This window comes from Ranitomeya imitator, chromosome 2, assembly GCF_032444005.1.
Source record: "Ranitomeya imitator isolate aRanImi1 chromosome 2, aRanImi1.pri, whole genome shotgun sequence".
Lineage (NCBI taxonomy): Eukaryota > Metazoa > Chordata > Amphibia > Anura > Dendrobatidae > Ranitomeya > Ranitomeya imitator.
In genome coordinates, this window is record NC_091283.1 from 662,354,651 (window position 1) to 662,423,447 (window position 68,797).

The following is a 68,797-nucleotide window of genomic DNA, read 5'->3' on the forward strand; positions in this document are numbered from 1 at the left end:
GCTAGGCTTAAGGCATGGGCACAAGTGCAGTGCTGGCTAGGATCAAGGCAGGGGTAACAAGTGCAGGCTAGGCTTAAGGCATGGGCACAAGTGCGGGCTAGGCTTAAGGCCTGGGCACAAGTGCGGGCTAGGCTTAAGGCCGGGGCACAGGTGCGGGCTAGGCTTAAGGCCGGGGCACAGGTGCGGGCTAGGCTTAAGGCCGGGGCACAGGTGCGGGCTAGGCTTAAGGCCGGGGCACAGGTGCGGGCTAGGCTTAAGGCCGGGGCACAGGTGCGGGCTAGGCTTAAGGCCGGGGCACAGGTGCGGGCTAGGCTTAAGGTCGGGGCACAGGTGCGGGCTAGGCTTAAGGCCGGGGCACAGGTGCGGGCTAGGCTTAAGGCCGGGGCACAGGTGCGGGCTAGGCTTAAAGCCGGGGCACAGGAGCGGGCTAGGCTTAAGGCCGGGGCACAGGTGCGGGCTAGGCTTAAGGCCGGGGCACAGGTGCGGGCTAGGCTTAAGGTCGGGGCACAGGTGCGGGCTAGGCTTAAGGCCAGGGCACAAGTGCGGGCTAGGCTTAAGGCCGGGGCACAAGTGCGGGCTAGGCTGAAGGCCGGGGCACAGGTGCGGGCTAGGCTTAAGGCCGGGGCACAGGTGCGGGCTAGGCTTAAGGCCGTGGCACAGGTGCGGGCTAGGCTTAAGGCCGAGGCACAGGTGCGGGCTAGGCTTAAGGCCGTGGCACAAGTGCGGGCTAGGCTTAAGGCCTGGGCACAAGTGCGGTGCGGGCTAGGCTTAAGGCCTGGGCACAAGTGCAGTGCTGGCTAGGATCAAGGCAGGGGGCACAAATGCTGGCTAGGCTTAAGGCATGGGCACAAGTGCTGGCTAGGCTTAAGGCATACAGCTAACTCTTTGCACTCTTTGCATAAAGGGTTAGGCACCCATAGGGGTGAAGAGCTAGCTTTCACCCCTCTACTCTGTACTTGGACATTTAGGACTAGATCCTTTGTTGTACAGTGCGGAGCCTCTCCATAACCCCATGCTCCAAGCGATCAGGCAATTCTTGTCTATCCTCCGTAAATGGGTAATGCCTTCTTCCCCAATTACAGTCGTGCATGCGCATTCAGACGGGACAAGAGCGAAGAGCGTAAAGCAGGCCCTATGTGCATAACCAACATGAAGCTGAAGACAAAACAAACAAACAAGCATTCAAGGGGCTCAAAAGTGCGGGCTAGGCTTAAGGCCTGGGCACAAGTGCGGGCTAGGCTTAAGGCCTGGGCACAAGTGCGGGCTAGGCTTAAGGCCTGGGCACAAGTGCGGGCTAGGCATAAGGCCGGGGCACAAGTGCGGGCTAGGCTTAAGGCCGGGGCACAAGTGCGGGCTAGGCTTAAGGCCGGGGCACAAGTGCGGGCTAGGCTTAAGGCCGGGGCACAAGTGCGGGCTAGGCTTAAGGCCGGGGCACAAGTGCGGGCTAGGCTTAAGGCCGGGGCACAAGTGCGGGCTAGGCTTAAGGCCGGGGCACAAGTGCGGGCTAGGCTTAAGGCTGGGGCACAAGTGCGGGCTAGGCTTAAGGCTGGGGCACAAGTGCGGGCTAGGCTTAAGGCCGGGGCACAAGTGCGGGCTAGGCTTAAGGCCGGGGCACAAGTGCGGGCTAGGCTTAAGGCCGGGGCACAAGTGCGGGCAAGGCTAAAGGCCGGGGCACAAGTGCTGGCTAGGCTTAAGGCCGGGGCACAAGTGCGGGCTAGGCTTAAGGCCGGGGCACAGGTGCGGGCTAGGCGTAAGGCCGGGGCACAGGTGCGGGCTAGGCTTAAGGCCGGGGCACAGGTGCGGGCTAGGCTTAAGGCCGGGGCACAGGTGCGGGCTAGGCTTAAGGCCGGGGCACAGGTGCGGGCTAGGCTTAAGGCCGGGGCACAGGTGCGGGCTAGGCTTAAGGCCGGGGCACAGGTGCGGTCTAGGCTTAAGGCCGGGGCACAGGTGCGGTCTAGGCTTAAGGCCGGGCATAGGTGCGGGCTAGGCTTAAGGCCGGGGCACAGGTGCGGGCTAGGCTTAAGGCCGGGGCACAGGTGCGGGCTAGGCTTAAGGCTGGGGCACAGGTGCGGGCTAGGCTTAAGGCCGGGGCACAGGTGCGGGCTAGGCTTAAGGCCGGGACACAGGTGTGGCTAGGCTTAAGGCCGGGGCACAGGTGCGGGCTAGGCTTAAGGCCGGGGCACAGGTGCGGGCTAGGCTTAAGGCCGGGGCACAAGTGCGGGCTAGGATTAAGGCTGGGGCACATGTGCGGGCTAGGCTTAAGGCCAGGGCACAAGTGCGGGCTAGGCTTAAGGCCTGGGCTCAAGTGCGGGCTAGGCTTAAGGCCTGGGCACAAGTGCAGGCTAGGCTTAAGGCCTGGGCACAAGTGCAGTGCGGGCTAGGCTTAAGGCCAGGGCACAAGTGCAGTGCTGGCTAGGATCAAGGCAGGGGGCACAAAAGCTGGCTAGGCTTAAGGCATGGGCACAAGTGCCAGCTAGGTTTAAGGCCTGGGCACAAGTGCAGGCTAGGCTTAAGGCCTGAGCAAAAGTGCAGGCTAGGCTTAAGGCCTGGGCAAAAGTGCAGGCTAGGCTTAAGGCCTGGGCACAAGTGCGGGCTAGGCTTAAGGCATGGGCACAAGTGCAGTGCTGGCTAGGATCAAGGCAGGGGGAACAAGTGCAGGCTAGGCTTAAGGCATGGGCACAAGTGCTGGCTAGGCCTAAGGCATACAGATAACTCTTTGCACTCTTTGCATAAAGGGTTAGGCACCCATAGGTGTGAAGAGCTAGCTTTAACCCCTCTACTCTATACTTTGACATTTAGGACTAGATCCTTTGTTGTACAGTGCGGAGACTCTCCATAACCCCATGCTCCAAGCGACCAGGCAATTCTTGTCTATCCTCCGTAAATGGGTAATGCCTTCTTCCCCAATTACAGTCGTGCATGCGCATTCAGACGGGACAAGAGCGAAGAGCGTAAAGCTGGCCCTATGTGCATAACCAACATGAAGCTGAAGACAAAACAAACAAACAAGCATTCAAGGGGCTCAAAAGTGCGGGCTAGGCTTAAGGCCTGGGCACAAGTGCGGGCTAGGCTTAAGGCCTGGGCACAAGTGCGGGCTAGGCTTAAGGCCTGGGCACAAGTGCGGGCTAGGCATAAGGCCGGGGCACAAGTGCGGGCTAGGCTTAAGGCCGGGGCACAAGTGCGGGCTAGGCTTAAGGCCGGGGCACAAGTGCGGGCTAGGCTTAAGGCCGGGGCACAAGTGCGGGCTAGGCTTAAGGCCGGGGCACATGTGCGGGCTAGGCTTAAGGCCGGGCCACAAGTGCGGGCTAGGCTTAAGGTCGGGGCACAAGTGCGGGCTAGGCTTAAGGCCGGGGCACAAGTGCGTGCTAGGCTTAAGGCCGGGGCACAAGTGCGGGCTAGGCTTAAGGCCGGGGCACAAGTGCGGGCTAGGCTTAAGGCCGGGGCACAAGTGCGGGCTAGGCTTAAGGCCGGGGCACAAGTGCGGGCAAGGCTAAAGGCCGGGGCACAAGTGCTGGCTAGGCTTAAGGCCGGGGCACAAGTGCGGGCTAGGCTTAAGGCCGGGGCACAGGTGCGGGCTAGGCGTAAGGCCGGGGCACAGGTGCGGGCTAGGCTTAAGGCCAGGGCACAGGTGCGGGCTAGGCTTAAGGCCGGGGCACAGGTGCGGGCTAGGCTTAAGGCCGGGGCACAGGTGCGGGCTAGGCTTAAGGCCGGGGCACAGGTGCGGGCTAGGCTTAAGGCCGGGGCACAGGTGCGGGCTAGGCTTAAGGCCGGGGCACAGGTGTGGGCTAGGCTTAAGGCCGGGGCACAGGTGCGGGCTAGGCTTAAGGCCGGGGCACAGGTGCGGGCTAGGCTTAAGGCCGGGGCACAAGTGCGGGCTAGGCTTAAGGCCGGGGCACAAGTGCGGGCTAGGCTTAAGGCCTGGGCTCAAGTGCGGGCTAGGCTTAAGGCCTGGGCACAAGTGCGGGCTAGGCTTAAGGCCTGGGCACAAGTGCAGTGCGGGCTAGGCTTAAGGCCAGGGCACAAGTGCAGTGCTGGCTAGGATCAAGGCAGGGGGCACAAAAGCTGGCTAGGCTTAAGGCATGGGCACAAGTGCCAGCTAGGTTTAAGGCCTGGGCACAAGTGCAGGCTAGGCTTAAGGCCTGAGCAAAAGTGCAGGCTAGGCTTAAGGCCTGGGCAAAAGTGCAGGCTAGGCGTAAGGCCTGGGCACAAGTGCGGGCTAGGCTTAAGGCATGGGCACAAGTGCAGTGCTGGCTAGGATCAAGGCAGGGGGAACAAGTGCAGGCTAGGCTTAAGGCATGGGCACAAGTGCTGGCTAGGCTTAAGGCATACAGATAACTCTTTGCACTCTTTGCATAAAGGGTTAGGCACCCATAGGTGTGAAGAGCTAGCTTTAACCCCTCTACTCTGTACTTTGACATTTAGGACTAGATCCTTTGTTGTACAGTGCGGAGACTCTCCATAACCCCATGCTCCAAGCGACCAGGCACTTCTTGTCTGTCCTCCGTAAATGGGTAATGCCTTCTTCCCCAATTACAGTCGTGCATGCGCATTCAGACGTGACAAGAGCGAAGAGCGTAAAGCTGGCCCTATGTGCATAACCAACATGAAGCTGAATACAAAAACAAACAAACAAGCATTCAAGGGGCTCAAAAGTGCGGGCTAGGCTTAAGGCGTGGGCACAAGTGTGGGCTAGGCTGAAGGCCTGGGCACAAGTGCGGGCTAGGCTTAAGGCCTGGGCACAAGTGCGGGCTAGGCTTAAGGCCTGGGCACAAGTGCGGGCTAGGCTTAAGGCCTGGGCACAAGTGCGGGCTAGGCTTAAGGCCTGGGCACAAGTGCGGGCTAGGCTTAAGGCCTGGGCACAAGTGCGGGCTAGGCTTAAGGCCTGGGCACAAGTGCGGGCTAGGCTTAAGGCCTGGGCACAAGTGCGGGCTAGGCTTAAGGCCGGGGCACAAGTGCAGTGCTGGCTAGGATCAAGGCAGGGGGCACAAGTGCTGGCTAGGCTTAAGGCATGGGCACAAGTGCTGGCTAGGCTTAAGGCATACAGCTAACTCTTTGCACTCTTTGCATAATGGGTTAGGCACCCATAGGGGTGAAGAGCTAGCTTTCACCCCTCTACTCTGTACTTGGACATTTAGGGCTAGATCCTTTGTTGTACAGTGCGGAGCCTCTCCAGAACCCCATGCTCCAAGCGACCAGGCAATTTTTGTCTGTCCTCCGTAAATGGGTAATGCCTTCTTCCCCAATTACAGTCGTGCATGCGCATTCAGACGGGACAAGAGCGAAGAGCGTAAAGCTGGCCCTATGTGCATAACCAACATGAAGCTGAAGACAAAAACAAACAAACAAGCATTCAAGGGGCTCATAAGTGCGGGCTAGGCTTAAGGCCGGGGCACAAGTGCGGGCTAGGCTTAAGGCCGGGGCACAAGTGCGGGCTAGGCTTAAGGCCGGGGCACAAGTGCGGGCTAGGCTTAAGGCCGGGGCACAAGTGCGGGCTAGGCTTAAGGCCGGGGCACAAGTGCGGGCTAGGCTTAAGGCCGGGGCACAAGTGCGGGCTAGGCTTAAGGCCGGGGCACAAGTGCGGGCTAGGCTTAAGGCCGGGGCACAAGTGCGGGCTGGGCTTAAGGCCGGGGCACAAGTGCGGGCTGGGCTTAAGGCCGGGGCACAAGTGCGGGCTAGGCTTAAGGCCGGGGCACAAGTGCGGGCTAGGCTTAAGGCCGGGGCACAAGTGCGGGCTAGGCTTAAGGCCGGGTCACAAGTGCGGGCTAGGCTTAAGGCCGGGGCACAAGTGCGGGCTAGGCTTAAGGCCCGGGCACAAGTGCGGGCTAGGCTTAAGGCCGGGGCACAAGTGCGGGCTAGGCTTAAGGCCGGGGCACAAGGGCGGGCTTGGCTTAAGGCAAGGGCACAAGGGCGGGCTTGGCTTAAGGCAGGGGCACAAGGGCGGGCTTGGCTTAAGGCAGGGGCACAAGGGCGGGCTTGACTTAAGGCAAGGGCACAAGGGCGGGCTTGGCTTAAGGCAGGGGCACAAGGGCGGGCTAGGCCTAAGGCCTGGGCACAAGTGCGGGCTAGGCTTAAGGCCTGGGCACAAGGGCGGGCTTGGTTTAAGGCAGGGGCACAAGGGCGGGCTTGGCTTAAGGCAGGGGCACAATGGCGGGCTTGGCTTAAGGCCGGGGCACAAGTGCGGGCTAGGCTTAAGGCCGGGGCACAAGTGCGGGCTAGGCTTATTGCCTGGGCACAAGTGCGGGCTAGGCTTAAGGCCTGGGCAAAAGTGCGGGCTAGGCTTAAAGCCGGGGCACAAGTGCGGGCTAGGCTCAATGCCTTGGCACAAGTGCGGGCTAGGCTTAAGGCCTGGGCACAAGTGCAGGCTAGGCTTAAGGCCTGGGCACAAGGGCGGGCTAGGCTTAAGGCAGGGGCACAAGGGCGGGCTTGGCTTAAGGCAAGGGCACAAGGGCGGGCTTGGCTTAAGGCAAGGGCACAAGGGCGGGCTTGGCTTAAGGCAGGGGCACAAGGGCGGGCTTGGCTTAAGGCAGGGGCACAAGGGCGGGCTTGGCTAAAGGCCGATGCACAAGTGCGGGCTAGGCTTAAGGCCTGGGCACAAGTGCGGGCTAGGCCTAAGGCCTGGGCACAAGTGCGGGCTAGGCTTAAGGCCTGGGCACAAGTGCGGGCTAGGCTAAAGGCCTGGGCACAAGTGTGGGCTAGGCTTAAGGCCGGGCACAAGTGCGGGCTAGGCTTAAGGCCGGGGCACAAGTGCAGTGCTGGCTAGGATCAAGGCAGGGGGCACAAGTGCTGGCTAGGCTTAAGGCATGGGCACAAGTGCTGGCTAGGCTTAAGGCATACAGCTAACTCTTTGCACTCTTTGCAGAAAGGGTTAGGCACCCATAGGGGTGAAGAGCTAGCTTTCACCCCTCTACTCTGTACTTGGACATTTAGGACTAGATCCTTTGTTGTACAGTGCGGAGCCTCTCCATAACCCCATGCTCCAAGCGACCAGGCAACTCTTGTCTGTCCTCCGTAAATGGGTAATGCCTTCTTCCCCAATTACAGTCGTGCATGCGCATTCAGACGGGACAAGAGCGAAGAGCGTAAAGCTGGCCCTATGTGCATAACCAACATGAAGCTGAAGACAAAAACAAACAAACAAGCATTCAAGGGGCTCAAGTGCGGGCTAGGCTTAAGGCCTGGGCACAAGTGCGGGCTAGGCTTAAGGCCTGGGCACAAGTGCGGGCTAGGCTTAAGGCCTGGGCACAAGTGCGGGCTAGGCTTAAGGCCGGGGCACAAGTGCGGGCTAGGCTTAAGGCCGGGGCACAAGTGCGGGCTAGGCTTAAGGCCGGGGCACAAGTGCGGGCTAGGCTTAAGGCCGGGGCACAAGTGCGGGCTAGGCTTAAGGCCGGGGCAAAAGTGCGGGCTAGGCTTAAGGCCGGGGCGCAAGTGCGGGCTAGGCTTAAGGCCGGGGCCCAAGTGCGGGCTAGGCTTAAGGTCGGGGCACAAGTGCGGGCTAGGCTGAAGGCCGGGGCACAAGTGCGGGCTAGGCTGAAGGCCGGGGCACAAGTGCGGGCTAGGCTGAAGGCCGGGGCACAAGTGCGGGCTAGGCTGAAGGCCGGGGCACAAGTGCGGGCTAGGCTTAAGGCCGGGGCACAAGTGCGGGCTAGGCTTAAGGCCGGGGCACAAGTGCGGGCTAGGCTTAGGGCCGGGGCACAAGTGCGGGCTAGGCTTAAGGCCGGGGCACAAGTGCGGGCTAGCCTTAAGGCCGGGGCACAAGTGCGGGCTAGGCTTAAGGCCTGGGCACAAGTGCGGGCTAGGCTTAAGGCCGGGGCACAAGTGCGGGCTAGGCTTAATGCCGGGGCACAGGTGCGGGCTAGGCTTAAGGCCGGGGCACAGGTGCGGGCTAGGCTTAAGGCCGGGGCACAGGTGCGGGCTAGGCTTAAGGCCGAGGCACAGGTGCGGGCTAGGCTTAAGGCCGGGGCACAAGTGCGGGCTAGGCTTAAGTCCGGGGCACAAGTGCAGGGCTAGGCTTAAGGCCGGGGCACAAGTGCGGGCTAGGCTTAAGGCCTGGGCACAAGTGCGGGCTAGGCTTAAGGCTTGGGCACAAGTGCGGGCTAGGCTTAAGGCCTGGGCACAAGTGCGGTGCGGGCTAGGCTTAAGGCCTGGGCACAAGTGCAGTGCTGGCTAGGATCAAGGCAGGGGGCACAAATGCTGGCTAGGCTTAAGGCATGGGCACAAGTGCTGGCTAGGCTTAAGGCATACAGCTAACTCTTTGCACTCTTTGCATAAAGGGTTAGGCACCCATAGGGGTGAAGAGCTAGCTTTCACCCCTCTACTCTGTACTTGGACATTTAGGACTAGATCCTTTGTTGTACAGTGCGGAGCCTCTCCATAACCCCATGCTCCAAGCGATCAGGCAATTCTTGTCTATCCTCCGTAAATGGGTAATGCCTTCTACCCCAATTACAGTCGTGCATGCGCATTCAGACGGGACAAGAGCGAAGAGCGTAAAGCTGGCCCTATGTGCATAACCAACATGAAGCTGAAGACAAAACAAACAAACAAGCATTCAAGGGGCTCAAAAGTGCGGGCTAGGCTTAAGGCCTGGGCACAAGTGCGGGCTAGGCTTAAGGCCTGGGCACAAGTGCGGGCTAGGCTTAAGGCCTGGGCACAAGTGCGGGCTAGGCATAAGGCCGGGGCACAAGTGCGGGCTAGGCTTAAGGCCGGGGCACAAGTGCGGGCTAGGCTTAAGGCCGGGGCACAAGTGCGGGCTAGGCTTAAGGCCGGGGCACAAGTGCGGGCTAAGCTTAAGGCCGGGGCACAAGTGCGGGCTAGGCTTAAGGCCGGGGCACAAGTGCGGGCTAGGCTTAAGGCCGGGGCACAAGTGCGGGCTAGGCTTAAGGCCGGGGCACAAGTGCGGGCTAGGCTTAAGGCTGGGGCACAAGTGCGGGCTAGGCTTAAGGCCGGGGCACAAGTGCAGGCTAGGCTTAAGGCCGGGGCACAAGTGCGGGCTAGGCTTAAGGCCGGGGCACAAGTGCGGGCAAGGCTAAAGGCCGGGGCACAAGTGCTGGCTAGGCTTAAGGCCGGGGCACAAGTGCGGGCTAGGCTTAAGGCCGGGGCACAGGTGCGGGCTAGGCGTAAGGCCGGGGCACAGGTGCGGGCTAGGCTTAAGGCCGGGGCACAGGTGCGGGCTAGGCTTAAGGCCGGGGCACAGGTGCGGGCTAGGCTTAAGGCCGGGGCACAGGTGCGGGCTAGGCTTAAGGCCGGGGCACAGGTGCGGGCTAGGCTTAAGGCCGGGGCACAGGTGCGGTCTAGGCTTAAGGCCGGGGCACAGGTGCGGTCTAGGCTTAAGGCCGGGCACAGGTGCGGGCTAGGCTTAAGGCCGGGGCACAGGTGCGGGCTAGGCTTAAGGCCGGGGCACAGGTGCGGGCTAGGCTTAAGGCTGGGGCACAGGTGCGGGCTAGGCTTAAGGCCGGGGCACAGGTGCGGGCTAGGCTTAAGGCCGGGGCACAGGTGTGGCTAGGCTTAAGGCCGGGGCACAGGTGCGGGCTAGGCTTAAGGCCGGGGCACAGGTGCGGGCTAGGCTTAAGGCCGGGGCACAAGTGCGGGCTAGGATTAAGGCTGGGGCACATGTGCGGGCTAGGCTTAAGGCCGGGGCACAAGTGCGGGCTAGGCTTAAGGCCTGGGCTCAAGTGCGGGCTAGGCTTAAGGCCTGGGCACAAGTGCGGGCTAGGCTTAAGGCCTGGGCACAAGTGCAGTGCGGGCTAGGCTTAAGGCCAGGGCACAAGTGCAGTGCTGGCTAGGATCAAGGCAGGGGGCACAAAAGCTGGCTAGGCTTAAGGCATGGGCACAAGTGCCAGCTAGGTTTAAGGCCTGGGCACAAGTGCAGGCTAGGCTTAAGGCCTGAGCAAAAGTGCAGGCTAGGCTTAAGGCCTGGGCAAAAGTGCAGGCTAGGCTTAAGGCCTGGGCACAAGTGCGGGCTAGGCTTAAGGCATGGGCACAAGTGCAGTGCTGGCTAGGATCAAGGCAGGGGGAACAAGTGCAGGCTAGGCTTAAGGCATGGGCACAAGTGCTGGCTAGGCTTAAGGCATACAGATAACTCTTTGCACTCTTTGCATAAAGGGTTAGGCACCCATAGGTGTGAAGAGCTAGCTTTAACCCCTCTACTCTGTACTTTGACATTTAGGACTAGATCCTTTGTTGTACAGTGCGGAGACTCTCCATAACCCCATGCTCCAAGCGACCAGGCAATTCTTGTCTATCCTCCGTAAATGGGTAATGCCTTCTTCCCCAATTACAGTCGTGCATGCGCATTCAGACGGGACAAGAGCGAAGAGCGTAAAGCTGGCCCTATGTGCATAACCAACATGAAGCTGAAGACAAAACAAACAAACAAGCATTCAAGGGGCTCAAAAGTGCGGGCTAGGCTTAAGGCCTGGGCACAAGTGCGGGCTAGGCTTAAGGCCTGGGCACAAGTGCGGGCTAGGCTTAAGGCCTGGGCACAAGTGCGGGCTAGGCATAAGGCCGGGGCACAAGTGCGGGCTAGGCTTAAGGCCGGGGCACAAGTGCGGGCTAGGCTTAAGGCCGGGGCACAAGTGCGGGCTAGGCTTAAGGCCGGGGCACAAGTGCGGGCTAGGCTTAAGGCTGGGGCACATGTGCGGGCTAGGCTTAAGGCCGGGGCACAAGTGCGGGCTAGGCTTAAGGTCGGGGCACAAGTGCGGGCTAGGCTTAAGGCCGGGGCACAAGTGCGTGCTAGGCTTAAGGCCGGGGCACAAGTGCGGGCTAGGCTTAAGGCCGGGGCACAAGTGCGGGCTAGGCTTAAGGCCGGGGCACAAGTGCGGGCTAGGCTTAAGGCCGGGGCACAAGTGCGGGCAAGGCTAAAGGCCGGGGCACAAGTGCTGGCTAGGCTTAAGGCCGGGGCACAAGTGCGGGCTAGGCTTAAGGCCGGGGCACAGGTGCGGGCTAGGCGTAAGGCCGGGGCACAGGTGCAGGCTAGGCTTAAGGCCGGGGCACAGGTGCGGGCTAGGCTTATGGCCGGGGCACAGGTGCGGGCTAGGCTTAAGGCCGGGGCACAGGTGCAGGCTAGGCTTAAGGCCGGGGCACAGGTGCGGGCTAGGCTTAAGGCCGGGGCACAGGTGCGGGCTAGGCTTAAGGCCGGGGCACAGGTGCGGGCTAGGCTTAAGGCCGGGGCACAGGTGCGGGCTAGGCTTAAGGCCGGGGCACAGGTGCGGGCTAGGCTTAAGGCCGGGGCACAGGTGTGGGCTAGGCTTAAGGCCGGGGCACAGGTGCGGGCTAGGCTTAAGGCCGGGGCACAGGTGCGGGCTAGGCTTAAGGCCGGGGCACAAGTGCGGGCTAGGATTAAGGCTGGGGCACATGTGCGGGCTAGGCTTAAGGCCGGGGCACAAGTGCGGGCTAGGCTTAAGGCCTGGGCTCAAGTGCGGGCTAGGCTTAAGGCCTGGGCACAAGTGCGGGCTAGGCTTAAGGCCTGGGCACAAGTGCAGTGCGGGCTAGGCTTAAGGCCAGGGCACAAGTGCAGTGCTGGCTAGGATCAAGGCAGGGGGCACAAAAGCTGGCTAGGCTTAAGGCATGGGCACAAGTGCCAGCTAGGTTTAAGGCCTGGGCACAAGTGCAGGCTAGGCTTAAGGCCTGAGCAAAAGTGCAGGGTAGGCTTAAGGCCTGGGCAAAAGTGCAGGCTAGGCTTAAGGCCTGGGCACAAGTGCGGGCTAGGCTTAAGGCATGGGCACAAGTGCAGTGCTGGCTAGGATCAAGGCAGGGGGAACAAGTGCAGGCTAGGCTTAAGGCATGGGCACAAGTGCTGGCTAGGCTTAAGGCATACAGATAACTCTTTGCACTCTTTGCATAAAGGGTTAGGCACCCATAGGTGTGAAGAACTAGCTTTAACCCCTCTACTCTGTACTTTGACATTTAGGACTAGATCCTTTGTTGTACAGTGCGGAGACTCTCCATAACCCCATGCTCCAAGCGACCAGGCACTTCTTGTCTGTCCTCCGTAAATGGGTAATGCCTTCTTCCCCAATTACAGTCGTGCATGCGCATTCAGACGTGACAAGAGCGAAGAGCGTAAAGCTGGCCCTATGTGCATAACCAACATGAAGCTGAATACAAAAACAAACAAACAAGCATTCAAGGGGCTCAAAAGTGCGGGCTAGGCTTAAGGCGTGGGCACAAGTGCGGGCTAGGCTTAAGGCCTGGGCACAAGTGCGGGCTAGGCTTAAGGCCTGGGCACAAGTGCGGGCTAGGCTTAAGGCCTGGGCACAAGTGCGGGCTAGGCTTAAGGCCTGGGCACAAGTGCGGGCTAGGCTTAAGGCCTGGGCACAAGTGCGGGCTAGGCTTAAGGCCTGGGCACAAGTGCGGGCTAGGCTTAAGGCCTGGGCACAAGTGCGGGCTAGGCTTAAGGCCTGGGCACAAGTGCGGGCAAGGCTTAAGGCCGGGGCACAAGTGCAGTGCTGGCTAGGATCAAGGCAGGGGGCACAAGTGCTGGCTAGGCTTAAGGCATGGGCACAAGTGCTGGCTAGGCTTAAGGCATACAGCTAACTCTTTGCACTCTTTGCATAATGGGTTAGGCACCCATAGGGGTGAAGAGCTAGCTTTCACCCCTCTACTCTGTACTTGGACATTTAGGGCTAGATCCTTTGTTGTACAGTGCGGAGCCTCTCCAGAACCCCATGCTCCAAGCGACCAGGCAATTCTTGTCTGTCCTCCGTAAATGGGTAATGCCTTCTTCCCCAATTACAGTCGTGCATGCGCATTCAGACGGGACAAGAGCGAAGAGCGTAAAGCTGGCCCTATGTGCATAACCAACATGAAGCTGAAGACAAAAACAAACAAACAAGCATTCAAGGGGCTCATAAGTGCGGGCTAGGCTTAAGGCCGGGGCACAAGTGCGGGCTAGGCTTAAGGCCGGGGCACAAGTGCGCGCTAGGCTTAAGGCCGGGGCACAAGTGCGGGCTAGGCTTAAGGCCGGGGCACAAGTGCGGGCTAGGCTTAAGGCCGGGGCACAGGTGCGGGCTAGGTTTAAGGCCGGGGCACAGGTGTGGCTAGGCTTAAGGCCGGGGCACAGGTGCGGGCTAGGCTTAAGGCCGGGGCACAGGTGCGGGCTAGGCTTAAGGCCGGGGCACAAGTGCGGGCTAGGATTAAGGCTGGGGCACATGTGCGGGCTAGGCTTAAGGCCGGGGCACAAGTGCAGGCTAGGCTTAAGGCCTGGGCTCAAGTGCGGGCTAGGCTTAAGGCCTGGGCACAAGTGCGGGCTAGGCTTAAGGCCTGGGCACAAGTGCAGTGCGGGCTAGGCTTAAGGCCAGGGCACAAGTGCAGTGCTGGCTAGGATCAAGGCAGGGGGCACAAAAGCTGGCTAGGCTTAAGGCATGGGCACAAGTGCCAGCTAGGTTTAAGGCCTGGGCACAAGTGCAGGCTAGGCTTAAGGCCTGAGCAAAAGTGCAGGCTAGACTTAAGGCCTGGGCAAAAGTGCAGGCTAGGCTTAAGGCCTGGGCACAAGTGCGGGCTAGGCTTAAGGCATGGGCACAAGTGCAGTGCTGGCTAGGATCAAGGCAGGGGGAACAAGTGCAGGCTAGGCTTAAGGCATGGGCACAAGTGCTGGCTAGGCTTAAGGCATACAGATAACTCTTTGCACTCTTTGCATAAAGGGTTAGGCACCCATAGGTGTGAAGAGCTAGCTTTAACCCCTCTACTCTGTACTTTGACATTTAGGACTAGATCCTTTGTTGTACAGTGCGGAGACTCTCCATAACCCCATGCTCCAAGCGACCAGGCAATTCTTGTCTATCCTCCGTAAATGGGTAATGCCTTCTTCCCCAATTACAGTCGTGCATGCGCATTCAGACGGGACAAGAGCGAAGAGCGTAAAGCTGGCCCTATGTGCATAACCAACATGAAGCTGAAGACAAAACAAACAAACAAGCATTCAAGGGGCTCAAAAGTGCGGGCTAGGCTTAAGGCCTGGGCACAAGTGCGGGCTAGGCTTAAGGCCTGGGCACAAGTGCGGGCTAGGCTTAAGGCCTGGGCACAAGTGCGGGCTAGGCATAAGGCCGGGGCACAAGTGCGGGCTAGGCTTAAGGCCGGGGCACAAGTGCGGGCTAGGCTTAAGGCCGGGGCACAAGTGCGGGCTAGGCTTAAGGCCGGGGCACAAGTGCGGGCTAGGCTTAAGGCTGGGGCACATGTGCGGGCTAGGCTTAAGGCCGGGGCACAAGTGCGGGCTAGGCTTAAGGTCGGGGCACAAGTGCGGGCTAGGCTTAAGGCCGGGGCACAAGTGCGTGCTAGGCTTAAGGCCGGGGCACAAGTGCGGGCTAGGCTTAAGGCCGGGGCACAAGTGCGGGCTAGGCTTAAGGCCGGGGCACAAGTGCGGGCTAGGCTTAAGGCCGGGGCACAAGTGCGGGCAAGGCTAAAGGCCGGGGCACAAGTGCTGGCTAGGCTTAAGGCCGGGGCACAAGTGCGGGCTAGGCTTAAGGCCGGGGCACAGGTGCGGGCTAGGCGTAAGGCCGGGGCACAGGTGCAGGCTAGGCTTAAGGCCGGGGCACAGGTGCGGGCTAGGCTTATGGCCGGGGCACAGGTGCGGGCTAGGCTTAAGGCCGGGGCACAGGTGCAGGCTAGGCTTAAGGCCGGGGCACAGGTGCGGGCTAGGCTTAAGGCCGGGGCACAGGTGCGGGCTAGGCTTAAGGCCGGGGCACAGGTGCGGGCTAGGCTTAAGGCCGGGGCACAGGTGCGGGCTAGGCTTAAGGCCGGGGCACAGGTGCGGGCTAGGCTTAAGGCCGGGGCACAGGTGTGGGCTAGGCTTAAGGCCGGGGCACAGGTGCGGGCTAGGCTTAAGGCCGGGGCACAGGTGCGGGCTAGGCTTAAGGCCGGGGCACAAGTACGGGCTAGGATTAAGGCTGGGGCACATGTGCGGGCTAGGCTTAAGGCCGGGGCACAAGTGCGGGCTAGGCTTAAGGCCTGGGCTCAAGTGCGGGCTAGGCTTAAGGCCTGGGCACAAGTGCGGGCTAGGCTTAAGGCCTGGGCACAAGTGCAGTGCGGGCTAGGCTTAAGGCCAGGGCACAAGTGCAGTGCTGGCTAGGATCAAGGCAGGGGGCACAAAAGCTGGCTAGGCTTAAGGCATGGGCACAAGTGCCAGCTAGGTTTAAGGCCTGGGCACAAGTGCAGGCTAGGCTTAAGGCCTGAGCAAAAGTGCAGGCTAGGCTTAAGGCCTGGGCAAAAGTGCAGGCTAGGCTTAAGGCCTGGGCACAAGTGCGGGCTAGGCTTAAGGCATGGGCACAAGTGCAGTGCTGGCTAGGATCAAGGCAGGGGGAACAAGTGCAGGCTAGGCTTCAGGCATGGGCACAAGTGCTGGCTAGGCTTAAGGCATACAGATAACTCTTTGCACTCTTTGCATAAAGGGTTAGGCACCCATAGGTGTGAAGAACTAGCTTTAACCCCTCTACTCTGTACTTTGACATTTAGGACTAGATCCTTTGTTGTACAGTGCGGAGACTTTCCATAACCCCATGCTCCAAGCGACCAGGCACTTCTTGTCTGTCCTCCGTAAATGGGTAATGCCTTCTTCCCCAATTACAGTCGTGCATGCGCATTCAGACGTGACAAGAGCGAAGAGCGTAAAGCTGGCCCTATGTGCATAACCAACATGAAGCTGAATACAAAAACAAACAAACAAGCATTCAAGGGGCTCAAAAGTGCGGGCTAGGCTTAAGGCGTGGGCACAAGTGCGGGCTAGGCTTAAGGCCTGGGCACAAGTGCGGGCTAGGCTTAAGGCCTGGGCACAAGTGCGGGCTAGGCTTAAGGCCTGGGCACAAGTGCGGGCTAGGCTTAAGGCCTGGGCACAAGTGCGGGCTAGGCTTAAGGCCTGGGCACAAGTGCGGGCTAGGCTTAAGGCCTGGGCACAAGTGCGGGCTAGGCTTAAGGCCTGGGCACAAGTGCGGGCTAGGCTTAAGGCCTGGGCACAAGTGCGGGCAAGGCTTAAGGCCGGGGCACAAGTGCAGTGCTGGCTAGGATCAAGGCAGGGGGCACAAGTGCTGGCTAGGCTTAAGGCATGGGCACAAGTGCTGGCTAGGCTTAAGGCATACAGCTAACTCTTTGCACTCTTTGCATAATGGGTTAGGCACCCATAGGGGTGAAGAGCTAGCTTTCACCCCTCTACTCTGTACTTGGACATTTAGGGCTAGATCCTTTGTTGTACTGTGCGGAGCCTCTCCAGAACCCCATGCTCCAAGCGACCAGGCAATTCTTGTCTGTCCTCCGTAAATGGGTAATGCCTTCTTCCCCAATTACAGTCGTGCATGCGCATTCAGACGGGACAAGAGCGAAGAGCGTAAAGCTGGCCCTATGTGCATAACCAACATGAAGCTGAAGACAAAAACAAACAAACAAGCATTCAAGGGGCTCATAAGTGCGGGCTAGGCTTAAGGCCGGGGCACAAGTGCGGGCTAGGCTTAAGGCCGGGGCACAAGTGCGCGCTAGGCTTAAGGCCGGGGCACAAATGCGGGCTAGGCTTAAGGCCGGGGCACAAGTGCGGGCTAGGCTTAAGGCCGGGGCACAAGTGCGGGCTAGGCTTAAGGCCGGGGCACAAGTGCGGGCTAGGCTTAAGGCCGGGGCACAAGTGTGGGCTAGGCTTAAGGCCGGGGCACAAGTGCGGGCTGGGCTTAAGGCCGGGGCACAAGTGCGGGCTGGGCTTAAGGCCGGGGCACAAGTGCGGGCTAGGCTTAAGGCCGGGGCACAAGTGCGGGCTAGGCTTAAGGCCGGGGCACAAGTGCGGGCTAGGCTTAAGGCCGGGTCACAAGTGCGGGCTAGGCTTAACGCAGGGGCACAGGTGCGGGCTAGGCTTAAGGCCGGGGCACAGGTGCGGGCTAGGCTTAAGGCCGGGGCACAGGTGTGGGCTAGGCTTAAGGCCGGGGCACTGGTGCGGGCTAGGCTTAAGGTCGGGGCACAGGTGCGGGCTAGGCTTAAGGCAGGGGCACAGGTGCGGGCTAGGCTTAAGGCAGGGGCACAGGTGTGGGCTAGGCTTAAGGCCGGGGCACAGGTGTGGGCTAGGCTTAAGGCCGGGGCACAAGTGCGGGCTAGGCTTAAGGGAGGGGCACAAGTGCGGGCTAGGCTTAAGGCCAGGGCACAAGTGCGGGCTAGGCTTAAGGCCTGGGCACAAGTGCGGGCTAGGCTTAAGGCCTGGGCACAAGTGCGGGCTAGGCTTAAGGCCTGGGCACAAGTGCAGTGCGGGCTAAGCTTAAGGCCTGGGCACAAGTGCAGTGCGGGCTAAGCTTAAGGCCTGGGCACAAGTGCAGTGCTGGCTAGGATCAAGGCAGGGGGCACAAATGCTGGCTAGGCTTAAGAGGCATGGGCACAAGTGCCAGCTAGGCTTAAGGCCTGGGCACAAGTGCAGGCTAGGCTTAAGGCCTGAACAAAAGTGCAAGCTAGGCTTAAGGCCTGGGCACAAGTGCGGGCTAGGCTTAAGGCATGGGCACAAGTGCAGTGCTGGCTAGGATCAAGGCAGGGGGCACAAGTGCTGGCTAGGCTTAAGGCATGGGCACAAGTGCTGGCTAGGCTTAAGGCATACAACTAACTCTTTGCACTCTTTGCATAAAGGGTTAGGCACCCATAGGGGTGAAGAGCTAGCTTTCACCCCTCTACTCTGTACTTGGACATTTAGGACTAGATCCTTTGTTGTACAGTGCGGAGCCTCTCCATAACCCCATGCTCCAAGCGACCAGGCACTTCTTGTCTGTCCTCCGTAAATGGGTAATGCCTTCCCCAATTACAGTCGTGCATGCGCATTCAGATGGGAAAAAAGAGCGAAGAGCGTAAAGCTGGCCCTATGTGCATAACCAACATGAAGCTGAAGACAAAAACAAACAAACAAGCATTCAAGGGGCTCAAAAGTGCGGGCTAGGCTTAAGGCCTGGGCACAAGTGCGGGCTAGGCTTCAGGCCGGGGCACAAGTGCGGGCTAGGCTTCAGGCCGGGGCACAAGTGCGGGCTAGGCTTCAGGCCGGGGCACAAGTGCGGGCTAGGCTTCAGGCCGGGGCACAAGTGCGGGCTAGGCTTCAGGCCGGGGCACAAGTGCGGGCTAGGCTTAAGGCCGGGGCACAAGTGCGGGCTAGGCTTCAGGTCTGGACACAAGTGCGGGCTAATCTTAAGGCCGGGACACAAGTGCGGGCTAGTCTTAAGGCCGGGGCACAAGTGCGGGCTAGGCTTAAGGCCGGGGCACAAGTGCGGGCTAGGCTTAAGGCCGGGGCACAAGTGTGGGCTAGGCTTAAGGCCGGGGCACAAGTGCGGGCTAGGCTTAAGGCCGGGGCACAAGTGCGGGCTAGGCTTAAGGCCGGGGCACAAGTGCGGGCTAGGCATAAGGCCGAGGCACAAGTGCGGGCTAGGCTTAAGGCCGGGGCACAAGTGCGAGCTAGGCTTAAGGCCGGTGCACAAGTGCGGGCTAGGCTTAAGGCCGGGGCACAAGTGCGGGCTATGCTTAAGGCCGGGGCACAAGTGCGGGCTAGGCTTAAGGCCGGGGCACAAGTGCGGGCTAGGCTTAAGGCCTTGGCACAAGTGCGGGCTAGGCTTAAGGCCTTGGCACAAGTGCGGGCTAGGCTTAAGGCCTGGGCACAAGTGCGGGCTAGGCTTAAGGCCTGGGCACAAGTGCGAGCTAGGCTTAAGGCCTGGGCACAAGTGCGGGCTAGGCTTAAGGCCGGGGCACAAGTGCGGGCTAGGCTTAAGGGCGGGGCACAAGTGCGGGCTAGGCTTAAGGCCGGGGCACAAGTGCAGGCTAGGCTTAAGGCCGGGGCACAGGTGCGGGCTAGGCTTAAGGCCGGGGCACAGGTGCGGGCTAGGCTTAAGGCCGGGGCACAGGTGCGGGCTAGGCTTAAGGCCGGGGCACAGGTGCGGGCTAGGCTTAACCCTCCGTCACATACAATATTCGGACTAACGAGTTCACATACAATGTGCCTGTCAGGCGCCTGCTGGAAAAATACCTATAATATCTAATGTTTGCAATTTCAGTGCTCTAAAAGTGATCAGTGACCTTCATAGGGATGTAATAAAAGAGACTACACATAATCAGTTGCAAAAAAAAACATTTACTTAACATAAAACTAATAACTATGAAATACAAACTTTTCAAAACTCCCGCCAAATAGTCCCCAGTTCGACTCTCTCAAAAAAATGTACAAAGAAAATTTTTGAACACAAACTTAATTTTAAGGTACCTTAAGTACTATTAAAAACATATTCAATCAGAAGTAGATGCTGAGGTTTCCCCAGAAAAGTCACACTTGCAGAGCAAATAGCAAGAATTACACACCATTTTTGCATGTGTCAGGCAAATTGCTTTATGACATTTGAGACATTCATAATTTGAAAGCCTTCTGGTTCCGCTTTCCGTTTGGCAGGTGGTGCATCTCCTTCTTTTGTGAGGTGGTGCAGATGGTGACTTTTCACCATCATCTTCTGGGCGGAACCTTTTGAGCCGAACTTGAAGGCGAGAGGGAATACCGATTGTTTTCACGCTTCTCCTGCGTAGCTCTCCAAGTACTAGTTCATGGGCCAATTTTTTCAGATACAATCGTCTACGGAGTGGTTCAAGCTTGTTTTCAAGATAAATTACTTGTGAATTTATACCACCCAAATTCAACATAGCAAAAAATATGACCATTGGCCAGCGTTTGATGTTTCTGCTGCCGTTGAAAGTGGAGCACATCTGATCTGCTGTATCCACACCCCCTTTGGTGGCATTGTAAAATGTAATTATCTCCGTTTTTTTTTCTGCCCCAGTCCCAGGATCGATGGCAGCATCATCATGAAGTGTTGATAGAAGAAGTACGATTTTTTTGGCATGTGGTACATAGGAAACTAAAGCCTTTCCATTATGGAATGCAAACATACTGCTGTACTGTTGTCTCTCTTTCACACTTACAAACTGTGGCGGCAATTCCCTTTTGTTTTTTCTTACAGTTCCCACATATGACAGCTTCTGAATTTTCAGATAATCAATCAGATCACAACTTGTAAACCAATTGTCAGCTGTAATATTGCGACCCGATCCAAATAAGGGTTCAGCCAGTCTTTTTACAACATCAATGGGTTTGTTGCTCACACAGTAAGGACCTTCTGGTTGTTTTCCTGCATAAACTTCCAGGTTGTAAGTGTAGGTCTTACTGGCATCAACAAGGGCATAAATTTTTATTCCATATTTGTTTGGCTTTGATGGAATATATTGACGAAAGGCACATCTACCACGAAAACCAGGGAGCATTTCGTCAATAGTGAGATTCTCTCCAGGGTAATAACTTTGTTTACAGTTTACAACAAATCTTTGAAATATATCACGAATTGGAGCAAGTCGGTCATGTGTTTTGCGTTCGGTTCGGGTAGTTCTGTCGTCAAACCGAAGGCAACGAATTAGAATCTTGAATCTGTTTATGGACATAAGGCTAAATTTTTCAACTCCATCCCCATCTTTACCCCAAAGTTCCTCCAAACTTTGTCTATTTGCCCTATAAGCTCCTGCAAGGTACAGTAATCCAAAAAAAGCACGCAGTTCTATTTCATCTGTGGGCTTGATGGTTCTGTTGCAGATGTACTTGTCCTTTATAATGTCTATATATTGGTTGGTATATGTGACAATAGAGTCCAGAATGTCATCTGTAAATATACTGTTCCAGCATTCAACTGCAGTTTTTGCATTATGTGCAGTTCCTATTACTGCAGGAAGGTGAGTAATAATGTTTAAAGGTTCCCTACGTTTTTTCTGGAATGGCATCTTGTTCCATTTAGTATTTTTATCTTTTCCAATATAATATGATCCAACTTCTTCATCCTCACCACTGTCACCATCTTGCTCTGTTTCAGAATCCAGGACACATTCTTCCACCTCATCATGAGAATCAATCTCACTTTCCTCTCCTAAATCCTCATTCAGTGTGAGGTCTCTATCATCTAACAGCATATTTGTTACTTCCTCAACATCAAGTTGTTTGGATAAATTGTACATTTTCCTCTCCATTTCAGCAGATAATCTGAAGCAAGAGAAGGAATATGTTAGGGAACTACTGTATATGCCTGAGCAGCACACTTTCTTTTATAAAATCTCCCTTATTTCTATTAAATATGCTCACATTTTGTGCTATACATTCATAAAACAAGCTAAATAAACTATTGTGATGAATAAAAACATAAAATACCAACCTTACTGAATGTGACGTATTCACATACAATGAGCCTGAGAGATCTGTGCAGCTATATCCTCTCCCCTGAAGCTCTGAAATCCAACTGTGATATCAGGTTTCACAGACCTTCAAGAGACAGGAGACTACCTGGAGGGAGGGGGTTTCCTCACAATCTGGTGAGGAAGGAGAAATGAAAGTAAAAGAGAAGCGCCTGTCAAATCAGTTGTATGTGACGGAGGGTTAAAGCCAGGGCACAAGTGCGGGCTAGGCTTAAGGCCGGGGCACAAGTGCGGGCTAGGCTTAAGGCCTGGGCACAAGTGCGGGCTAGGCTTAAGGCCAGGGTACAGGTGCGGGATAGGCTTAAGGCCTGGGCACAGGTGCGGGATAGGCTTAAGGCCGGGGCACAGGTGCGGGCTAGGCTTAAGGCCGGGGCACAAGTGCGGGCTAGGCTTAAGGCCGGGGCACAAGTGCGGGCTAGGCTTAAGGTCGGGGCACAAGTGCGGGCTAGGCTTAAGGCCGGGGCACAAGTGCGGGCTAGGCTTAAGGCCGGGGCACAAGTGCGGGCTAGGCTTAAGGCCGGGGCACAAGTGCGGGCTAGGCATAAGGCCGGGGCACAAGTGTGGGCTAGGCTTAAGGCCGGGGCACAAGTGCGGGCTAGGCTTAAGGCCGGGGCACAAGTGCGGGCTAGGCTTAAGGCCGGGGCACAAGTGCAGGCTAGGCTTAAGGCCGGGGCACAAGTGCGGGCTAGGCTTAAGGCCGGGGCACAAGTGCGGGCTAGGCTTAAGGCCGGGGCACAAGTGCGGGCTAGGCTTAAGGCCGGGGCACAAGTGCGGGCTAGGCGTAAGGCCGGGGCACAAGTGCGGGCTAGGCGTAAGGCCGGGGCACAAGTGCGGGCTAGGCTTAAGGCCGGGGCACAAGTGCGGGCTAGGCTTAAGGCCGGGGCACAAGTGCGGGCTAGGCTAAAGGCCGGGGCACAAGTGCTGGCTAGGATTAAGGCCGGGGCACAGGTGCGGGCTAGGCTTAAGGCCGGGGCACAGGTGCGGGCTAGGCGTAAGGCCGGGGCACAGGTGCAGGCTAGGCGTAAGGCCGTGGCACAGGTGCGGGCTAGGCTTAAGGCCGGGGCACAGGTGCGGGCTAGCCTTAAGGCCGGGGCACAGGTGCGGGCTAGGCTTAAGGCCGGGGCACAGGTGCGGGCTAGGCTTAAGGCCGGGGCACAGGTGCGGGCTAGGCTTAAGGCCGGGGCACAGGTGCGGGCTAGGCTTAAGGCCGGGGCACAGGTGCGGGCTAGGCTTAAGGCCGGGGCACAGGTGCGGTCTAGGCTTAAGGCCTGGGCACAGGTGCGGGCTAGGCTTAAGGCCGGGGCACAGGTGCGGGCAAGGCTTAAGGCCGGGGCACAGGTGCGGGCTAGGCTTAAGGCCGGGGCACAGGTGCGGGCTAGGCTTAAGGCCGGGGCACAGGTGCGGGCTAGGCTTAATGCCGGGGCACACGTGTGAGCTAGGCTTAAGGCCTGGGCACAGATGTGGGCTAGGCTTAAGGCCGGGGCACAGGTGCGGGCTAGGATTAAGGCCGGGGCACAAGTGCGGGCTAGGATTAAGGCTGGGGCACATGTGCAGGCTAGGCTTAAGGCCGGGGCACAAGTGCGGGCTAGGCTTAAGGCCTGGGCACAAGTGCGGGCTAGGCTTAAGGCCTGGGCACAAGTGCGGGCTAGGCTTAAGGCCTGGGCACAAGTGCAGTGCGGGCTAGGCTTAAGGCCTGGGCACAAGTGCAGTGCTGGCTAGGATCAAGGCAGGGGGCACAAATGCTGGCTAGGCTTAAGGCATGGGCACAAGTGCCAGCTAGGTTTAAGGCCTGGGCACAAGTGCAGGCTAGGCTTAAGGCCTGGGCAAAAGTGCAGGCTAGGCTTAAGGCCTGGGCACAAGTGCGGGCTAGGCTTAAGGCATGGGCACAAGTGCAGTGCTGGCTAGGATCAAGGCAGGGGTAACAAGTGCAGGCTAGGCTTAAGGCATGGGCACAAGTGCTGGCTAGGCTTAAGGCATACAGATAACTCTTTGCACTCTTTGCATAAAGGGTTAGGCACCCATAGGTGTGAAGAGCTAGCTTTAACCCCTCTACTCTGTACTTTGACATTTAGGACTAGATCCTTTGTTGTACAGTGCGGAGACTCTCCATAACCCCATGCTCCAAGCGACCAGGCACTTCTTGTCTGTCCTCCGTAAATGGGTAATGCCTTCTTCCCCAATTACAGTCGTGCATGCGCATTTAGACGTGAGAAGAGCGAAGAGCATAAAGCTGGCCCTATGTGCATAACCAACATGAAGCTGAATACAAAAACAAACAAACAAGCATTCAAGGGGCTCAAAAGTGCGGGCTAGGCTTAAGGCCTGGGCACAAGTGCGGGCTAGGCTTAAGGCCTGGGCACAAGTGCGGGCTAGGCTTAAGGCCTGGGCACAAGTGCGGGCTAGGCTTAAGGCCTGGGCACAAGTGCGGGCTAGGCTTAAGGCCTTGGCACAAGTGCGGGCTAGGCTTAAGGCCGGGGCACAAGTGCGGGCTAGGCTTAAGGCCTGGGCACAAGTGCGGGCTAGGCTTAAGGCCGGGGCACAGGTGCGGGCTAGGCTTAAGGCCGGGGCACAGGTGCGGGCTAGGCTTAAGGCCGGGGCACAGGTGCGGGCTAGGCTTAAGGCCGGGGCACAGGTGCGGGCTAGGCTTAAGGCCGGGGCACAGGTGCGGGCTAGGCTTAAGGCCGGGGCACAGGTGCGGGCTAGGCTTAAGGTCGGGGCACAGGTGCGGGCTAGGCTTAAGGCCGGGGCACAGGTGCGGGCTAGGCTTAAGGCCGGGGCACAGGTGCGGGCTAGGCTTAAAGCCGGGGCACAGGTGCGGGCTAGGCTTAAGGCCGGGGCACAGGTGCGGGCTAGGCTTAAGGCCGGGGCACAGGTGCGGGCTAGGCTTAAGGTCGGGGCACAGGTGCGGGCTAGGCTTAAGGCCAGGTCACAAGTGCGGGCTAGGCTTAAGGCCGGGGCACAAGTGCAGGCTAGGCTGAAGGCCGGGGCACAGGTGCGGGCTAAGCTTAAGGCCGGGGCACAGGTGCGGGCTAGGCTTAAGGCCGTGGCACAGGTGCGGGCTAGGCTTAAGGCCGAGGCACAGGTGCGGGCTAGGCTTAAGGCCGGGGCACAAGTGCGGGCTAGGCTTAAGTCCGGGGCACAAGTGCAGGGCTAGGCTTAAGGCCGGGGCACAAGTGCGGGCTAGGCTTAAGGCCTGGGCACAAGTGCGGGCTAGGCTTAAGGCTTGGGCACAAGTGCGGGCTAGGCTTAAGGCCTGGGCACAAGTGCGGTGCGGGCTAGGCTTAAGGCCTGGGCACAAGTGCAGTGCTGGCTAGGATCAAGGCAGGGGGCACAAATGCTGGCTAGGCTTAAGGCATGGGCACAAGTGCTGGCTAGGCTTAAGGCATACAGCTAACTCTTTGCACTCTTTGCATAAAGGGTTAGGCACCCATAGGGGTGAAGAGCTAGCTTTCACCCCTCTACTCTGTACTTGGACATTTAGGACTAGATCCTTTGTTGTACAGTGCGGAGCCTCTCCATAACCCCATGCTCCAAGCGATCAGGCAATTCTTGTCTATCCTCCGTAAATGGGTAATGCCTTCTTCCCCAATTACAGTCGTGCATGCGCATTCAGACGGGACAAGAGCGAAGAGCGTAAAGCTGGCCCTATGTGCATAACCAACATGAAGCTGAAGACAAAACAAACAAACAAGCATTCAAGGGGCTCAAAAGTGCGGGCTAGGCTTAAGGCCTGGGCACAAGTGCGGGCTAGGCTTAAGGCCTGGGCACAAGTGCGGGCTAGGCTTAAGGCCTGGGCACAAGTGCGGGCTAGGCATAAGGCCGGGGCACAAGTGCGGGCTAGGCTTAAGGCCGGGGCACAAGTGCGGGCTAGGCTTAAGGCCGGGGCAGAAGTGCGGGCTAGGCTTAAGGCCGGGGCACAAGTGCGGGCTAGGTTAAGGCCGGGGCACAAGTGCGGGTTAGGCTTAAGGCCGGGGCACAAGTGCGGGCTAGGCTTAAGGCTGGGGCACAAGTGCGGGCTAGGCTTAAGGCCGGGGCACAAGTGCGGGCTAGGCTTAAAACTGGGGCACAAGTGCGGGCTAGGCTTAAGGCCGGGGCACAAGTGCGGGCTAGGCTTAAGGCCGGGGCACAGGTGCGGGCTAGGCTTAAGGCCGGGGCACAAGTGCGGGCAAGGCTAAAGGCCGGGGCACAAGTGCTGGCTAGGCTTAAGGCCGGGGCACAAGTGCGGGCTAGGCTTAAGGCCGGGGCACAGGTGCGGGCTAGGCGTAAGGCCGGGGCACAGGTGCGGGCTAGGCTTAAGGCCGGGGCACAGGTGCGGGCTAGGCTTAAGGCCGGGGCACAGGTGCGGGCTAGGCTTAAGGCCGGGGCACAGGTGCGGTCTAGGCTTAAGGCCTGGGCACAGGTGCGGGCTAGGCTTAAGGCCGGGGCACAGGTGCGGGCAAGGCTTAAGGCCGGGGCACAGGTGCGGGCTAGGCTTAAGGCCGGGGCACAGGTGCGGGCTAGGCTTAAGGCCGGGGCACAGGTGCGGGCTAGGCTTAATGCCGGGGCACAGGTGTGAGCTAGGCTTAAGGCCGGGGCACAGGTGTGAGCTAGGCTTAAGGCCGGGGCACAGGTGCGGGCTAGGATTAAGGCCGGGGCACAAGTGGGGGCTAGGATTAAGGCTGGGGCACATGTGCGGGCTAGGCTTAAGGCCGGGGCACAAGTGCGGGCTAGGCTTAAGGCCTGGGCACAAGTGCGGGCTAGGCTTAAGGCCTGGGCACAAGTGCGGGCTAGGCTTAAGGCCTGGGCACAAGTGCAGTGCGGGCTAGGCTTAAGGCCTGGGCACAAGTGCAGTGCTGGCTAGGATCAAGGCAGGGGGCACAAATGCTGGCTAGGCTTAAGGCATGGGCACAAGTGCCAGCTAGGTTTAAGGCCTGGGCACAAGTGCAGGCTAGGCTTAAGGCCTGGGCAAAAGTGCAGGCTAGGCTTAAGGCCTGGGCACAAGTGCGGGCTAGGCTTAAGGCATGGGCACAAGTGCAGTGCTGGCTAGGATCAAGGCAGGGGTAACAAGTGCAGGCTAGGCTTAAGGCATGGGCACAAGTGCGGGCTAGGCTTAAGGCCTGGGCACAAGTGCGGGCTAGGCTTAAGGCCGGGGCACAGGTGCGGGCTAGGCTTAAGGCCGGGGCACAGGTGCGGGCTAGGCTTAAGGCCGGGGCACAGGTGCGGGCTAGGCTTAAGGCCGGGGCACAGGTGCGGGCTAGGCTTAAGGCCGGGGCATAGGTGCGGGCTAGGCTTAAGGCCGGGGCACAGGTGCGGGCTAGGCTTAAGGTCGGGGCACAGGTGCGGGCTAGGCTTAAGGCCGGGGCACAGGTGCGGGCTAGGCTTAAGGCCGGGGCACAGGTGCGGGCTAGGCTTAAAGCCGGGGCACAGGAGCGGGCTAGGCTTAAGGCCGGGGCACAGGTGCGGGCTAGGCTTAAGGCCGGGGCACAGGTGCGGGCTAGGCTTAAGGTCGGGGCACAGGTGCGGGCTAGGCTTAAGGCCAGGGCACAAGTGCGGGCTAGGCTTAAGGCCGGGGCACAAGTGCGGGCTAGGCTGAAGGCCGGGGCACAGGTGCGGGCTAGGCTTAAGGCCGGGGCACAGGTGCGGGCTAGGCTTAAGGCCGTGGCACAGGTGCGGGCTAGGCTTAAGGCCGAGGCACAGGTGCGGGCTAGGCTTAAGGCCGTGGCACAAGTGCGGGCTAGGCTTAAGGCCTGGGCACAAGTGCGGTGCGGGCTAGGCTTAAGGCCTGGGCACAAGTGCAGTGCTGGCTAGGATCAAGGCAGGGGGCACAAATGCTGGCTAGGCTTAAGGCATGGGCACAAGTGCTGGCTAGGCTTAAGGCATACAGCTAACTCTTTGCACTCTTTGCATAAAGGGTTAGGCACTCATAGGGGTGAAGAGCTAGCTTTCACCCCTCTACTCTGTACTTGGACATTTAGGACTAGATCCTTTGTTGTACAGTGCGGAGCCTCTCCATAACCCCATGCTCCAAGCGATCAGGCAATTCTTGTCTATCCTCCGTAAATGGATAATGCCTTCTTCCCCAATTACAGTCGTGCATGCGCATTCAGACGGGACAAGAGCGAAGAGCGTAAAGCAGGCCCTATGTGCATAACCAACATGAAGCTGAAGACAAAACAAACAAACAAGCATTCAAGGGGCTCAAAAGTGCGGGCTAGGCTTAAGGCCTGGGCACAAGTGCGGGCTAGGCTTAAGGCCTGGGCACAAGTGCGGGCTAGGCTTAAGGCCTGGGCACAAGTGCGGGCTAGGCATAAGGCCGGGGCACAAGTGCGGGCTAGGCTTAAGGCCGGGGCACAAGTGCGGGCTAGGCTTAAGGCCGGGGCACAAGTGCGGGCTAGGCTTAAGGCCGGGGCACAAGTGCGGGCTAGGCTTAAGGCCGGGGCACAAGTGCGGGCTAGGCTTAAGGCCGGGGCACAAGTGCGGGCTAGGCTTAAGGCCGGGGCACAAGTGCGGGCTAGGCTTAAGGCCGGGGCACAAGTGCGGGCTAGGCTTAAGGCTGGGGCACAAGTGCGGGCTAGGCTTAAGGCCGGGGCACAAGTGCGGGCTAGGCTTAAGGCCGGGGCACAAGTGCGGGCTAGGCTTAAGGCCGGGGCACAAGTGCGGGCAAGGCTAAAGGCCGGGGCACAAGTGCTGGCTAGGCTTAAGGCCGGGGCACAAGTGCGGGCTAGGCTTAAGGCCGGGGCACAGGTGCGGGCTAGGCGTAAGGCCGGGGCACAGGTGCGGGCTAGGCTTAAGGCCGGGGCACAGGTGCGGGCTAGGCTTAAGGCCGGGGCACAGGTGCGGGCTAGGCTTAAGGCCGGGGCACAGGTGCGGGCTAGGCTTAAGGCCGGGGCACAGGTGCGGGCTAGGCTTAAGGCCGGGGCACAGGTGCGGTCTAGGCTTAAGGCCGGGGCACAGGTGCGGTCTAGGCTTAAGGCCGGGCATAGGTGCGGGCTAGGCTTAAGGCCGGGGCACAGGTGCGGGCTAGGCTTAAGGCCGGGGCACAGGTGCGGGCTAGGCTTAAGGCTGGGGCACAGGTGCGGGCTAGGCTTAAGGCCGGGGCACAGGTGCGGGCTAGGCTTAAGGCCGGGGCACAGGTGTGGCTAGGCTTAAGGCCGGGGCACAGGTGCGGGCTAGGCTTAAGGCCGGGGCACAGGTGCGGGCTAGGCTTAAGGCCGGGGCACAAGTGCGGGCTAGGATTAAGGCTGGGGCACATGTGCGGGCTAGGCTTAAGGCCGGGGCACAAGTGCGGGCTAGGCTTAAGGCCTGGGCTCAAGTGCGGGCTAGGCTTAAGGCCTGGGCACAAGTGCAGGCTAGGCTTAAGGCCTGGGCACAAGTGCAGTGCGGGCTAGGCTTAAGGCCAGGGCACAAGTGCAGTGCTGGCTAGGATCAAGGCAGGGGGCACAAAAGCTGGCTAGGCTTAAGGCATGGGCACAAGTGCCAGCTAGGTTTAAGGCCTGGGCACAAGTGCAGGCTAGGCTTAAGGCCTGAGCAAAAGTGCAGGCTAGGCTTAAGGCCTGGGCAAAAGTGCAGGCTAGGCTTAAGGCCTGGGCACAAGTGCGGGCTAGGCTTAAGGCATGGGCACAAGTGCAGTGCTGGCTAGGATCAAGGCAGGGGGAACAAGTGCAGGCTAGGCTTAAGGCATGGGCACAAGTGCTGGCTAGGCCTAAGGCATACAGATAACTCTTTGCACTCTTTGCATAAAGGGTTAGGCACCCATAGGTGTGAAGAGCTAGCTTTAACCCCTCTACTCTATACTTTGACATTTAGGACTAGATCCTTTGTTGTACAGTGCGGAGACTCTCCATAACCCCATGCTCCAAGCGACCAGGCAATTCTTGTCTATCCTCCGTAAATGGGTAATGCCTTCTTCCCCAATTACAGTCGTGCATGCGCATTCAGACGGGACAAGAGCGAAGAGCGTAAAGCTGGCCCTATGTGCATAACCAACATGAAGCTGAAGACAAAACAAACAAACAAGCATTCAAGGGGCTCAAAAGTGCGGGCTAGGCTTAAGGCCTGGGCACAAGTGCGGGCTAGGCTTAAGGCCTGGGCACAAGTGCGGGCTAGGCTTAAGGCCTGGGCACAAGTGCGGGCTAGGCATAAGGCCGGGGCACAAGTGCGGGCTAGGCTTAAGGCCGGGGCACAAGTGCGGGCTAGGCTTAAGGCCGGGGCACAAGTGCGGGCTAGGCTTAAGGCCGGGGCACAAGTGCGGGCTAGGCTTAAGGCCGGGGCACATGTGCGGGCTAGGCTTAAGGCCGGGTCACAAGTGCGGGCTAGGCTTAAGGTCGGGGCACAAGTGCGGGCTAGGCTTAAGGCCGGGGCACAAGTGCGTGCTAGGCTTAAGGCCGGGGCACAAGTGCGGGCTAGGCTTAAGGCCGGGGCACAAGTGCGGGCTAGGCTTAAGGCCGGGGCACAAGTGCGGGCTAGGCTTAAGGCCGGGGCACAAGTGCGGGCAAGGCTAAAGGCCGGGGCACAAGTGCTGGCTAGGCTTAAGGCCGGGGCACAAGTGCGGGCTAGGCTTAAGGCCGGGGCACAGGTGCGGGCTAGGCGTAAGGCCGGGGCACAGGTGCGGGCTAGGCTTAAGGCCAGGGCACAGGTGCGGGCTAGGCTTAAGGCCGGGGCACAGGTGCGGGCTAGGCTTAAGGCCGGGGCACAGGTGCAGGCTAGGCTTAAGGCCGGGGCACAGGTGCGGGCTAGGCTTAAGGCCGGGGCACAGGTGCGGGCTAGGCTTAAGGCCGGGGCACAGGTGCGGGCTAGGCTTAAGGCCGGGGCACAGGTGCGGGCTAGGCTTAAGGCCGGGGCACAGGTGCGGTCTAGGCTTAAGGCCTGGGCACAGGTGCGGGCTAGGCTTAAGGCCGGGGCACAGGTGCGGGCAAGGCTTAAGGCCGGGGCACAGGTGCGGGCTAGGCTTAAGGCCGGGGCACAGGTGCGGGCTAGGCTTAAGGCCGGGGCACAGGTGCGGGCTAGGCTTAATGCCGGGGCACACGTGTGAGCTAGGCTTAAGGCCGGGGCACAGATGTGGGCTAGGCTTAAGGCCGGGGCACAGGTGCGGGCTAGGATTAAGGCCGGGGCACAAGTGCGGGCTAGAATTAAGGCTGGGGCACATGTGCAGGCTAGGCTTAAGGCCGGGGCACAAGTGCGGGCTAGGCTTAAGGCCTGGGCACAAGTGCGGGCTAGGCTTAAGGCCTGGGCACAAGTGCGGGCTAGGCTTAAGGCCTGGGCACAAGTGCAGTGCGGGCTAGGCTTAAGGCCTGGGCACAAGTGCAGTGCTGGCTAGGATCAAGGCAGGGGGCACAAATGCTGGCTAGGCTTAAGGCATGGGCACAAGTGCCAGCTAGGTTTAAGGCCTGGGCACAAGTGCAGGCTAGGCTTAAGGCCTGGGCAAAAGTGCAGGCTAGGCTTAAGGCCTGGGCACAAGTGCGGGCTAGGCTTAAGGCATGGGCACAAGTGCAGTGCTGGCTAGGATCAAGGCAGGGGTAACAAGTGCAGGCTAGGCTTAAGGCATGGGCACAAGTGCTGGCTAGGCTTAAGGCATACAGATAACTCTTTGCACTCTTTGCATAAAGGGTTAGGCACCCATAGGTGTGAAGAGCTAGCTTTAACCCCTCTACTCTGTACTTTGACATTTAGGACTAGATCCTTTGTTGTACAGTGCGGAGACTCTCCATAACCCCATGCTCCAAGCGACCAGGCACTTCTTGTCTGTCCTCCGTAAATGGGTAATGCCTTCTTCCCCAATTACAGTCGTGCATGCGCATTTAGACGTGAGAAGAGCGAAGAGCGTAAAGCTGGCCCTATGTGCATAACCAACATGAAGCTGAATACAAAAACAAACAAACAAGCATTCAAGGGGCTCAAAAGTGCGGGCTAGGCTTAAGGCCTGGGCACAAGTGCGGGCTAGGCTTAAGGCCTGGGCACAAGTGCGGGCTAGGCTTAAGGCCTGGGCACAAGTGCGGGCTAGGCTTAAGGCCTGGGCACAAGTGCGGGCTAGGCTTAAGGCCTTGGCACAAGTGCGGGCTAGGCTTAAGGCCGGGGCACAAGTGCGGGCTAGGCTTAAGGCCTGGGCACAAGTGCGGGCTAGGCTTAAGGCCGGGGCACAGGTGCGGGCTAGGCTTAAGGCCGGGGCACAGGTGCGGGCTAGGCTTAAGGCCGGGGCACAGGTGCGGGCTAGGCTTAAGGCCGGGGCACAGGTGCGGGCTAGGCTTAAGGCCGGGGCACAGGTGCGGGCTAGGCTTAAGGCCGGGGCACAGGTGCGGGCTAGGCTTAAGGTCGGGGCACAGGTGCGGGCTAGGCTTAAGGCCGGGGCACAGGTGCGGGCTAGGCTTAAGGCCGGGGCACAGCTGCGGGCTAGGCTTAAAGCCGGGGCACAGGTGCGGGCTAGGCTTAAGGCCGGGGCACAGGTGCGGGCTAGGCTTAAGGCCGGGGCACAGGTGCGGGCTAGGCTTAAGGTCGGGGCACAGGTGCGGGCTAGGCTTAAGGCCAGGGCACAAGTGCGGGCTAGGCTTAAGGCCGGGGCACAAGTGCAGGCTAGGCTGAAGGCCGGGGCACAGGTGCGGGCTAAGCTTAAGGCCGGGGCACAGGTGCGGGCTAGGCTTAAGGCCGTGGCACAGGTGCGGGCTAGGCTTAAGGCCGAGGCACAGGTGCGGGCTAGGCTTAAGGCCGGGGCACAAGTGCGGGCTAGGCTTAAGTCCGGGGCACAAGTGCAGGGCTAGGCTTAAGGCCGGGGCACAAGTGCGGGCTAGGCTTAAGGCCTGGGCACAAGTGCGGGCTAGGCTTAAGGCTTGGGCACAAGTGCGGGCTAGGCTTAAGGCCTGGGCACAAGTGCGGTGCGGGCTAGGCTTAAGGCCTGGGCACAAGTGCAGTGCTGGCTAGGATCAAGGCAGGGGGCACAAATGCTGGCTAGGCTTAAGGCATGGGCACAAGTGCTGGCTAGGCTTAAGGCATACAGCTAACTCTTTGCACTCTTTGCATAAAGGGTTAGGCACCCATAGGGGTGAAGAGCTAGCTTTCACCCCTCTACTCTGTACTTGGACATTTAGGACTAGATCCTTTGTTGTACAGTGCGGAGCCTCTCCATAACCCCATGCTCCAAGCGATCAGGCAATTCTTGTCTATCCTCCGTAAATGGGTAATGCCTTCTTCCCCAATTACAGTCGTGCATGCGCATTCAGACGGGACAAGAGCGAAGAGCGTAAAGCTGGCCCTATGTGCATAACCAACATGAAGCTGAAGACAAAACAAACAAACAAGCATTCAAGGGGCTCAAAAGTGCGGGCTAGGCTTAAGGCCTGGGCACAAGTGCGGGCTAGGCTTAAGGCCTGGGCACAAGTGCGGGCTAGGCTTAAGGCCTGGGCACAAGTGCGGGCTAGGCATAAGGCCGGGGCACAAGTGCGGGCTAGTCTTAAGGCCGGGGCACAAGTGCGGGCTAGGCTTAAGGCCGGGGCAGAAGTGCGGGCTAGGCTTAAGGCCGGGGCACAAGTGCGGGCTAGGTTAAGGCCGGGGCACAAGTGCGGGCTAGGCTTAAGGCCGGGGCACAAGTGCGGGCTAGGCTTAAGGCTGGGGCACAAGTGTGGGCTAGGCTTAAGGCCGGGGCACAAGTGCGGGCTAGGCTTAAGGCTGGGGCACAAGTGCGGGCTAGGCTTAAGGCCGGGGCACAAGTGCGGGCTAGGCTTAAGGCCGGGGCACAGGTGCGGGCTAGGCTTAAGGCCGGGGCACAAGTGCGGGCAAGGCTAAAGGCCGGGGCACAAGTGCTGGCTAGGCTTAAGGCCGGGGCACAAGTGCGGGCTAGGCTTAAGGCCGGGGCACAGGTGCGGGCTAGGCGTAAGGCCGGGGCACAGGTGCGGGCTAGGCTTAAGGCCGGGGCACAGGTGCGGGCTAGGCTTAAGGCCGGGGCACAGGTGCGGGCTAGGCTTAAGGCCGGGGCACAGGTGCGGTCTAGGCTTAAGGCCTGGGCACAGGTGCGGGCTAGGCTTAAGGCCGGGGCACAGGTGCGGGCAAGGCTTAAGGCCGGGGCACAGGTGCGGGCTAGGCTTAAGGCCGGGGCACAGGTGCGGGCTAGGCTTAAGGCCGGGGCACAGGTGCGGGCTAGGCTTAATGCCGGGGCACAGGTGTGAGCTAGGCTTAAGGCCGGGGCACAGGTGTGAGCTAGGCTTAAGGCCGGGGCACAGGTGCGGGCTAGGATTAAGGCCGGGGCACAAGTGGGGGCTAGGATTAAGGCTGGGGCACATGTGCGGGCTAGGCTTAAGGCCGGGGCACAAGTGCGGGCTAGGCTTAAGGCCTGGGCACAAGTGCGGGCTAGGCTTAAGGCCTGGGCACAAGTGCGGGCTAGGCTTAAGGCCTGGGCACAAGTGCAGTGCGGGCTAGGCTTAAGGCCTGGGCACAAGTGCAGTGCTGGCTAGGATCAAGGCAGGGGGCACAAATGCTGGCTAGGCTTAAGGCATGGGCACAAGTGCCAGCTAGGTTTAAGGCCTGGGCACAAGTGCAGGCTAGGCTTAAGGCCTGGGCAAAAGTGCAGGCTAGGCTTAAGGCCTGGGCACAAGTGCGGGCTAGGCTTAAGGCATGGGCACAAGTGCAGTGCTGGCTAGGATCAAGGCAGGGGTAACAAGTGCAGGCTAGGCTTAAGGCATGGGCACAAGTGCGGGCTAGGCTTAAGGCCTGGGCACAAGTGCGGGCTAGGCTTAAGGCCGGGGCACAGGTGCGGGCTAGGCTTAAGGCCGGGGCACAGGTGCGGGCTAGGCTTAAGGCCGGGGCACAGGTGCGGGCTAGGCTTAAGGCCGGGGCACAGGTGCGGGCTAGGCTTAAGGCCGGGGCACAGGTGCGGGCTAGGCTTAAGGCCGGGGCACAGGTGCGGGCTAGGCTTAAGGTCGGGGCACAGGTGCGGGCTAGGCTTAAGGCCGGGGCACAGGTGCGGGCTAGGCTTAAGGCCGGGGCACAGGTGCGGGCTAGGCTTAATGCCGGGGCACAGGAGCGGGCTAGGCTTAAGGCCGGGGCACAGGTGCGGGCTAGGCTTAAGGCCGTGGCACAGGTGCGGGCTAGGCTTAAGGCCGAGGCACAGGTGCGGGCTAGGCTTAAGGCCGTGGCACAAGTGCGGGCTAGGCTTAAGGCCTGGGCACAAGTGCGGTGCGGGCTAGGCTTAAGGCCTGGGCACAAGTGCAGTGCTGGCTAGGATCAAGGCAGGGGGCACAAATGCTGGCTAGGCTTAAGGCATGGGCACAAGTGCTGGCTAGGCTTAAGGCATACAGCTAACTCTTTGCACTCTTTGCATAAAGGGTTAGGCACCCATAGGGGTGAAGAGCTAGCTTTCACCCCTCTACTCTGTACTTGGACATTTAGGACTAGATCCTTTGTTGTACAGTGCGGAGCCTCTCCATAACCCCATGCTCCAAGCGATCAGGCAATTCTTGTCTATCCTCCGTAAATGGGTAATGCCTTCTTCCCCAATTACAGTCGTGCATGCGCATTCAGACGGGACAAGAGCGAAGAGCGTAAAGCAGGCCCTATGTGCATAACCAACATGAAGCTGAAGACAAAACAAACAAACAAGCATTCAAGGGGCTCAAAAGTGCGGGCTAGGCTTAAGGCCTGGGCACAAGTGCGGGCTAGGCTTAAGGCCTGGGCACAAGTGCGGACTAGGCTTAAGGCCTGGGCACAAGTGCGGGCTAGGCATAAGGCCGGGGCACAAGTGCGGGCTAGGCTTAAGGCCGGGGCACAAGTGCGGGCTAGGCTTAAGGCCGGGGCACAAGTGCGGGCTAGGCTTAAGGCCGGGGCACAAGTGCGGGCTAGGCTTAAGGCCGGGGCACAAGTGCGGGCTAGGCTTAAGGCCGGGGCACAAGTGCGGGCTAGGCTTAAGGCCGGGGCACAAGTGCGGGCTAGGCTTAAGGCCGGGGCACAAGTGCGGGCTAGGCTTAAGGCTGGGGCACAAGTGCGGGCTAGGCTTAAGGCCGGGGCACAAGTGCGGGCTAGGCTTAAGGCCGGGGCACAAGTGCGGGCTAGGCTTAAGGCCGGGGCACAAGTGCGGGCAAGGCTAAAGGCCGGGGCACAAGTGCTGGCTAGGCTTAAGGCCGGGGCACAAGTGCGGGCTAGGCTTAAGGCCGGGGCACAGGTGCGGGCTAGGCGTAAGGCCGGGGCACAGGTGCGGGCTAGGCTTAAGGCCGGGGCACAGGTGCGGGCTAGGCTTAAGGCCGGGGCACAGGTGCGGGCTAGGCTTAAGGCCGGGGCACAGGTGCGGGCTAGGCTTAAGGCCGGGGCACAGGTGCGGGCTAGGCTTAAGGCCGGGGCACAGGTGCGGTCTAGGCTTAAGGCCGGGGCACAGGTGCGGTCTAGGCTTAAGGCCGGGCATAGGTGCGGGCTAGGCATAAGGCCGGGGCACAGGTGCGGGCTAGGCTTAAGGCCGGGGCACAGGTGCGGGCTAGGCTTAAGGCTGGGGCACAGGTGCGGGCTAGGCTTAAGGCCGGGGCACAGGTGCGGGCTAGGCTTAAGGCCGGGGCACAGGTGTGGCTAGGCTTAAGGCCGGGGCACAGGTGCGGGCTAGGCTTAAGGCCGGGGCACAGGTGCGGGCTAGGCTTAAGGCCGGGGCACAAGTGCGGGCTAGGATTAAGGCTGGGGCACATGTGCGGGCTAGGCTTAAGGCCGGGGCACAAGTGCGGGCTAGGCTTAAGGCCTGGGCTCAAGTGCGGGCTAGGCTTAAGGCCTGGGCACAAGTGCAGGCTAGGCTTAAGGCCTGGGCACAAGTGCAGTGCGGGCTAGGCTTAAGGCCAGGGCACAAGTGCAGTGCTGGCTAGGATCAAGGCAGGGGGCACAAAAGCTGGCTAGGCTTAAGGCATGGGCACAAGTGCCAGCTAGGTTTAAGGCCTGGGCACAAGTGCAGGCTAGGCTTAAGGCCTGAGCAAAAGTGCAGGCTAGGCTTAAGGCCTGGGCAAAAGTGCAGGCTAGGCTTAAGGCCTGGGCACAAGTGCGGGCTAGGCTTAAGGCATGGGCACAAGTGCAGTGCTGGCTAGGATCAAGGCAGGGGGAACAAGTGCAGGCTAGGCTTAAGGCATGGGCACAAGTGCTGGCTAGGCCTAAGGCATACAGATAACTCTTTGCACTCTTTGCATAAAGGGTTAGGCACCCATAGGTGTGAAGAGCTAGCTTTAACCCCTCTACTCTATACTTTGACATTTAGGACTAGATCCTTTGTTGTACAGTGCGGAGACTCTCCATAACCCCATGCTCCAAGCGACCAGGCAATTCTTGTCTATCCTCCGTAAATGGGTAATGCCTTCTTCCCCAATTACAGTCGTGCATGCGCATTCAGACCGGACAAGAGCGAAGAGCGTAAAGCTGGCCCTATGTGCATAACCAACATGAAGCTGAAGACAAAACAAACAAACAAGCATTCAAGGGGCTCAAAAGTGCGGGCTAGGCTTAAGGCCTGGGCACAAGTGCGGGCTAGGCTTAAGGCCTGGGCACAAGTGCGGGCTAGGCTTAAGGCCTGGGCACAAGTGCGGGCTAGGCATAAGGCCGGGGCACAAGTGCGGGCTAGGCTTAAGGCCGGGGCACAAGTGCGGGCTAGGCTTAAGGCCGGGGCACAAGTGCGGGCTAGGCTTAAGGCCGGGGCACAAGTGCGGGCTAGGCTTAAGGCCGGGGCACATGTGCGGGCTAGGCTTAAGGCCGGGCCACAAGTGCGGGCTAGGCTTAAGGTCGGGGCACAAGTGCGGGCTAGGCTTAAGGCCGGGGCACAAGTGCGTGCTAGGCTTAAGGCCGGGGCACAAGTGCGGGCTAGGCTTAAGGCCGGGGCACAAGTGCGGGCTAGGCTTAAGGCCGGGGCACAAGTGCGGGCTAGGCTTAAGGCCGGGGCACAAGTGCGGGCAAGGCTAAAGGCCGGGGCACAAGTGCTGGCTAGGCTTAAGGCCGGGGCACAAGTGCGGGCTAGGCTTAAGGCCGGGGCACAGGTGCGGGCTAGGCGTAAGGCTGGGGCACAGGTGCGGGCTAGGCTTAAGGCCAGGGCACAGGTGCGGGCTAGGCTTAAGGCCGGGGCACAGGTGCGGGCTAGGCTTAAGGCCGGGGCACAGGTGCAGGCTAGGCTTAAGGCCGGGGCACAGGTGCGGGCTAGGCTTAAGGCCGGGGCACAGGTGCGGGCTAGGCTTAAGGCCGGGGCACAGGTGCGGGCTAGGCTTAAGGCCGGGGCACAGGTGCGGGCTAGGCTTAAGGCCGGGGCACAGGTGCGGGCTAGGCTTAAGGCCGGGGCACAGGTGCGGGCTAGGCTTAAGGCCGGGGCACAGGTGTGGGCTAGGCTTAAGGCCGGGGCACAGGTGCGGGCTAGGCTTAAGGCCGGGGCACAGGTGCGGGCTAGGCTTAAGGCCGGGGCACAAGTGCGGGCTAGGATTAAGGCTGGGGCACATGTGCGGGCTAGGCTTAAGGCCGGGGCACAAGTGCGGGCTAGGCTTAAGGCCTGGGCTCAAGTGCGGGCTAGGCTTAAGGCCTGGGCACAAGTGCGGGCTAGGCTTAAGGCCTGGGCACAAGTGCAGTGCGGGCTAGGCTTAAGGCCAGGGCACAAGTGCAGTGCTGGCTAGGATCAAGGCAGGGGGCACAAAAGCTGGCTAGGCTTAAGGCATGGGCACAAGTGCCAGCTAGGTTTAAGGCCTGGGCACAAGTGCAGGCTAGGCTTAAGGCCTGAGCAAAAGTGCAGGCTAGGCTTAAGGCCTGGGCAAAAGTGCAGGCTAGGCGTAAGGCCTGGGCACAAGTGCGGGCTAGGCTTAAGGCATGGGCACAAGTGCAGTGCTGGCTAGGATCAAGGCAGGGGGAACAAGTGCAGGCTAGGCTTAAGGCATGGGCACAAGTGCTGGCTAGGCTTAAGGCATACAGATAACTCTTTGCACTCTTTGCATAAAGGGTTAGGCACCCATAGGTGTGAAGAGCTAGCTTTAACCCCTCTACTCTGTACTTTGACATTTAGGACTAGATCCTTTGTTGTACAGTGCGGAGACTCTCCATAACCCCATGCTCCAAGCGACCAGGCACTTCTTGTCTGTCCTCCGTAAATGGGTAATGCCTTCTTCCCCAATTACAGTCGTGCATGCGCATTCAGACGTGACAAGAGCGAAGAGCGTAAAGCTGGCCCTATGTGCATAACCAACATGAAGCTGAATACAAAAACAAACAAACAAGCATTCAAGGGGCTCAAAAGTGCGGGCTAGGCTTAAGGCGTGGGCACAAGTGCGGGCTAGGCTGAAGGCCTGGGCACAAGTGCGGGCTAGGCTTAAGGCCTGGGCACAAGTGCGGGCTAGGCTTAAGGCCTGGGCACAAGTGCGGGCTAGGCTTAAGGCCTGGGCACAAGTGCGGGCTAGGCTTAAGGCCTGGGCACAAGTGCGGGCTAGGCTTAAGGCCTGGGCACAAGTGCGGGCTAGGCTTAAGGCCTGGGCACAAGTGCGGGCTAGGCTTAAGGCCTGGGCACAAGTGCGGGCTAGGCTTAAGGCCGGGGCACAAGTGCAGTGCTGGCTAGGATCAAGGCAGGGGGCACAAGTGCTGGCTAGGCTTAAGGCATGGGCACAAGTGCTGGCTAGGCTTAAGGCATACAGCTAACTCTTTGCACTCTTTGCATAATGGGTTAGGCACCCATAGGGGTGAAGAGCTAGCTTTCACCCCTCTACTCTGTACTTGGACATTTAGGGCTAGATCCTTTGTTGTACAGTGCGGAGCCTCTCCAGAACCCCATGCTCCAAGCGACCAGGCAATTTTTGTCTGTCCTCCGTAAATGGGTAATGCCTTCTTCCCCAATTACAGTCGTGCATGCGCATTCAGACGGGACAAGAGCGAAGAGCGTAAAGCTGGCCCTATGTGCATAACCAACATGAAGCTGAAGACAAAAACAAACAAACAAGCATTCAAGGGGCTCATAAGTGCGGGCTAGGCTTAAGGCCGGGGCACAAGTGCGGGCTAGGCTTAAGGCCGGGGCACAAGTGCGGGCTAGGCTTAAGGCCGGGGCACAAGTGCGGGCTAGGCTTAAGGCCGGGGCACAAGTGCGGGCTAGGCTTAAGGCCGGGGCACAAGTGCGGGCTAGGCTTAAGGCCGGGGCACAAGTGCGGGCTAGGCTTAAGGCCGGGGCACAAGTGCGGGCTAGGCTTAAGGCCGGGGCACAAGTGCGGGCTGGGCTTAAGGCCGGGGCACAAGTGCGGGCTGGGCTTAAGGCCGGGGCACAAGTGCGGGCTAGGCTTAAGGCCGGGGCACAAGTGCGGGCTAGGCTTAAGGCCGGGGCACAAGTGCGGGCTAGGCTTAAGGCCGGGTCACAAGTGCGGGCTAGGCTTAAGGCCGGGGCACAAGTGCGGGCTAGGCTTAAGGCCCGGGCACAAGTGCGGGCTAGGCTTAAGGCCGGGGCACAAGTGCGGGCTAGGCTTAAGGCCGGGGCACAAGGGCGGGCTTGGCTTAAGGCAAGGGCACAAGGGCGGGCTTGGCTTAAGGCAGGGGCACAAGGGCGGGCTTGGCTTAAGGCAGGGGCACAAGGGCGGGCTTGACTTAAGGCAGGGGCACAAGGGCGGGCTAGGCTTAAGGCAGGGGCACAAGGGCGGGCTTGGCTTAAGGCAGGGGCACAAGGGCGGGCTTGGCTTAAGGCAGGGGCACAAGGGCGGGCTAGGCTTAAGGCCGGGGCACAGGTGCGGGCTAGGCTTAAGGCCGGGGCACAGGTGCGGGCTAGGCTTAAGGCCGGGGCACAGGTGCGGGCTAGGCTTAAGGCCGGGGCACAGGTGTGGGCTAGGCTTAAGGCCGGGGCACAGGTGCGGGCTAGGCTTAAGGCCGGGGCACAGGTGCGGGCTAGGCTTAAGGCCGGGGCACAAGTGCGGGCTAGGATTAAGGCTGGGGCACATGTGCGGGCTAGGCTTAAGGCCGGGGCACAAGTGCGGGCTAGGCTTAAGGCCTGGGCTCAAGTGCGGGCTAGGCTTAAGGCCTGGGCACAAGTGCAGGCTAGGCTTAAGGCCTGGGCACAAGTGCAGTGCGGGCTAGGCTTAAGGCCAGGGCACAAGTGCAGTGCTGGCTAGGATCAAGGCAGGGGGCACAAAAGCTGGCTAGGCTTAAGGCATGGGCACAAGTGCCAGCTAGGTTTAAGGCCTGGGCACAAGTGCAGGCTAGGCTTAAGGCCTGAGCAAAAGTGCAGGCTAGGCTTAAGGCCTGGGCAAAAGTGCAGGCTAGGCGTAAGGCCTGGGCACAAGTGCGGGCTAGGCTTAAGGCATGGGCACAAGTGCAGTGCTGGCTAGGATCAAGGCAGGGGGAACAAGTGCAGGCTAGGCTTAAGGCATGGGCACAAGTGCTGGCTAGGCTTAAGGCATACAGATAACTCTTTGCACTCTTTGCATAAAGGGTTAGGCACCCATAGGTGTGAAGAGCTAGCTTTAACCCCTCTACTCTGTACTTTGACATTTAGGACTAGATCCTTTGTTGTACAGTGCGGAGACTCTCCATAACCCCATGCTCCAAGCGACCAGGCACTTCTTGTCTGTCCTCCGTAAATGGGTAATGCCTTCTTCCCCAATTACAGTCGTGCATGCGCATTCAGACGTGACAAGAGCGAAGAGCGTAAAGCTGGCCCTATGTGCATAACCAACATGAAGCTGAATACAAAAACAAACAAACAAGCATTCAAGGGGCTCAAAAGTGCGGGCTAGGCTTAAGGCGTGGGCACAAGTGCGGGCTAGGCTGAAGGCCTGGGCACAAGTGCGGGCTAGGCTTAAGGCCTGGGCACAAGTGCGGGCTAGGCTTAAGGCCTGGGCACAAGTGCGGGCTAGGCTTAAGGCCTGGGCACAAGTGCGGGCTAGGCTTAAGGCCTGGGCACAAGTGCGGGCTAGGCTTAAGGCCTGGGCACAAGTGCGGGCTAGGCTTAAGGCCTGGGCACAAGTGCGGGCTAGGCTTAAGGCCTGGGCACAAGTGCGGGCTAGGCTTAAGGCCGGGGCACAAGTGCAGTGCTGGCTAGGATCAAGGCAGGGGGCACAAGTGCTGGCTAGGCTTAAGGCATGGGCACAAGTGCTGGCTAGGCTTAAGGCATACAGCTAACTCTTTGCACTCTTTGCATAATGGGTTAGGCACCCATAGGGGTGAAGAGCTAGCTTTCACCCCTCTACTCTGTACTTGGACATTTAGGGCTAGATCCTTTGTTGTACAGTGCGGAGCCTCTCCAGAACCCCATGCTCCAAGCGACCAGGCAATTTTTGTCTGTCCTCCGTAAATGGGTAATGCCTTCTTCCCCAATTACAGTCGTGCATGCGCATTCAGACGGGACAAGAGCGAAGAGCGTAAAGCTGGCCCTATGTGCATAACCAACATGAAGCTGAAGACAAAAACAAACAAACAAGCATTCAAGGGGCTCATAAGTGCGGGCTAGGCTTAAGGCCGGGGCACAAGTGCGGGCTAGGCTTAAGGCCGGGGCACAAGTGCGGGCTAGGCTTAAGGCCGGGGCACAAGTGCGGGCTAGGCTTAAGGCCGGGGCACAAGTGCGGGCTAGGCTTAAGGCCGGGGCACAAGTGCGGGCTAGGCTTAAGGCCGGGGCACAAGTGCGGGCTAGGCTTAAGGCCGGGGCACAAGTGCGGGCTAGGCTTAAGGCCGGGGCACAAGTGCGGGCTGGGCTTAAGGCCGGGGCACAAGTGCGGGCTGGGTTTAAGGCCGGGGCACAAGTGCGGGCTAGGCTTAAGGCCGGGGCACAAGTGCGGGCTAGGCTTAAGGCCGGGGCACAAGTGCGGGCTAGGCTTAAGGCCGGGTCACAAGTGCGGGCTAGGCTTAAGGCCGGGGCACAAGTGCGGGCTAGGCTTAAGGCCCGGGCACAAGTGCGGGCTAGGCTTAAGGCCGGGGCACAAGTGCGGGCTAGGCTTAAGGCCGGGGCACAAGGGCGGGCTTGGCTTAAGGCAAGGGCACAAGGGCGGGCTTGGCTTAAGGCAGGGGCACAAGGGCGGGCTTGGCTTAAGGCAGGGGCACAAGGGCGGGCTTGACTTAAGGCAAGGGCACAAGGGCGGGCTTGGCTTAAGGCAGGGGCACAAGGGCGGGCTAGGCCTAAGGCCTGGGCACAAGTGCGGGCTAGGCTTAAGGCCTGGGCACAAGGGCGGGCTTGGATTAAGGCAGGGGCACAAGGGCGGGCTTGGCTTAAGGCAGGGGCACAATGGCGGGCTTGGCTTAAGGCCGGGGCACAAGTGCGGGCTAGGCTTAAGGCCGGGGCACAAGTGCGGGCTAGGCTTATTGCCTGGGCACAAGTGCGGGCTAGGCTTAAGGCCTGGGCAAAAGTGCGGGCTAGGCTTAAAGCCGGGGCACAAGTGCGGGCTAGGCTCAATGCCTTGGCACAAGTGCGGGCTAGGCTTAAGGCCTGGGCACAAGTGCAGGCTAGGCTTAAGGCCTGGGCACAAGGGCGGGCTAGGCTTAAGGCAGGGGCACAAGGGCGGGCTTGGCTTAAGGCAAGGGCACAAGGGCGGGCTTGGCTTAAGGCAAGGGCACAAGGGCGGGCTTGGCTTAAGGCAGGGGCACAAGGGCGGGCTTGGCTTAAGGCAGGGGCACAAGGGCGGGCTTGGCTAAAGGCCGATGCACAAGTGCGGGCTAGGCTTAAGGCCTGGGCACAAGTGCGGGCTAGGCCTAAGGCCTGGGCACAAGTGCGGGCTAGGCTTAAGGCCTGGGCACAAGTGCGGGCTAGGCTAAAGGCCTGGGCACAAGTGTGGGCTAGGCTTAAGGCCGGGCACAAGTGCGGGCTAGGCTTAAGGCCGGGGCACAAGTGCAGTGCTGGCTAGGATCAAGGCAGGGGGCACAAGTGCTGGCTAGGCTTAAGGCATGGGCACAAGTGCTGGCTAGGCTTAAGGCATACAGCTAACTCTTTGCACTCTTTGCAGAAAGGGTTAGGCACCCATAGGGGTGAAGAGCTAGCTTTCACCCCTCTACTCTGTACTTGGACATTTAGGACTAGATCCTTTGTTGTACAGTGCGGAGCCTCTCCATAACCCCATGCTCCAAGCGACCAGGCAACTCTTGTCTGTCCTCCGTAAATGGGTAATGCCTTCTTCCCCAATTACAGTCGTGCATGCGCATTCAGACGGGACAAGAGCGAAGAGCGTAAAGCTGGCCCTATGTGCATAACCAACATGAAGCTGAAGACAAAAACAAACAAACAAGCATTCAAGGGGCTCAAGTGCGGGCTAGGCTTAAGGCCTGGGCACAAGTGCGGGCTAGGCTTAAGGCCTGGGCACAAGTGCGGGCTAGGCTTAAGGCCTGGGCACAAGTGCGGGCTAGGCTTAAGGCCGGGGCACAAGTGCGGGCTAGGCTTAAGGCCGGGGCACAAGTGCGGGCTAGGCTTAAGGCCGGGGCACAAGTGCGGGCTAGGCTTAAGGCCGGGGCACAAGTGCGGGCTAGGCTTAAGGCCGGGGCAAAAGTGCGGGCTAGGCTTAAGGCCGGGGCGCAAGTGCGGGCTAGGCTTAAGGCCGGGGCCCAAGTGCGGGCTAGGCTTAAGGCCGGGGCACAAGTGCGGGCTAGGCTGAAGGCCGGGGCACAAGTGCGGGCTAGGCTGAAGGCCGGGGCACAAGTGCGGGCTAGGCTGAAGGCCGGGGCACAAGTGCGGGCTAGGCTGAAGGCCGGGGCACAAGTGCGGGCTAGGCTTAAGGCCGGGGCACAAGTGCGGGCTAGGCTTAAGGCCGGGGCACAAGTGCGGGCTAGGCTTAGGGCCGGGGCACAAGTGCGGGCTAGGCTTAAGGCCGGGGCACAAGTGCGGGCTAGCCTTAAGGCCGGGGCACAAGTGCGGGCTAGGCTTAAGGCCTGGGCACAAGTGCGGGCTAGGCTTAAGGCCGGGGCACAAGTGCGGGCTAGGCTTAATGCCGGGGCACAGGTGCGGGCTAGGCTTAAGGCCGGGGCACAGGTGCGGGCTAGGCTTAAGGCCGGGGCACAGGTGCGGGCTAGGCTTAAGGCCGAGGCACAGGTGCGGGCTAGGCTTAAGGCCGGGGCACAAGTGCGGGCTAGGCTTAAGTCCGGGGCACAAGTGCAGGGCTAGGCTTAAGGCCGGGGCACAAGTGCGGGCTAGGCTTAAGGCCTGGGCACAAGTGCGGGCTAGGCTTAAGGCTTGGGCACAAGTGCGGGCTAGGCTTAAGGCCTGGGCACAAGTGCGGTGCGGGCTAGGCTTAAGGCCTGGGCACAAGTGCAGTGCTGGCTAGGATCAAGGCAGGGGGCACAAATGCTGGCTAGGCTTAAGGCATGGGCACAAGTGCTGGCTAGGCTTAAGGCATACAGCTAACTCTTTGCACTCTTTGCATAAAGGGTTAGGCACCCATAGGGGTGAAGAGCTAGCTTTCACCCCTCTACTCTGTACTTGGACATTTAGGACTAGATCCTTTGTTGTACAGTGCGGAGCCTCTCCATAACCCCATGCTCCAAGCGATCAGGCAATTCTTGTCTATCCTCCGTAAATGGGTAATGCCTTCTACCCCAATTACAGTCGTGCATGCGCATTCAGACGGGACAAGAGCGAAGAGCGTAAAGCTGGCCCTATGTGCATAACCAACATGAAGCTGAAGACAAAAACAAACAAACAAGCATTCAAGGGGCTCAAGTGCGGGCTAGGCTTAAGGCCTGGGCACAAGTGCGGGCTAGGCTTAAGGCCTGGGCACAAGTGCGGGCTAGGCTTAAGGCCTGGGCACAAGTGCGGGCTAGGCTTAAGGCCGGGGCACAAGTGCGGGCTAGGCTTAAGGCCGGGGCACAAGTGCGGGCTAGGCTTAAGGCCGGGGCACAAGTGCGGGCTAGGCTTAAGGCCGGGGCACAAGTGCGGGCTAGGCTTAAGGCCGGGGCAAAAGTGCGGGCTAGGCTTAAGGCCGGGGCGCAAGTGCGGGCTAGGCTTAAGGCCGGGGCCCAAGTGCGGGCTAGGCTTAAGGCCGGGGCACAAGTGCGGGCTAGGCTGAAGGCCGGGGCACAAGTGCGGGCTAGGCTGAAGGCCGGGGCACAAGTGCGGGCTAGGCTGAAGGCCGGGGCACAAGTGCGGGCTAGGCTGAAGGCCGGGGCACAAGTGCGGGCTAGGCTTAAGGCCGGGGCACAAGTGCGGGCTAGGCTTAAGGCCGGGGCACAAGTGCGGGCTAGGCTTAGGGCCGGGGCACAAGTGCGGGCTAGGCTTAAGGCCGGGGCACAAGTGCGGGCTAGCCTTAAGGCCGGGGCACAAGTGCGGGCTAGGCTTAAGGCCTGGGCACAAGTGCGGGCTAGGCTTAAGGCCGGGGCACAAGTGCGGGCTAGGCTTAATGCCGGGGCACAGGTGCGGGCTAGGCTTAAGGCCGGGGCACAGGTGCGGGCTAGGCTTAAGGCCGGGGCACAGGTGCGGGCTAGGCTTAAGGCCGAGGCACAGGTGCGGGCTAGGCTTAAGGCCGGGGCACAAGTGCGGGCTAGGCTTAAGTCCGGGGCACAAGTGCAGGGCTAGGCTTAAGGCCGGGGCACAAGTGCGGGCTAGGCTTAAGGCCTGGGCACAAGTGCGGGCTAGGCTTAAGGCTTGGGCACAAGTGCGGGCTAGGCTTAAGGCCTGGGCACAAGTGCGGTGCGGGCTAGGCTTAAGGCCTGGGCACAAGTGCAGTGCTGGCTAGGATCAAGGCAGGGGGCACAAATGCTGGCTAGGCTTAAGGCATGGGCACAAGTGCTGGCTAGGCTTAAGGCATACAGCTAACTCTTTGCACTCTTTGCATAAAGGGTTAGGCACCCATAGGGGTGAAGAGCTAGCTTTCACCCCTCTACTCTGTACTTGGACATTTAGGACTAGATCCTTTGTTGTACAGTGCGGAGCCTCTCCATAACCCCATGCTCCAAGCGATCAGGCAATTCTTGTCTATCCTCCGTAAATGGGTAATGCCTTCTACCCCAATTACAGTCGTGCATGCGCATTCAGACGGGACAAGAGCGAAGAGCGTAAAGCTGGCCCTATGTGCATAACCAACATGAAGCTGAAGACAAAACAAACAAACAAGCATTCAAGGGGCTCAAAAGTGCGGGCTAGGCTTAAGGCCTGGGCACAAGTGCGGGCTAGGCTTAAGGCCTGGGCACAAGTGCGGGCTAGGCTTAAGGCCTGGGCACAAGTGCGGGCTAGGCATAAGGCCGGGGCACAAGTGCGGGCTAGGCTTAAGGCCGGGGCACAAGTGCGGGCTAGGCTTAAGGCCGGGGCACAAGTGCGGGCTAGGCTTAAGGCCGGGGCACAAGTGCGGGCTAGGCTTAAGGCCGGGGCACAAGTGCGGGCTAGGCTTAAGGCCGGGGCACAAGTGCGGGCTAGGCTTAAGGCCGGGGCACAAGTGCGGGCTAGGCTTAAGGCTGGGGCACATGTGCGGGCTAGGCTTAAGGCCGGGGCACAAGTGCGGGCTAGGCTTAAGGTCGGGGCACAAGTGCGGGCTAGGCTTAAGGCCGGGGCACAAGTGCGTGCTAGGCTTAAGGCCGGGGCACAAGTGCGGGCTAGGCTTAAGGCCGGGGCACAAGTGCGGGCTAGGCTTAAGGCCGGGGCACAAGTGCGGGCTAGGCTTAAGGCCGGGGCACAAGTGCGGGCAAGGCTAAAGGCCGGGGCACAAGTGCTGGCTAGGCTTAAGGCCGGGGCACAAGTGCGGGCTAGGCTTAAGGCCGGGGCACAGGTGCGGGCTAGGCGTAAGGCCGGGGAACAGGTGCAGGCTAGGCTTAAGGCCGGGGCACAGGTGCGGGCTAGGCTTATGGCCGGGGCACAGGTGCGGGCTAGGCTTAAGGCCGGGGCACAGGTGCAGGCTAGGCTTAAGGCCGGGGCACAGGTGCGGGCTAGGCTTAAGGCCGGGGCACAGGTGCGGGCTAGGCTTAAGGCCGGGGCACAGGTGCGGGCTAGGCTTAAGGCCGGGGCACAGGTGCGGGCTAGGCTTAAGGCCGGGGCACAGGTGCGGGCTAGGCTTAAGGCCGGGGCACAGGTGTGGGCTAGGCTTAAGGCCGGGGCACAGGTGCGGGCTAGGCTTAAGGCCGGGGCACAGGTGCGGGCTAGGCTTAAGGCCGGGGCACAAGTGCGGGCTAGGATTAAGGCTGGGGCACATGTGCGGGCTAGGCTTAAGGCCGGGGCACAAGTGCGGGCTAGGCTTAAGGCCTGGGCTCAAGTGCGGGCTAGGCTTAAGGCCTGGGCACAAGTGCGGGCTAGGCTTAAGGCCTGGGCACAAGTGCAGTGCGGGCTAGGCTTAAGGCCAGGGCACAAGTGCAGTGCTGGCTAGGATCAAGGCAGGGGGCACAAAAGCTGGCTAGGCTTAAGGCATGGGCACAAGTGCCAGCTAGGTTTAAGGCCTGGGCACAAGTGCAGGCTAGGCTTAAGGCCTGAGCAAAAGTGCAGGCTAGGCTTAAGGCCTGGGCAAAAGTGCAGGCTAGGCTTAAGGCCTGGGCACAAGTGCGGGCTAGGCTTAAGGCATGGGCACAAGTGCAGTGCTGGCTAGGATCAAGGCAGGGGGAACAAGTGCAGGCTAGGCTTAAGGCATGGGCACAAGTGCTGGCTAGGCTTAAGGCATACAGATAACTCTTTGCACTCTTTGCATAAAGGGTTAGGCACCCATAGGTGTGAAGAACTAGCTTTAACCCCTCTACTCTGTACTTTGACATTTAGGACTAGATCCTTTGTTGTACAGTGCGGAGACTCTCCATAACCCCATGCTCCAAGCGACCAGGCACTTCTTGTCTGTCCTCCGTAAATGGGTAATGCCTTCTTCCCCAATTACAGTCGTGCATGCGCATTCAGACGTGACAAGAGCGAAGAGCGTAAAGCTGGCCCTATGTGCATAACCAACATGAAGCTGAATACAAAAAAAAACAAACAAGCATTCAAGGGGCTCAAAAGTGCGGGCTAGGCTTAAGGCGTGGGCACAAGTGCGGGCTAGGCTTAAGGCCTGGGCACAAGTGCGGGCTAGGCTTAAGGCCTGGGCACAAGTGCGGGCTAGGCTTAAGGCCTGGGCACAAGTGCGGGCTAGGCTTAAGGCCTGGGCACAAGTGCGGGCTAGGCTTAAGGCCTGGGCACAAGTGCGGGCTAGGCTTAAGGCCTGGGCACAAGTGCGGGCTAGGCTTAAGGCCTGGGCACAAGTGCGGGCTAGGCTTAAGGCCTGGGCACAAGTGCGGGCAAGGCTTAAGGCCGGGGCACAAGTGCAGTGCTGGCTAGGATCAAGGCAGGGGGCACAAGTGCTGGCTAGGCTTAAGGCATGGGCACAAGTGCTGGCTAGGCTTAAGGCATACAGCTAACTCTTTGCACTCTTTGCATAATGGGTTAGGCACCCATAGGGGTGAAGAGCTAGCTTTCACCCCTCTACTCTGTACTTGGACATTTAGGGCTAGATCCTTTGTTGTACAGTGCGGAGCCTCTCCAGAACCCCATGCTCCAAGCGACCAGGCAATTCTTGTCTGTCCTCCGTAAATGGGTAATGCCTTCTTCCCCAATTACAGTCGTGCATGCGCATTCAGACGGGACAAGAGCGAAGAGCGTAAAGCTGGCCCTATGTGCATAACCAACATGAAGCTGAAGACAAAAACAAACAAACAAGCATTCAAGGGGCTCATAAGTGCGGGCTAGGCTTAAGGCCGGGGCACAAGTGCGGGCTAGGCTTAAGGCCGGGGCACAAGTGCGCGCTAGGCTTAAGGCCGGGGCACAAGTGCGGGCTAGGCTTAAGGCCGGGGCACAAGTGCGGGCTAGGCTTAAGGCCGGGGCACAGGTGCGGGCTAGGCTTAAGGCCGGGGCACAGGTGTGGCTAGGCTTAAGGCCGGGGCACAGGTGCGGGCTAGGCTTAAGGCCGGGGCACAGGTGCGGGCTAGGCTTAAGGCCGGGGCACAAGTGCGGGCTAGGATTAAGGCTGGGGCACATGTGCGGGCTAGGCTTAAGGCCGGGGCACAAGTGCGGGCTAGGCTTAAGGCCTGGGCTCAAGTGCGGGCTAGGCTTAAGGCCTGGGCACAAGTGCGGGCTAGGCTTAAGGCCTGGGCACAAGTGCAGTGCGGGCTAGGCTTAAGGCCAGGGCACAAGTGCAGTGCTGGCTAGGATCAAGGCAGGGGGCACAAAAGCTGGCTAGGCTTAAGGCATGGGCACAAGTGCCAGCTAGGTTTAAGGCCTGCGCACAAGTGCAGGCTAGGCTTAAGGCCTGAGCAAAAGTGCAGGCTAGGCTTAAGGCCTGGGCAAAAGTGCAGGCTAGGCTTAAGGCCTGGGCACAAGTGCGGGCTAGGCTTAAGGCATGGGCACAAGTGCAGTGCTGGCTAGGATCAAGGCAGGGGGAACAAGTGCAGGCTAGGCTTAAGGCATGGGCACAAGTGCTGGCTAGGCTTAAGGCATACAGATAACTCTTTGCACTCTTTGCATAAAGGGTTAGGCACCCATAGGTGTGAAGAGCTAGCTTTAACCCCTCTACTCTGTACTTTGACATTTAGGACTAGATCCTTTGTTGTACAGTGCGGAGACTCTCCATAACCCCATGCTCCAAGCGACCAGGCAATTCTTGTCTATCCTCCGTAAATGGGTAATGCCTTCTTCCCCAATTACAGTCGTGCATGCGCATTCAGACGGGACAAGAGCGAAGAGCGTAAAGCTGGCCCTATGTGCATAACCAACATGAAGCTGAAGACAAAACAAACAAACAAGCATTCAAGGGGCTCAAAAGTGCGGGCTAGGCTTAAGGCCTGGGCACAAGTGCGGGCTAGGCTTAAGGCCTGGGCACAAGTGCGGGCTAGGCTTAAGGCCGGGGCACAAGTGCGGGCTAGGCTTAAGGCCGGGGCACAAGTGCGGGCTAGGCTTAAGGCCGGGGCACAAGTGCGTGCTAGGCTTAAGGCCGGGGCACAAGTGCGGGCTAGGCTTAAGGCCGGGGCACAAGTGCGGGCTAGGCTTAAGGCCGGGGCACAAGTGCGGGCTAGGCTTAAGGCCGGGGCACAAGTGCGGGCAAGGCTAAAGGCCGGGGCACAAGTGCTGGCTAGGCTTAAGGCCGGGGCACAAGTGCGGGCTAGGCTTAAGGCCGGGGCACAGGTGCGGGCTAGGCGTAAGGCCGGGGCACAGGTGCAGGCTAGGCTTAAGGCCGGGGCACAGGTGCGGGCTAGGCTTATGGCCGGGGCACAGGTGCGGGCTAGGCTTAAGGCCGGGGCACAGGTGCAGGCTAGGCTTAAGGCCGGGGCACAGGTGCGGGCTAGGCTTAAGGCCGGGGCACAGGTGCGGGCTAGGCTTAAGGCCGGGGCACAGGTGCGGGCTAGGCTTAAGGCCGGGGCACAGGTGCGGGCTAGGCTTAAGGCCGGGGCACAGGTGCGGGCTAGGCTTAAGGCCGGGGCACAGGTGTGGGCTAGGCTTAAGGCCGGGGCACAGGTGCGGGCTAGGCTTAAGGCCGGGGCACAGGTGCGGGCTAGGCTTAAGGCCGGGGCACAAGTGCGGGCTAGGATTAAGGCTGGGGCACATGTGCGGGCTAGGCTTAAGGCCGGGGCACAAGTGCGGGCTAGGCTTAAGGCCTGGGCTCAAGTGCGGGCTAGGCTTAAGGCCTGGGCACAAGTGCGGGCTAGGCTTAAGGCCTGGGCACAAGTGCAGTGCGGGCTAGGCTTAAGGCCAGGGCACAAGTGCAGTGCTGGCTAGGATCAAGGCAGGGGGCACAAAAGCTGGCTAGGCTTAAGGCATGGGCACAAGTGCCAGCTAGGTTTAAGGCCTGGGCACAAGTGCAGGCTAGGCTTAAGGCCTGAGCAAAAGTGCAGGCTAGGCTTAAGGCCTGGGCAAAAGTGCAGGCTAGGCTTAAGGCCTGGGCACAAGTGCGGGCTAGGCTTAAGGCATGGGCACAAGTGCAGTGCTGGCTAGGATCAAGGCAGGGGGAACAAGTGCAGGCTAGGCTTAAGGCATGGGCACAAGTGCTGGCTAGGCTTAAGGCATACAGATAACTCTTTGCACTCTTTGCATAAAGGGTTAGGCACCCATAGGTGTGAAGAACTAGCTTTAACCCCTCTACTCTGTACTTTGACATTTAGGACTAGATCCTTTGTTGTACAGTGCGGAGACTCTCCATAACCCCATGCTCCAAGCGACCAGGCACTTCTTGTCTGTCCTCCGTAAATGGGTAATGCCTTCTTCCCCAATTACAGTCGTGCATGCGCATTCAGACGTGACAAGAGCGAAGAGCGTAAAGCTGGCCCTATGTGCATAACCAACATGAAGCTGAATACAAAAACAAACAAACAAGCATTCAAGGGGCTCAAAAGTGCGGGCTAGGCTTAAGGCGTGGGCACAAGTGCGGGCTAGGCTTAAGGCCTGGGCACAAGTGCGGGCTAGGCTTAAGGCCTGGGCACAAGTGCGGGCTAGGCTTAAGGCCTGGGCACAAGTGCGGGCTAGGCTTAAGGCCTGGGCACAAGTGCGGGCTAGGCTTAAGGCCTGGGCACAAGTGCGGGCTAGGCTTAAGGCCTGGGCACAAGTGCGGGCTAGGCTTAAGGCCTGGGCACAAGTGCGGGCTAGGCTTAAGGCCTGGGCACAAGTGCGGGCAAGGCTTAAGGCCGGGGCACAAGTGCAGTGCTGGCTAGGATCAAGGCAGGGGGCACAAGTGCTGGCTAGGCTTAAGGCATGGGCACAAGTGCTGGCTAGGCTTAAGGCATACAGCTAACTCTTTGCACTCTTTGCATAATGGGTTAGGCACCCATAGGGGTGAAGAGCTAGCTTTCACCCCTCTACTCTGTACTTGGACATTTAGGGCTAGATCCTTTGTTGTACAGTGCGGAGCCTCTCCAGAACCCCATGCTCCAAGCGACCAGGCAATTCTTGTCTGTCCTCCGTAAATGGGTAATGCCTTCTTCCCCAATTACAGTCGTGCATGCGCATTCAGACGGGACAAGAGCGAAGAGCGTAAAGCTGGCCCTATGTGCATAACCAACATGAAGCTGAAGACAAAAACAAACAAACAAGCATTCAAGGGGCTCATAAGTGCGGGCTAGGCTTAAGGCCGGGGCACAAGTGCGGGCTAGGCTTAAGGCCTGGGCACAAGTGCGGGCTAGGCTTAAGGCCGGGGCACAAGTGCAGGCTAGGCTTAAGGCCGGGGCACAAGTGCGGGCTAGGCTTAAGGCCGGGGCACAAGTGCGGGCTAGGCTTAAGGCCGGGGCACAAGTGCGGGCTAGGCTTAAGGCCGGGGCACAAGTGCGGGCTAGGCTTAAGGCCGGGGCACAAGTGCGGGCTAGGCTTAAGGCCGGGGCACAAGTGCGGGCTAGGCTTAAGGCCGGGGCACAAGTGCGGGCTAGGCTTAAGGCCAGGGCACAGGTGCGGGCTAGGCTTAAGGCCGGGGCACAGGTGCGGGCTAGGTTTAAGGCCGGGGCACAGGTGCGGGCTAGGCTTAAGGCCGGGACACAGGTCCGGGCTAGGCTTACGGCCGGGGCACAGGTGCGGGTTAGGCTTAAGGCCGGGGCACAGGTGCGGACTAGGCTTAAGGCCGGGGCACAGGTGCGGACTAGGCTTAAGGCCGGGGCACAGGTGCGGGCTAGGCTTAAGGCCGGGGCACAGGTGCGGGCTAGGCTTAAGGCCGGGGCACAGGTGCGGGCTAGGCTTAAGGCCGGGGCACAGGTGCGGGCTAGGCTTACGGCCGGGGCACAAATGCTGGCTAGGCTTAAGGCCTGGGCACAAGTGCAGGCTAGGCTTAAGGCCTGAGCAAAAGTGCAGGCTAGGCTTAAGGCCTGGGCACAAGTGCGGGCTAGGCATAAGGCCGAGGCACAAGTGCGGGCTAGGCTTAAGGCCGGGGCACAAGTGCGGGCTAGACTTAAGTCCGGGGCACAAGTGCGGGCTAGGCTTAAGGCCGGGGCACAAGTGCGGGCTAGGCTTAAGGCCGGGGCACAAGTGCGGGCTAGGCTTAAGGCCGGGGCACAAGTGCGGGCTAGGCTTAAGGCCTGGGCACAAGTGCAGTGCTGGCTAGGATCAAGGCAGGGGGCACAAATGCTGGCTAGGCTTAAGGAATGGGCACAAGTGCCAGCTAGGCTTAAGGCATGGGCACAAGTGCAGGCTAGGCTTAAGGTCTGAGCAAAAGTGCAGGCTAGGCTTAAGGCCTGGGCACAAGTGCGGGCTAGGCTTAAGGCATGGGCACAAGTGCAGTGCTGGCTAGGATCAAGGCAGGGGGCACAAGTGCTGGCTAGGCTTAAGGCACGGGCACAAGTGCTGGCTAGGCTTAAGGCACACAGCTAACTCTTTGCACTCTTTGCATAAAGGGTTAGGCACCCATAGGGGTGAAGAGCTAGCTTTCACCCCTCTACTCTGTACTTGGACATTTAGGACTAGATCCTTTGTTGTACAGTGCGGAGCCTCTCCATAACCCCATGCTCCAAGCGACCATGCACTTCTTGTCTGTCCTCCGTAAATGGGTAATGCCTTCTTCCCCAATTACAGTCGTGCATGCGCATTCAGACGGGAAGGCCGGGGCACAAGTGCGGGCTAGGCTTAAGGCCGGGGCACAAGTGCGGGCTAGGCTTAAGGCAGGGGCACAAGTGCGGGCTAGGCTTAAGGCCGGGGCACAAGTGCGGGCTAGGCTTAAGGCCGGGGCAAAAATGCGGGCAAGGCTTAAGGCCGGGGCACAAGTGCGGGCTAGGCTTAAGGCCGGGGCACAAGTGCGGGCTAGGCTTAAGGCCGGGGCACAAGTGCGGGCTAGGCATAAGGCCGAGGCACAAGTGCGGGCTAGGTTTAAGGCCGGGGCACAAGTGCGGGCTAGGATTAAGTCCGGGGCACAAGTGCGGGCTAGGCTTAAGGCCGGGGCACAAGTGCGGGCTAGGCTTAAGGCCGGGGCATAAGTGCGGGCTAGGCTTAAGGCCGGGGCACAAGTGCAGGCTAGGCTTAAGGCCGGGGCACAAGTGCGGGCTAGGCTTAAGGCCGGGGCACAAGTGCGGGCTAGGCTTAAGGCTGGGGCACAAGTGCGGGCTAGGCTTAAGGCCGGGGCACAAGTGCGGGCTAGGCTTAAGGCCGGGGCACAGGTGCGGGCTAGGCTTAAGGCCGGGGCACAGGTGCGGGCTAGGCTTAAGGCCGGGGCACAGGTGCGGACTAGGCTTAAGGCCGGGGCACAGGTGCGGGCTAGGCTTAAGGCCGGGGCACAGGTGCGGGCTAGGCTTAAGGCCGGGGCACAAGTGCGGGCTAGGCTTAAGGCCGGGGCACAAGTGCGGGCTAGGCTTAAGGCCGGGGCACAGGTGCGGGCTCTTCCTTAGCATAACCCTTCCACTTAACCAGATACTGGAGTTTCCGTCTTGAAACACGAGAATCCAAAATCTTCCCCACAATATACTCCAACTCCCCCTCCACCAAAACCAGGGCAGGAGGATCAACAGATGGAACCATAGGTGCCATGTATCTCCGCAACAATGGCCTATGGAATACGTTATGGATGGAAACAGAATCTGGAAGAGTCAAACAAAAAGACACAGGATTAAGAACCTCAGAAATCCTATACGGACCAATGAAATGAGGTTTAAACTTAGGAGAGGAAACCTTCATAGGAATATCACGAGAAGACAACCAAACCAAATCCCCAACACGAAGTCGGGGACCCACACAGCGTCTGCGATTAGCGAAACGTTGAGCCTTCTCCTGGGACAAGGTCAAATTGTCCACCACATGAGTCCAAATCTGCTGCAACCTGTCCACCACAGTATCCACACCAGGACAGTCCGAAGACTCAACCTGCCCTGAAGAGAAACGAGGATGGAACCCAGAGTTGCAGAAAAACGGCGAAACCAAGGTAGCCGAGCTGGCCTGATTGTTAAGGGCGAACTCAGCCAAAGGCAAAAAGGACGCCCAGCCATCCTGATCAGCAGAAACAAAGCACCTCAGATATGTTTCCAAGGTCTGATTGGTTCGTTCAGTCTGGCCATTAGTCTGAGGATGGAAAGCCGAGGAAAAAGACAAGTCAATGCCCATCCTAGCACAAAAGGCTCGCCAAAACCTCGAAACAAACTGGGAACCTCTGTCAGAAACGATATTCTCTGGAATGCCATGTAAACGAACCACATGCTGGAAGAACAATGGCACCAAACCAGAGGAGGAAGGTAATTTAGACAAGGGCACCAAATGGACCATCTTAGAGATGCGATCACAAACCACCCAAATGACTGACATTTTTTGAGAGACGGGAAGATCTGAAATAAAATCCATAGAGATATGTGTCCAAGGCCTCTTCGGGACCGGCAAGGGCAAAAGCAACCCACTGGCACGAGAACAGCAGGGCTTAGCCCGAGCACAAATCCCATAGGACTGCACAAAAGAACGCACATCCCACGACAGAGATGGCCACCAAAAGGATCTAGCCACCAACTCTCTGGTACCAAAGATTCCAGGATGACCAGCCAACACCGAACAATGAACCTCAGAGATAACTTTATTTGACCATCTATCAGGGACAAACAGTTTCTCCGCTGGGCAACGATCAGGTTTATTAGCCTGAAATTTTTGCAGCACCCGCCGCAAATCAGGGGAGATGGCAGACACAATTACTCCCTCTTTGAGAATACCCGCCGGCTCAGATAAACCCGGAGAGTCGGGCACAAAACTCCTAGACAGGGCATCCGCCTTCACATTTTTAGAGCCCGGAAGGTACGAAACCACAAAATTTAAACGGGCAAAAAACAGCGACTAACGAGCCTGTCTAGGATTCAACCGCTTGGCAGACTTGAGATAAGTCAAGTTCTTATGATCAGTCAAGACCACCACGCGATGCTTAGCTCCTTCAAGCCAATGACGCCACTCCTCGAATGCCCACTTCATGGCCAGCAACTCTCGATTGCCAACATCATAATTTCACTCAGCAGGTGAAAACTTCCTGGAAAAGAAGGCGCATGGTTTCATCACCGAGCAATCAGAACTTCTCTGCGACAAAACAGCCCCTGCTCCAATCTCAGAAGCATCAACCTCGACCTGGAATGGAAGCGAAACATCTGGTTGACACAACACAGGGGCAGAAGAAAAACAACGCTTCAACTCTTGAAAAGCTTCCACAGCAGCAGAAGACCAATTGACCACATCAGCACCTTTCTTGGTCGAATCGGTCAATGGTTTAGCAATACTAGAAAAATTGCAGATGAAGCGACAATAAAAATTAGCAAAGCCCAGGAACTTTTGCAGACTTTTCAGAGATGTCGGCTGAGTCCAATCATGGATGGCTTGGACCTTAACAGGATCCATCTCGATAGTAGAAGGGGAAAAAATGAACCCCAAAAATGAAACCTTCTGAACACCAAAGAGACACTTTGATCCCTTCACAAACAAAGAATTAGCACGCAGGACCTGAAACACCGTTCTGACCTGCTTCACATGTGACTCCCAATCATCCGAGAAGATCAAAATATCATCCAAGTATACAATCAGGAATTTATCCAGGTACTCTCGGAAGATGTCATGCATAAAGGACTGAAACACTGATGGAGCATTGGCAAGTCCGAATGGCATCACTAGGTACTCAAAATGGCCCTCGGGCGTATTTAATGCAGTTTTCCATTCATCGCCTCGCTTAATACGCACAAGATTATACGCACCACGAAGATCTATCTTGGTGAACCAACTAGCCCCCTTAATCCGAGCAAACAAATCAGATAACAGCGGCAAGGGGTACTGAAATTTAACCATGATCTTATTTAGAAGGCGGTAATCTATACAAGGTCTCAGCGAACCATCCTTCTTGGCCACAAAAAAGAACCCCGCTCCTAATGGCGACGATGACGGGCGAATATGCCCCTTCTCCAAGGACTCCTTCACGTAACTCCGCATAGCGGCGTGCTCAGGCACAGATAAATTAAACAGTCGACCTTTTGGGAATTTACTACCAGGAATCAAATCGATAGCACAATCACAATCCCTATGCGGAGGTAGGGTATCGGACTTGGGCTCATCAAATACATCCCGGTAATCAGACAAGAACTCTGGAACCTCAGAAGGGGTGGATGACGAAATAGACAGAAATGGGACATCACCATGTACCCCCTGACAACCCCAGCTGGACACAGACATGGATTTCCAATCTAACACTGGATTATGGACTTGTAGCCATGGCAACCCCAACACGACCACATCATGCAGATTATGCAACACCAGAAAGCGAATAACCTCCTGATGTGCAGGAGCCATGCACATGGTCAGCTGGGTCCAGTACTGAGGCTTATTCTTGGCCAAAGGCGTAGCATCAATTCCTCTCAATGGAATAGGACACTGCAAGGGCTCCAAGAAAAACCCACAACGCCTAGCATACTCCAAGTCCATCAAATTCAGGGCAGCGCCTGAATCCACAAATGCCATGACAGAATAAGATGACAAAGAGCAGATCAAGGTAACGGACAAAAGAAATTTTGACTGTACCGTACCAATGGTGGCAGACCTAGCGAACCGCTTAATGCGCTTAGGACAATCAGAGATAGCATGAGTGGAATCACCACAGTAGAAACACAGCCCATTCTGACGTCTGTGTTCTTGCCGTTCAACTCTGGTCAAAGTCCTATCGCACTGCATAGGCTCAGGTTTATGCTCAGATAATACCACCAAATGGTGCACAGATTTACGCTCACGCAAGCGTCGACCGATCTGAATGGCCAAAGACATAGACTCATTCAGACCAGCAGGCATAGGAAATCCCACCATGACATCCTTAAGGGCTTCAGAGATGCCCTTTCTGAAAATAGCTGCGAGCGCACCTTCATTCCATTGAGTGAGTACGGACCACTTTCTAAATTTCTGACAATATACCTCTATCTCATCCTGACCCTGACACAGAGCCAGCAAATTTTTCTCTGCCTGATCCACTGAATTAGGTTCATCGTACAGCAATCCGAGCGCCAGGAAAAATGCATCAATATTACTTAATGCAGGATCTCCTGGCGCAAGAGAAAATGCCCAGTCCTGAGGGTCGCCACGTAAAAAAGAAATAATGATCCTAACTTGTTGAACTGGGTCACCAGAGGAGCGAGGTTTCAAAGCCAGAAATAGTTTACAATTATTTTTGAAACTCAGAAATTTAGTTCTATCTCCAAAAAACAAATCAGGAATAGGAATTCTTGGTTCTAACATAGAATTCTGAACCACAAAGTCTTGAATATTTTGTACTCTTGCCGTGAGCTGATCCACACATGAAGACAGACCTTTAATATCCATCGCTACACCTGTGTCCTGAACCACCCAAATGTCTATGGGAAAAAAAAGGCAAAACAGTGCAGAGAAAAAAAAATGGTATCAGAACTTCATTTTTCCCTCTATTGAGAATCATTAGTATTTCCGGCCTCCAGTACTGTTATGATAAGGTAATTCAGTACCACAATGGACATAGAAGTCAGAGCATATACAGTGACCTGACAATAACCCAAAAACAAAGAACGAGCTCTGAGTCGTGGGAACTCTGCTGACCGCAATCCCTAATCCTCTCCAACCACACTAGAGGCAGCCGTGGATTGCGCCTAACGCTCCCTATGCAACTCGGCACAGCCTGAGAAACTAGCTAGCCTGAAGATAGAAAATAAGCCTACCTTGCCTCAGAGAAATACCCGAAAGGAAAAGGCAGCCCCCACATATAATGACTGTGAGTTAAGATGAAAAGACAAACGTAGAGATGAAATAGATTTAGCAAAGTGAGGCCCGACTTTCTGAACAGAGCGAGGATAGGAAAGGTAACTTTGTGGTCAACACAAAACCCTACAAACAACCACGCAAAGGGGGCAAAAAGACCCTCCGTACCGACTAACGGCACGGAGGTACACCCTCTGCGTCCCAGAGCTTCCAGCAAGCAAGAAAAACCAAACAAGCTGGACAGAAAAAACAGCAAACAAAAAAACACAAGAGCAACTTAGCTATGCAGAGCAGCAGGCCACAGGAACGATCCAGGAGGAAGCAAGTCCAATACTAGAACATTGACTGGAGGCCAGGATCAAAGCACTAGGTGGAGTTAAATAGAGCAGCACCTAACGACTTCACCACATCACCTGAGGAAGGAAACTCAGAAGCCGCAGTACCACTTTCCTCCACCAACGGAAGCTCATAGAGAGAATCAGCCGGCACCCCGGCCTTAAGCCTAGCCCGCACTTGTGCCCCGGCCTTAAGCCTAGCCTGGGCACAAGTGTGGGCTAGGCTTAAGGCCGGGGCACAAGTGCAGTGCTGGCTAGGATCAAGGCAGGGGGCACAGGTGCTGGCTAGGATCAAGGCAGGGGGCACAAGTGCTGGCTAGGCTTAAGGCATGGGCACAAGTGCTGGCTAGGCTTAAGGCATACAGCTAACTCTTTGCACTCTTTGCATAATGGGTTAGGCACCCATAGGGGTGAAAAGCTAGCTTTCACCCCTCTCCTCTGTACTTGGACATTTAGGTCTAGATCCTTTGTTGTACAGTGCGGAGGCTCTCCATAACCCCATGCTCCAAGCGACCAGGCAATTCTTGTCTGTCCTCCGTAAATGGGTAATGCCTTCTTCCCCAATTACAGTCGTGCATGTGCATTCAGACGGGACAAGAGCAAAGAGCGTAAAGCTGGCCCTATGTGCATAACCAACATGAAGCTGAAGACAAAAACAAACAAACAAGCATTCAAGGGGCTCAAAAGTGCGGGCTAGGCTTAAGGCCTGGGCACAAGTGCGGGCTAGGCTTAAGGCCTGGGCACAAGTGCGGGCTAGGCTTAAGGCCGGGGCACAAGTGCGGGATAGGCTTAAGGCCGGGGCACAAGTGCAGGCTAGGCTTAAGGCCGGGGCACAAGTGCGGGCTAGGCTTAAGGCCGGGGCACAAGTGCGGGCTAGGCTTAAGGCCGGGGCACAAGTGCGGGCTAGGCTTAAGGCCGGGGCACAAGTGCGGGCTAGGCTTAAGGCCGGGGCACAAGTGCGGGCTAGGCTTAAGGCCGGGGCACAAGTGCGGGCTAGGCTTAAGGCCGGGGCACAAGTGCGGGCTAGGCTTAAGGCCGGGGCACAAGTGCGGGCTAGGCTTAAGGCCGGGGCACAAGTGCGGGCTAGGCTTAAGGCCGGGGCACAAGTGCGGGCTAGGCTTAAGGCCGGGGCACAAGTGCGGGCTAGGCTTAAGGCCGGGGCACAAGTGCGGGCTAGGCTTAAGGCCGGGACACAAGTGCGGGCTAGGCTTAAGGCCGGGGCACAAGTGCGGGCTAGGCTTAAGGCCCGGGCACAGGTGCGGGCTAGGCTTAAGGCCAGGGCACAGGTGCGGGCTAGTCTTAAGGCCGGGGCACAGGTGCGGGCTAGGTTTAAGGCCGGGGCACAGGTGCGGGCTAGGTTTAAGGCCAGGGCACAGGTGCGGGCTAGGTTTAAGGCCGGGGCACAGGTGCGGGCTAGGCTTAAGGCCGGGGCACAGGCGCGGGCTAGGCTTAAGGCCGGGACACAGGTGCGGGCTAGGCTTAAGGCCGGGGCACAGGTGCGGGTTAGGCTTAAGGCCGGGGCACAGGTGCGGACTAGGCTTAAGGCCGGGGCACAGGTGCGGGCTAGGCTTAAGGCCGGGGCACAGGTGCGGGCTAGGCTTAAGGCCGGGGCACAGGTGCGGGCTAGGCTTACGGCCGGGGCACAAATGCCGGCTAGGCTTAAGGCATGGGAACAAGTGCCAGCTAGGCTTAAGGCCTGGGCACAAGTGCAGGCTAGGCTTAAGGCCTGAGCAAAAGTGCAGGCTAGGCTTAAGGCCTGGGCACAAGTGCGGGCTAGGCATAAGGCCGAGGCACAAGTGCGGGCTAGGCTTAAGGCCGGGGCACAAGTGCGGGCTAGGCTTAAGGCCGGGGCACAAGTGCGGGCTAGGCTTAAGGCCGGGGCACAAGTGCGGGCTAGGCTTAAGGCCGGGGCACAAGTGCGGGCTAGGCTTAAGGCCGGGGCACAAGTGCGGGCTAGGCTTAAGGCCGGGGCACAAGTGCAGTGCTGGCTAGGATCAAGGCAGGGGGCACAAATGCTGGCTAGGCTTAAGGCATGGGCACAAGTGCCAGCTAGGCTTAAGGCATGGGCACAAGTGCAGGCTAGGCTTAAGGCCTGAGCAAAAGTGCAGGCTAGGCTTAAAGCCTGGGCACAAGTGCGGGCTAGGCTTAAGGCATGGGCACAAGTGCAGTGCTGGCTAGGATCAAGGCAGGGGGCACAAGTGCTGGCTAGGCTTAAGGCACGGGCACAAGTGCTGGCTAGGCTTAAGGCACACAGCTAACTCTTTGCACTCTTTGCATAAAGGGTTAGGCACCCATAGGGGTGAAGAGCTAGCTTTCACCCCTCTACTCTGTACTTGGACATTTAGGACTAGATCCTTTGTTGTACAGTGCGGAGCCTCTCCATAACCCCATGCTCCAAGCGACCAGGCAATTCTTGTCTGTCCTCCGTAAATGGGTAATGCCTTCTTCCCCAATTACAGTCGTGCATGCGCATTCAGACGGGACAAGAGCGAAGAGCGTAAAGCTGGCCATATGTGCATAACCAACATGAAGCTGAAGACAAAAACAAACAAACAAGCATTCAAGGGGCTCAAAAGTGCGGGCTAGGCTTAAGGCCTGGGCACAAGTGCGGGCTAGGCTTAAGGCCTGGGCACAAGTGCGGGCCAGGCTTAAGGCCTGGGCACAAGTGCGGGATAGGCTTAAGGCCTGGGCACAAGTGCGGGCTAGGCTTAAGGCCTGAACACAAGTGCGGGCTAGGCTTTTAGGCCGGGGCACAAGTGCGGGCTAGGCTTATGGCCTGGGCACAAGGGCGGGCTAGGCTTAAGGCCTGGGCACAAGGGCGGGCTAGGCTTAAGGCCTGGGCACAAGGGTGGGCTAGGCCTAAGGCAGGGTCACAAGTGCGGGCTTCGCTTAAGGCAGGGGCACAAGTGCGGCTAGGCTTAAGGCCGGGGCACAAGTGCGGGCTAGGCTTAAGGCCTGGGCACAAGTGCGGGCTAGGCTTAAGGCCTGGGCACAAGTGCGGGCTAGGCTTAAGGCCGGGGCACAAGTGCGGGCTAGGTTTAAGGCCTGGGCACAGGTGCGGGCTAGGTTTAAGGCCTGGGCACAAGGGCGGGCTAGGCTTAAGGCAGGGGCACAAGTGTGGGCTAGGCATAAGGCCGAGGCACAAGTGCGGGCTAGGCTTAAGGCCGGGGCACAAGTGCGGGCTAGGCTTAAGGCCGGGGCACAAGTGTGGGCTAGGCTTAAGGCCGGGGCACAAGTGCGGGCTAGGCTTAAGGCCGGGGCACAAGTGCAGTGCTGGCTAGGATCAAGGCAGGGGGCACAAATGCTGGCTAGGCTTAAGGCATGGGCACAAGTGCCAGCTAGGCTTAAGGCATGGGCACAAGTGCAGGCTAGGCTTAAGGCCTGAGCAAAAGTGCAGGCTAGGCTTAAAGCCTGGGCACAAGTGCGGGCTAGGCTTAAGGCATGGGCACAAGTGCAGTGCTGGCTAGGATCAAGGCAGGGGGCACAAGTGCTGGCTAGGCTTAAGGCACGGGCACAAGTGCTGGCTAGGCTTAAGGCACACAGCTAACTCTTTGCACTCTTTGCATAAAGGGTTAGGCACCCATAGGGGTGAAGAGCTAGCTTTCACCCCTCTACTCTGTACTTGGACATTTAGGACTAGATCCTTTGTTGTACAGTGCGGAGCCTCTCCATAACCCCATGCTCCAAGCGACCAGGCAATTCTTGTCTGTCCTCCGTAAATGGGTAATGCCTTCTTCCCCAATTACAGTCGTGCATGCGCATTCAGACGGGACAAGAGCGAAGAGCGTAAAGCTGGCCATATGTGCATAACCAACATGAAGCTGAAGACAAAAACAAACAAACAAGCATTCAAGGGGCTCAAAAGTGCGGGCTAGGCTTAAGGCCTGGGCACAAGTGCGGGCTAGGCTTAAGGCCTGGGCACAAGTGCGGGCCAGGCTTAAGGCCTGGGCACAAGTGCGGGATAGGCTTAAGGCCTGGGCACAAGTGCGGGCTAGGCTTAAGGCCTGAACACAAGTGCGGGCTAGGCTTTTAGGCCGGGGCACAAGTGCGGGCTAGGCTTATGGCCTGGGCACAAGGGCGGGCTAGGCTTAAGGCCTGGGCACAAGGGCGGGCTAGGCTTAAGGCCTGGGCACAAGGGTGGGCTAGGCTTAAGGCAGGGGCACAAGGGCGGGCTTGGCCTAAGGCAGGGTCACAAGTGCGGGCTTCGCTTAAGGCAGGGGCACAAGTGCGGCTAGGCTTAAGGCCGGGGCACAAGTGCGGGCTAGGCTTAAGGCCTGGGCACAAGTGCGGGCTAGGCTTAAGGCCTGGGCACAAGTGCGGGCTAGGCTTAAGGCCGGGGCACAAGTGCGGGCTAGGTTTAAGGCCTGGGCACAGGTGCGGGCTAGGTTTAAGGCCTGGGCACAAGGGCGGGCTAGGCTTAAGGCAGGGGCACAGGGGAGGGCTTGGCTTAAAGCAGGGGCACAAGGTCGGGCTTGGCTTAAGGCAGGGGCACAAGGTCGGGCTTGGCTTAAGTCAGGGGCACAAGGGCGGGCTTGGCTTAAGGCCAGGGCACAAGTGCGGGCTAGGCTTAAGGCCTGGGCACAAGTGCGGGCTAGGCCTAAGGCCTGGGCACAAGTGCGGGCTAGGCTTAAGGCCTGGGCACAAGTGCGGGCTAGGCTTAAGGCCTGGGCACAAGTGCGGGCTAGGCTTAAGGCCGGGGCACAAGTGCGGGCTAGGCTTAAGGCCGGGGCACAAGTGCGGGCTAGGCTTAAGGCCGGGGCACAAGTGCGGGCTAGGCTTAAGGCCGGGGCACAAGTGCGGGCTAGGCTTATGGCCGGGGCACAAGTGCGGGCTAGGCTTAAGGCCGGGGCACAAGTGCGGGCTAGGCTTAAGGCCGGGGCACAAGTGCGGGCTAGGCTTAAGGCCGGGGCAAAAATGCGGGCTAGGCTTAAGGCCGGGGCACAAGTGAGGGGCTAGGCTTAAGGCCGGGGCACAAGTGCGGGCTAGGCTTAAGGCCGGGGCACAAGTGCGGGCTAGGCATAAGGCCGAGGCACAAGTGCGGGCTAGGTTTAAGGCCGGGGCACAAGTGCGGGCTAGGATTAAGGCCGGGGCACAAGTGCGTACTAGGCTTAAGGCCGGGGCACAGGTGCGGGCTAGGCTTAAGGCCGGGGCACAAGTGCGGGCTAGGCTTAAGGCCGGGGCACAAGTGCGGGCTAGGCTTAAGGCCTGGGCACAAGTGCGGGCTAGGCTTAAGGCCTGGGCACAAGTGCGGGCTAGGCTTAAGGCCTGGGCACAAGGGCGGGCTAAGCTTAAGGCCTGGGCACAAGGGCGGGCTAGGGTTAAGGCCTGGGCACAAGTGCGGGCTAGGCTTAAGGCCGGGGCACAAGTGCTGGCTAGGCATAAGGCAGGGGCACAAGGCAGGGGCACAAGTGCGGGCTAGGCATAAGGCAGGGGCACAAGTGCGGGCTAGGCATAAGGCAGGGGCACAAGTGCGGGCTAGGCATAAGGCAGGGGCACAAGTGCGGGCTAGGCATAAGGCAGGAGCACAAGTGCGGGCTAGGCATAAGGCAGGGGCACAAGTGCGGGCTATGCATAAGGCAGGGGCACAAGTGTGGGCTAGGCATAAGGCAGGGGCACAAGTGCGGGCTAGGCATAAGGCAGGAGCACAAGTGTGAGCTAGGCATAAGGCAGGGGCACAAGTGCGGGCTAGGCATAAGGCAGGGGCACAAGTGCGGGCTAGGCATAAGACAGGGGCACAAGTGCGGGCTAGGCATAAGGCAGGGGCACAAGTGCGGGCTAGGCATAAGGCAGGAGCACAAGTGCGGGCTAGGCATAAGGCAGGGGCACAAGTGCGGGCTATGCATAAGGCAGGGGCACAAGTGTGGGCTAGGCATAAGGCAGGGGCACAAGTGCGGGCTAGGCATAAGGCAGGAGCACAAGTGCGAGCTAGGCATAAGGCAGGGGCACAAGTGCGGGCTAGGCATAAGGCAGGGGCACAAGTGCGGGCTAGGCATAAGACAGGGGCACAAGTGCGGGCTAGGCATAAGGCAGGGGCACAAGTGCGGGCTAGGCATAAGGCAGGGGCACAAGTGCGGGCTAGGCATAAGGCAGGGGCACAAGTGCGGGCTAGGCATAAGGCAGGGGCACAAGTGCTGGCTAGGCATAATGCAGGGGCATAAGTGCGGGCTAGGCTTTAGGCAGGGGCACAAGTGCAAACTAAGCATAAGGCAGAGGCACAAGTGCAAGCTAGGCATAAGGCAGGGGCACAAGTGCGGGCTAGGCATAAGGCAGGGGCACAAGTGCGGGCTAGGCATAAGGCAGGGGCACAAGTGCGGGCTAGGCATAAGGCAGGGGCACAAGTGCGGGCTAGGCATAAGGCAGGGGCACAAGTGCGGGCTAGGCTTTAGGCAGGGGCACAAGTGCAAACTAAGCATAAGGCAGAGGCACAAGTGCAAGCTAGGCATAAGGCAGGGGCACCTATGCAGGCTAGGCTTAAGGCAGGGGAACAAGTGATGGCTACGCATAAGGCATACGGCTAACTCTTTGCACTCTTTGAATAAAGGGATAGGCACCCTTAGGGGTGTGAAGAGCTAGCTTTCACCCTTCTACTCTGTACTTTGTTGTACAGTGCGGAGCCACTCCATAACCCCCATGCTCCAAGCAACCAGGCACATCTTGTCTGTCCTCCGTAAATGGGTAATGCCTTCGTCCCCAATTACAGTCGTGCATGTGCATTCAGATGGGACAAGAGCGAAGAGCGTAAAGCCTGCCCTGTGTGCATAACCAACATGAAGCTAAAGACAAAAAAACAATAATGCAAGGGGCTCAAAAGTGCTGGCTAGGCATAAGGCAGGGGCACAAGTGCTGGCTAGGCATAAGGCAGGGGCACAAGTGCTGGCTAGGCATAAGGCAGGGGCACAAGTGCTGGCTAGGCATAAGGCAGGGGCACAAGTGCGGGCTAGGCATAAGGCAGGGGCACAAGTGCGGGCTAGGCATAAGGCAGGGGCACAAGTGCGGGCTAGGCATAAGGCAGGGGCACAAGTGCGGGCTAGGCATAAGGCAGGTGCACAAGTGCGGGATAGGCATAAGGCAGGGGCACAAGTGCGGGCTAGGCATAAGGCAGGGGCGCAAGTGCGGGCTAAGCATAAGGCAGGGGCGCAAGTGCGGGCTAAGCATAAGGCAGGGGCGCAAGTGCGGGCTAGGCATAAGGCAGGGGCGCAAGTGCGGGCTAGGCATAAGGCAGGGGCACAAGTGCGGGCTAGGCATAAGGAAGGGGCACAAGTGCTGGCTAGGCATAATGCAGGGGCACAAGTGCTGGCTAGGCATAATGCAGGGGCATAAGTGCGGGCTAGGCTTTAGGCAGGGGCACAAGTGCAAACTAAGCATAAGGCAGAGGCACAAGTGCAAGCTAGGCATAAGGCAGGGGCGCAAGTGCGGGCTAGGCATAAGGCAGGGGCGCAAGTGCGGGCTAAGCATAAGGCAGGGGCACAAGTGCGGGCTAAGCATAAGGCAGGGGCGCAAGTGCGGGCTAGGCATAAGGCAGGGGCGCAAGTGCGGGCTAGGCATAAGGCAGGGGCGCAAGTGCGGGATAGGCATAAGGCAGGGGCGCAAGTGCTGGCTAGGCATAAGGCAGGGGCGCAAGTGCTGGCTAGGCATAAGGCAGGGGCGCAAGTGCTGGCTAGGCATAATGCTGGGGCGCAAGTGCTGGCTAGGCATAAGGCAGGGGCGCAAGTGCGGGCTAGGCATAAGGCATGGGCGCAAGTGCGGGCTAGGCATAAGGCAGGGGCACAAGTGCTGGCTAGGCATAAGGCAGGGGCACAAGTGCTGGCTAGGCATAAGGCAGGGGCACAAGTGCTGGCTAGGCATAAGGCAGGGGCACAAGTGCGGGCTAGGCATAAGGCAGGGGCACAAGTGCGGGCTAGGCATAAGGCAGGGGCACAAGTGCGGGCTAGGCATAAGGCAGGGGCACAAGTGCGAGCTAGGCATAAGGCAGGGGCACAAGTGCGAGCTAGGCATAAGGCAGGGGCACAAGTGCGAGTTAGGCATAAGGCAGGGGCACAAGTGCGGGCTAGGCATAAGGCAGGGGCACAAGTGCGGGCTAGGCATAAGGCAGGGGCGCAAGTGCGGGCTAGGCATAAGGCAGGGGCGCAAGTGCGGGCTAGGCATAAGGCAGGGGCGCAAGTGCGGGCTAGGCATAAGGCAGGGGCGCAAGTGCGGGCTAGGCATAAGGCAGGGGCGCAAGTGCGGGCTAGGCATAAGGCAGGGGCGCAAGTGCGGGCTAGGCATAAGGCAGGGGCGCAAGTGCGGGCTAGGCATAAGGCAGGGGCGCAAGTGTGGGCTAGGCATAAGGCAGGGGCGCAAGTGCGGGCTAGGCATAAGGCAGGGGCACAAGTGCGGGCTAGGCATAAGGCAGGGGCACAAGTGCGAGCTAGGCATAAGGCAGGGGCACAAGTGCGGGCTAGGCATAAGGCAGGGGCACAAGTTCGGGCTAGGCATAAGGCAGGGGCACAAGTTCGGGCTAGGCATAAGGCAGGGGCACAAGTGCGGGCTAGGCATAAGGCAGGGGCACAAGTGCGGGCTAGGCATAAGGCAGGGGCACAAGTGCGGGCTAGGCATAAGGCAGGGGCACAAGTGCGGGCTAGGCATAAGGCAGGGGCACAAGTGCGGGCTAGGCATAAGGCAGGGGCGCAAGTGCGGGCTAGGCATAAGGCAGGGGCGCAAGTGCGGGCTAGGCATAAGGCAGGGGCGCAAGTGCGGGCTAGGCATAAGGCAGGGGCGCAAGTGCGGGCTAGGCATAAGGCAGGGGCGCAAGTGCGGGCTAGGCATAAGGCAGGGGCGCAAGTGCGGGCTAGGCATAAGGCAGGGGCGCAAGTGCGGGCTAGGCATAAGGCAGGGGCGCAAGTGCGGGCTAGGCATAAGGCAGGGGCGCAAGTGCGGGCTAGGCATAAGGCAGGGGCGCAAGTGCGGGCTAGGCATAAGGCAGGGGCGCAAGTGCGGGCTAGGCATAAGGCAGGGGCGCAAGTGCGGGCTAGGCATAAGGCAGGGGCGCAAGTGCGGGCTAGGCATAAGGCAGGGGCGCAAGTGCGGGCTAGGCATAAGGCAGGGGCGCAAGTGCGGGCTAGGCATAAGGCAGGGGCGCAAGTGCGGGCTAGGCATAAGGCAGGGGCGCAAGTGCGGGCTAGGCATAAGGCAGGGGCGCAAGTGCGGGCTAGGCATAAGGCAGGGGCGCAAGTGCGGGCTAGGCATAAGGCAGGGGCGCAAGTGCGGGCTAGGCATAAGGCAGGGGCGCAAGTGCGGGCTAGGCATAAGGCAGGGGCACAAGTGCGGGCTAGGCATAAGGCAGGGGCACAAGTGCGGGCTAGGCATAAGGCAGGGGCACAAGTGCGGGCTAGGCATAAGGCAGGGGCACAAGTGCGGGCTAGGCATAAGGCAGGGGCACAAGTGCGGGCTAGGCATAAGGCAGGGGCACAAGTGCGGGCTAGGCATAAGGCAGGGGCACAAGTGCGGGCTAGGCGTAAGGCAGGGGCACAAGTGCGGGCTAGGCGTAAGGCAGGGGCACAAGTGCGGGCTAGGCATAAGGCAGGGGCACAAGTGCGGGCTAGGCGTAAGGCAGGGGCACAAGTGCGAGCTAGGCATAAGGCAGGGGCACAAGTGCCGGCTAGGCATAAGGCAGGGGCACAAGTGCGGGCTAGGCGTAAGGCAGGGGCACAAGTGCGGGCTAGGCGTAAGGCAGGGGCACAAGTGCGGGCTAGGCATAAGGCAGGGGCACAAGTGCCGGCTAGGCATAAGGCAGGGGCACAAGTGCGGGCTAGGCATAAGGAAGGGGCACAAG